Source organism: Schistocerca serialis, chromosome 2 (genome assembly GCF_023864345.2).
Source record: "Schistocerca serialis cubense isolate TAMUIC-IGC-003099 chromosome 2, iqSchSeri2.2, whole genome shotgun sequence".
Lineage (NCBI taxonomy): Eukaryota > Metazoa > Arthropoda > Insecta > Orthoptera > Acrididae > Schistocerca > Schistocerca serialis.
The window spans coordinates 1,101,924,466-1,101,996,554 of NC_064639.1; the positions used below are offsets into that span (position 1 = coordinate 1,101,924,466).

Here is a 72,089-nt window from a genome sequence, read left to right on the forward strand (position 1 = left end):
TAAGGCGTTTGTATCAATAGATAGTTCCAGCAGGACAACTGTGTAGTTATAAAACTCATTAAAGTATATTGCCGTGAACATTAATTTGATATGAACAGAATCTGATAACAATAACCTTGGAGAATTTGCCCCAGAGACCAGAAATTTTACGCGTTGAGTGTTTTGTCCACCCAATCAGAGCTTATCGCTTATCGTGTAGCTTGTTATCATCGGCCATATATTTTGCCGACATGACAATACGACAGCCTTCAGCGCTCCGAGTATTAACGAAATCAGGTAAGCTCTATGGCAGCTGTAATCCGGTTTCTAATTCATCCTTTTATTATTAGCGCTTAACGCCCACCGTCAGTAATTGTTGATGGAAAATAACAAACAAGCAAAGTTTCTTTGTTTCTCACTATTTTTAATGAGCCTGTTTTAAAGAATCAGTGAATGTCAATTGTCTCTAAGAAGCTGTCCCCTTTCGCAATCGACTTACCGGTGTCTGTCAGAGAGGTGGAAGCTTTACGAAATAGTGTAAGTAATGACGCCGGGATATATCTAATTAAGAACCAGAGATGTGTACAGAAGTGACCAGTATTTTTACGCGAAAACACGAAAAGTGCAATACTTGGACTGCCTACTGCTCCGATAATTGTGGCCTTGTTTTAAATGCCAAACCAATACCTCCCGTATTGACCGTCTATAAGCCGTGTCCGCTCAGTGAGAGGACTAAAATCATGGACTTCCCCCTTTTTCCATTAACGAATGTAATTCTGTCTAGTGGCGTTTTCATTTGTTATGGGAAAGTGCACCTGTAAATTTAGAGATGCGCAATAAATCCACTGAGCTCCGAACACAGTTCACTGGTACAGGAAACGGTTGATCCTGAAGAAAATTACTCTCTTTACTTCAATACCGGTGGTGCAATTGCTTGACTGTCTTACATAACAGCATTTAACAAGAATAGACAAACCGATGAAACTACGTTACTGTTTCCTGGCGGATTGGCATAAATGGTTTTGAGCTTGTTCCCAATTCTACTATTATAAAGATGGAAACTAAGTGTTACCCCAAGAAGCACCAGTCAGATATTTATCAAATTTGTGCTAAATAAATGTCGTGTGACTAGGACCTCCCGCCGGGTAGACCGTTCGCCGGGTGCAAGTCTTTCGATTTGACGCCACTTCCGCGACTCGCGCGTCGATGGGGATGAAATTATGATGATTAGGACAACAAAACATCCGGTCCCTGAGCAGAGAATAATCTCCGACCCAGCAAGGACTCGAATCCGTGACCTTAGGATTGACATTCTGTCGTGCTGACCACTCAGCTACCGGGGGCGGACGCTTTGTGCTCATGTTCATTACATAACGTTTATTAAATGATTAAACTTTAATTTCAGTCATAACTGATGTCTGTCCATATCTCAATGGCGTGTGTGACCTCTACGAGAGCGAATACACTCTTGTATTAGTTATGGAATGGGAACAAACGCCCGCCGAAAGTCAGCATCATGAATTTCTTGCCATGGCTGAAGAACGTGTCGTGTCATTTCAGAAAGACTACGGGGTGAAGGCTGATGTGTAAGAGTATGTCTCCCCAGTGTATTCCTGACATCCTATATGGGTGAGCAATCAAGAGACTGGGAGACCAGTCAAGACCCCGTAAATTCCTTAAAGCGATAGTGGTGTGAACTTTGATGTGGTTTCTACAACTACATCTACACCCCAAAAGTCGCCTTACGATGTATAGCCGAGAGTACTTCTGATACCACTGACTGATACCCTCCTTCACTGTTCCTTGCGGGAATGGAGCGTGCGTAGAATGATCGTATTAGCTCTGATTTCTCAGATATTTTCGTTGTAGTCGTTTCGCTAAGTACAAACACCTCCCTTCCTGGGTCGAGCATTGAAGTTTGTTCAGGACGTCCATGCGCCGACTAAGCGATTCCGTGACGAAATGAACCCCTTTCGTTGGCTTTCGTCTATCTCTTCTATTAACCAAACCTGTCAAGAGTCCCAGTGCCCTGAACAATACTCAGCAATCGGTCGAAAAAGTATTTTGGAAGACATTTATTTAACTTTCTTCCAAAGAATTCCAGCGTGGCATCTGATTATCCTACGGTTTGTGCTATGTGATCATCCAAATTTAGGTGGCTCCAGATGGGTACAGTTTCCAATGATTTGTCGCCAGTAGTGTACAATAGTGTATTATCTTTGTTACCCTGGTCATGGAAGGATTGAGCATTCATCCTCCTCTCAACAGTTACCAAAGCAATCCTGTTATCGTATCCAATAAATGTCCACTCCTCGATTCTGAGAGCTGCAGAAGTATATGTAATTGAGAATCGTTGCTTCCCGTAACCTTTGACCCGCTGGAGAAGTACTAGGAGATAATAATTGAACTGATGGTGTCGCGAGTGCTTCAGTGTGGGCTGTATACATACCAGTACACTGAAAAATCGTAGCTACCTTCATTAATCAGTGCGCTTGTAGAGTATGCTAAAAAAATAAAAGCTGTTTGTTAGTATTCATTAGTTTATGGTCACAAGTTACAATACGTGTTCAGTATGGTCTCCTGACAGCAACATACTGCATCTGTAACACAACATGATCGACAGTTGCTCGCTGCGCATCCGATGTAATTAGAGCGATGTCCTATGTTATCCTTCAGAGCAGGAGGAGACTGGATACACCCTGATAGACACGATCTCTCAGATATCCCCACAACCAGAAGTCACGTGCACATAGGTAGGGGGATCTCAGAGACCACACATCTTGAACCTGTATAGAGATGGTGTCGTTACCGAAAGTTTCTCGAAGAAAATCTGTCACCTGGCAAGAGACATGTGCTGTCGCCCCGTCTTATATGAAAGTTGTGATGTGGACACAAATGCGTTCTCTCACAGCTAGAATCATGTGTTCCAAAGGAGTCCTTACAACGTGCTGATGTCATTGAACACGTAACGTGCCTGTAAGGTGCCATCTCTTCGAAGAAAAACGAACCGAGAATGAAGGAGCTTCACTCGCAGTCGCATAAGCTGAGTGCAATGGATGCTCCTGTACAACACTTGGCCGAGAGCTCCATATGCGACAGTTCTGTGCAGCATTCACTGCACCGTGCAGAGTAAAATGTTTCTCACCATTAAAGAATATTCCCCAGCCACATGCCAACAATTTCTATGCGTGTCAAAAAGCGAAGGGCAAATTCAAGGATTCACATCCTATCTGGGTGCTGTATTTGACCAGTATTCTGGATCTTTTAGGGATATCAGTGTAAAATGCACCGAAAATCTTTGTAACTATTGACCAGGGGAGAGAAAAACCGTGTGACACAGCTCGAGCACTGTCTGTAGAATTTGTCTGATGTCTTCACCGTCGGCTATAGCTACAGCAACTCCATCAACAAACACTATGGGAATGGGCCGCCTACCTCTCCCTATTGCACCGCCTAACTCACTTGTTTCTTTAAATTTCTTGATCGTACTCTTTAGCCCCTTCATTCACATAGGGCCTCTTTGCAGTTGTGGCTGCTGGCGATATTTCAAGAATAGAGCGCTGTTACTGCTGCCGTCCTGACAAGACAACTCGACGAGCAGTGTACGGTCTTTCTTCTCAATACGTATTGAGTTTGGAACGGAAACCTCTATCCTTCTGAACCCCTTGCGCCAACAGTCGCTTCACAGAAGAAATCAACTGGTATTGCCAAGCGACAAACAACATAGTGACGTCAAAATTGGAAACATATTTCATTGTGACCGGTTACAGCGTCATATTTTCGCCTGGGGGCAAAAAGTGGAAAACTTTTTTTTGCCTACTCTGCGAGTTCATCATTTAATGAACATACCTATAACGTTTCAGCGTCCGAAAATGTAAACTACCCGCGCTGCAGCACTCAAAACACCGTCAATTTAATTATAGCCCCCCCAGTATGTGTCACTCAGAATTGTTGCTTCTTGTGATCTTTCACCATTTCATCTACAGACAGGTTGGGATCGATTTGACTACAATAAACAGAAGTGAGACTCGTCTCTAGATGCAACAGAATGTCACTCTATATCCCCAGTGACTCTACTCCATTCACTTCTCTGTTGTCTATTTTGTCTATGACATGGGTTCAGCGTTAAACAATCGATGGCAAGTCGAGTAATCTGTTCTTGACAGTTCGTGGTGACACTCTGCCTGTAGCCTCTGCCCGGATTTCAACTGTTTCCATTCGTCGGAGCCAGTCCAACGTCCCTAAAATTTTCGCGGTGTAATCTTTTCTTTTGGAAGATCCCATGCCTACTCGTCATGTCACACACTTTAACTGAGTCCATCTCACTACCACTCTATTTGCAGTTACTGCAGGCTGTCGGTTGATGCTCCCATGTTACCCGTGATAACAATTCGACCTTACTCAAAATCCGAGAGCTAAGCTGGACTTGCGAAGACCACTGACCATGCTGTGTTGTGATCTACACCTGAGGCGTCCCAGTAACGTTAGACACACCCAACTTCCATTACGTACTGACTCCATTTTCCATATGTAGAACTGCTGTTTTCTGTACTCAAAATCAGCTCGTACAACTATGAGATTTTAACCAAACAAGGCCGCAGGCAATGGAATACTGGAGTATGAGTTGGTATGTGCAATCGAGGTGTTCATAGTGTAGCATTTCCCATTTTCAGACCGTGTAGTATGCTGTATACCAGTGACTTTGTTGTGACTTAGCAAGACAGCCAAGTCACAACGAGAGGAAGCCGAAATGCACGCGTTTAATTACACGCTGACTGGCGTGAGGTCTGGAACAGGACAATACCTTGAGAATTGCAAATAAAGTACGTAGTTGATACAATACTTAACTTTAATCCACAATTGTAGAACATCGCTCTTGATATTACATGCTTCACATAATAAATATCAATTGAATACGGCGCCTTGCTAGGTCGTAGCAATTGTAGCTGAAGGCTATGCTAACTATCGTCTCGGCAAATGAGAGCGTATTTGTCAGTGAACCTTTCCTTGCAAAGTCGACTGTACAACTGGGGCGAGTGCTGGTACGTCTCTCTAGACCTGCCGTGTGGTGGCGCTCGGTCTGCGATCACTGACAGTGGCGACACGCGGGTCCGACGAATACTAATGGACCGCGGCCGATTTAAAGGCTACCACCTAGCAAGTGTGGTGTCTGGCGGTAACACCACAGACTTTCTGTTAAATTAAATTTCATGAAGAATGGCAACATTGTTACCGGACAACCACACTTATAAATCATTTTTTGTACATTTATACCTGCACGCCACAAATCACCGAACGAGTGTGGCTGATGGTAAGTAATGCTTTTTATCCTTTCTTATTAGACTAGCCGCGGGATTAGGACAGTCGGTGCCCACCTGGAAGGGCCCAAACTTTTCTAATTTTTCTAATTAAATGTTGGTCATTTGGTGTACTAGGAAGCAGAGTGCGTCTCACTCGATTTGGGATGTGAATTCTCAGACTTTTGCAACCAGCACTTCCCGCGATGCACAACGTTTTTCTTGTAGGGTCTCCCAGTCATGCTAACGATAGAAATCTTTGGCTAGTAGTGCACCTCTTCTTTGAATCTTTTTCTAAATCTTTTGTTAATCCACACTATTAAGAGTCCGAAGCGGACGAACAGACACTGTACCTGTCGTGGATGAAAAGCGTTCGAAGAGGTACAAAGGGGAGCACACATCCCCAACGCGACAATACCTTACCGTCTGCTTTAATGGAATCGTGCAGGCAAGAACCTCGTGTGGATCACCGACGAAGTCTTACCCTCCGTCGGCGTCTGCAAACATATACAGTTCGTCATCATGCCTGGCGATCTTACCTCCATGCTCCGAGCACTCAGCAGCGGTGTTTCTCTGATCTGGACCAGGCTGACGGTGACTTCCACACACACCACTGCGTGGAAGTCTCTGTGGATTCTATGACTGATCACCGTTTAATGTTGTCCAGCACTGAATCTGCAAGCAATTTGCTGCGCTGCGGTCCGTCTAACCACTATTACAATCCGGGATATCTGGACAGTTCCCAGCGACCCGGGCCATGAATATGCTGTTACCCATGGCCGTCGACACTGTTGTCGTCGGATTTCCTAGCATTGAGATACTCACAGAGCACATCTGGCACGTTTGTACGTGTATAGACCAGCGCCTACCAAACATCAGAGATGGCAGAACCCATGCTTCAGGCAAACACAATTTGTTTCAAATTAATAGTCCGATATGGATCAAACTATCACTGATGGACAGTACAACTATTTAAGACTTTGCAGTCACCTCACAAGCACGAGAATCACATTATGTACAACTACAGGAGCGTAATATTTCTGTACACTATTTTATGTATTTAGTGCATCATCTGACACTAATGAGAGCTCTGCTAGTCCGTATACATTATTTACCTAATTGACGGAATTGCCTACAAAATGCCATTCGAGGCGGAGGCGCCAGAATAACAGGAGGCAGGGAGTAGAGAAGCACTAACAGGAGGATGGGACAGTCAAGAGACCTCAGCTGGATTAGTCACTGGATGATGTCAAGGAAGTAATAAATATACCAGCGACATTTCAACACTTCTAAAGCAGCCCATGTCGACTATCGGCTGACGTGATCTTGAAGGTAAAACACTAACTACTAACGATAACCAATCCAACACCAGGGAGACCTTACCTACTGATGGAGAGGGACCATCGTTCACTGAAGAAGATGTTTGTAAAAAAATGCTTGAAATCAGCGGAAGAAATCACTCGTGAGTTACAAACTACAAAGTGCTTCCAGAAGACCTGCTACCACAATAATGGTGGCGTGGGAGTTAGACAGAGTGGGGTACAGTGATCGAGCAGCTCTTCACAGGCCACACATTTCTGTAGTGAACGCTAAGGTACGCTTGAGGTGGTGTGTAGAGCGACGCTAGTGGACAGTTAATAACTAGAAACATGTTCCCTTATCGCGCTTAGTGACTGGAAACATGTTCCCTTACCGCGCTTACGAAAACTGTAAACGTAGGAGGACATTAACACGTTTCGTGGCATTGTATACTGCGTACAGTAGAGAAACGATTCATAGGCGATGACTGTGTGTAACACGATGACAGTGCACGCCATCGTAAAGCAGTGTCTGTCAGGCAGTGGTCTGTGGACAAAAGCATTCGAGAAACGAACCGACCTGCCAAGAGTCACAACTTGAACCTAACGGAACATCTTTATTATGGGTCATAACGTCGAATTCGCTCCAGATTTCAGCGACCAACATCACATCCTTCTCTAGTTTCGACTCTTGATGAAGAATGGGCTGACATTCCCCTACACACCCTCAGATACCCCTTTAAAATGTCTCTCCCCTCCCCACCCCATCACCGTCAGTGTTCAAGTTGTCATAAAGGCGAATGAGGCAGACACCTCATATTAACTTCCTGTAATAAGTGTTCAGATAATTTTGATCAGATAGTGAGCACTTCGAAAGCAGGAGTATCATATCAGTACTAAATTTAAAGACTGAAATAAAAGACTGGCCATTTTATCGAGAACAGTACAGTTTATTAACATTGTAGATGAGTTGTGACGCGTAATAGTTCATCCTCAATAAAATTTCGGCTGCAGTAACTAGATCGGTGTCCATGTGAACATCTTAATTATGTCGTTACGACTTGACACACTAAAATTACGTGCGATCATGGTAGGGCAATGGACTCGCATTCGGTAAGCCGGCGGTCCACACCGCCGTCCATCCGTCCAGAGCTAGGTACCCGATGGTCTCCCTGGACCGCGTAACGCAAATGTCTGGGCGGTTCTTTTGGAAAGGGCACGGCCGATTCCCTTTTCCATCCTTCGCCAGTTCTAGTTTGTGCGCCGACTCTAATCTCGTCGTGAGTTGGTCGATAAACCTCAACATCAATTGTTTTCATCCAAACATTACGACGCACAGCATCAGTCTAGACTATCTAACACTTCAGTTGAAATAGTTCAGGACCCAGGAAAAGATTTTAATCATTTTATCCAAGCATACAAGGGAGAACCGATATAGGTACTCAAGGTACCCTCCGCCACACACCGTCAGGTGGCTTGCGGAGTATGGATGTAGATGTAGATGTAGAAATGAGGTAGTCTAAGAAAATAATCGTATTTGCACACAGTATTTTATGCTGCAAGAGGTGCGTTCTCAAAATTACGGAAAATTTATGGTTTCGCTTGTTTATTAGTCGGATTCGCGTGATTTAGCTCATTGTTGTGTTGCTAAATTTATCTGAAAATTAACTTTACAGTGTTAGCCATATCTGATATTTAGTCTGCCGTCTGCTGTCAAAATGGATACTAGTGTTTCTGTAGCATCGGCGATTGTTTATTTTGTGCATAAGTAGGTCAGTGAATTTGCATTATTTTTTTCTGTCAGAACGGAATAACGTGAAACAGGGTTTTACAAATGTTAAATACAGATTTTGTTGAATGTGTAGTGAATAAAATAAGGGCTTACAAGTGGCATAAGCGCTACTGAAACGGCCGTTGAAACGTTGAAGATGACGAGACCCTGGGCGCACCAGTACACGCCCAACCGATGAAACAGTGGAAAAAGTGAAAAAATTCTTTGGATGTTGTGAATGTGAAACTGTGACGACAAAATTTATCATACATTGTTGATTTTAGAAGAAAGGAATCGCTACAAAAAGTCAGTAACGCAGTACTGAGATGCATTATAAGAGGTTTACGAAACAGGAGTTTTCATGGAAACGAAGCCTTAATCGTCACAGTGAAAGCATTTTGGGTAGTAAAGAGCGCAGAAAGCTCCACCGATGCAGTGAAATGTGGAGGTTATACTGTGTGTTTTCTTTGATTTTAAAGGTGAAGTGCACCTTGAGCTCGTGCAGTGAGATCCAATGACTAATGAGCTTTCCTTACAAGTTTAGCGTAGTTTTCGTGAGGCAGTCCGCCAAAAGCGTCGTGATTTTTGGCCAACAATTTAAGGCTTATAAAGCACGGTAATGCACTTGCCCATAATACTCTAATGGTGCCCTAGATTTCATCTTCGCCAGAGATGACCCCCAAGCGACTTTATCTCTGTTCCCAAAATTAAAGGTCGTCGTCTTACAAGCATACAAGAGACAGAAAATGAATGGACGAGAGAGCTGAAAATTACCACAGTGATCGATTCCCTGAAGTGTTTCGTTTATTGGAAAATTCGCTGACTTAATTTTATATTATGAATAAATAAAATTCTTTCCAAATAACAAATATTCGGGTTATTTTATGAACACACTTCATATCATGCGCCAACACCTGACCAACAGAGCCGCGCGGGATCAGTCGAGCGGTCCAAGGCGCTGCAGTCATGGACTGTGCGCCTTGTCCCGGCGGAGGTTCGAGTCCTCCCTCGGGCATGGGCGTGTGTGTTTGTCCTTAGGATAATTTAGGTTAAGTAGGGTGTAGGCTCAGGGACTGATGACCTTAGCAGTTAAGTCCCATGAGATTTCACAATCATTTGAACATTTTTGAAATGACCAACAGAATAACACAGCTACGATTCCTTGCTGCTGACTCAACTTTTTATTTCTTTCAATATCTTCTGCTGCTTTTTACAAACATTGCTGCTACCAATATTTCTTCATTCACCGTGTTCTTCGTTGTCTGCAGCGGCGCCAAGATGTGGAAGCTGTCGTTCGTGATGTTGCTGCTGGCGGTTGCGGCCGCCCAGGCCGGCCACATAGACGAAGACAGGCTGAGCAAAGTGAAGGCCGCTGTCAGCAAGCTGCGTGCCACGAGGAGCAGCGGCCATCACACAGGTACCCGCTCACAAACTGCACTAACATGTTTTGGCTCATCTCAAACGCACGTTATGGTATGTTAGTAGGTTTGATCCACTCGTAAAGAAATGGTGCTGGAAAGAACTTTTTTTCTGTTGGGGGGGGGGGGGGGGGCGGTGGGAGGGTGGTCATCAGTCTTCTGACTGGTTTGAGGCGGACCGCCAAGAATACCTCTCTTGTGCCAACCTCTTCATCTCAGAGTAGCACCTGCCACCTACGTCCTCAATTATTTGCTGTATGTATTCCAATCTCTGTCTTCCTCTACAGATTTTGCCCTCTACAGCTCCCTCCAGTACCGTGGAACTCGTTCCCCGATGCCTTAAGGGTGGTAGGACGTCAAACGGGCCGACTTGGAGCAGGAGAGGCATCACAGGACATTTTAATTTCCAGTGTCTATACTTTTACAAATAAATTCATAAAACTTTGTCATCATCACCACGAAGGATTCAGGATTCACAACCATTGCAGTGAAAGTTCGAAAACATAACAAAATAACTTTTTTACGTGTGAAATTTCATCATTTTTTTTCACTTACTAATGGCTGCATTTGTTGCTATGGGTACACTTTTCTTCATAAGTTAGAGAGATTCTTCCATGAATTTTGCACAGCGTACATACAGGTGTATGAAACTCTAGAATTTATTTAATTTATGAAAAAGCGAATGATCTGTTGTATTTTAAACTTGATGTTTAGGACAAACACAAATTTTGTAGTTAATTACCTCAATTTTTAACACAGTTTTTAATAGATTTGGAATATTCTAGAGTTTAAGTATGGTTTGTATGCTATGCAAAATTCATCGAGCCAACTCTCTTGCTTATGAAGAAAAGTGTACCTATAGCAACAAATGCTGCCGTTAGTAAGTGAAAAAAATGAGGAAATTTCACATGTAAAAAAATTACTTCGTTATGTTTTCGAACTTCCACTGCAATGAGCGTGAATTCTGAATCCTTCCTGGTCATGCTGACAAAGTTTTATGAATTTATTTGTAAAAGTATAGACAGTGGAAATTAAAACGTCCTGTGGTACCTCTCCTGCTCCAAACGGCCCGTTTGACGTCCTAACCCCCTTAACAGATGTCCTAACATTCTGTCCCTTCTCCTTGTCAGTGTTTTCCATACATTCCTTTCCTCTCCGATTCTGCGCTGAACCTCCTCATTCCATCCGTTATCAATCCACTTAATTTTAAACATTCGCCTGTAGCACTACATATCAAATGCTTCGATACTCTTGTGTTCCGGTTTTCCCACAGTCCGTGTTTCACTACCACACAATGCTGTGCTCCAGACGTACAATCTAAGAAATTTCTTCCTCAAATTAAGAACTACTAGTAGAATTCCCTTGACCAGAAATGCCCTTTTTGCCAGGTTAGCCTGCTTTTGATGTTCTCCTTGCTTCGTCCGTCATTGGTTATTTAGCTGCCTAGATAGCGGAATTCCTTAACTTCATATACTTCGTGACCATCAACCCTGATGTTAAGTTCCTCGCTGTTCTCATTTCTGCTACTTCTTATTACTTCAGTGTTTCTTCGACTTACTCTCAGACCATATCGTGTACTCATTTGATTCATTCCATTCAGATATCATGTAATTCTCCTTCACTTTCACGCAGGACAGCAATATCATCAGCGAATAGTATCATTGATATCCTTTCACTTTGAATTTTCATTTCAGTCCTGAAGCTTTATTGTACTTCCATAATTGCTTCTACGATGTACAGATTGGACAATAGTGGGGAAAGACTACATGCCTGTCTTACACACATTTTAATCCGAGCGCTTCGTTCTTGATCGTCCATCCTTATTATTCCCCCTTCGCTCTTGTACATATTGTATATTACCCGTTTGTCCCTATAGCTTACCCCTATTTTTCTCATAATTTCGAACATCTTGCACCATTTTACATTCTCGAACGCTTTTTCCAGGTCGAGAAATCCTATGAACGTGTCTTAATTTTTCTTTAGTCTTTCTTCCATTATCAACCGCAACGCCAGAATTGCCTCTCTGCTGCCTTTACCTTTTCTAAAACCAAACTGATCGTCATCTAGCACTTCCTCAATTTCCTTTTCCAGTCTTCTGTACATCATTACGGTCAGCAACTTGGTTGCATGAGCTGTTAAGCTGATTGTGCGATATTTCTCGCTCTTTTCAACTCTTTCAGTCTTCGGAATTGTGTGGATGATGTTTTTCCGAGTCAGGTGGTATATAGCCAGACGCATACATTCTAAACACCAACTTAAATACACGTTCCGTTGCCATTTCTCCCAATGATTTTAGAAGTTGTAATGGCATGTTATCTATCCCTTCTGCCTCATTAGATCTTAAGTCCTCCAAAGCTCTCTTAAATTCTGATTCTAATACTGGATCCCGTATCTCTTCCAAATCGAATCCTGTTGTTCTATCACATACGACAAATCTTCACCCTCTTAGAGGACTTCAATGTACTCTTTCCGTCTATCCCCTCTCTCCTCTACATTTAACAGTGGAATTTCCTTTGCACTCTTAATGTTACCACCCCTGCTTTTTGTGTCACCGAAGACTGTTTTGACTTTCCGGTATGCTGAGTCAGTCCTTCCGACATTCATTTCTTTTTCGAATTCTAACTGGAATCTCGTGTCAACGGGTCTTTTCCAAGTATATCTCCTCCTCTTGTGATTCTTGAACACAATATTCGCTATTACTAGCTGAAAAATATTACAGAACTCAATTAGTCTTTCTCATCTCTCATTTCTTGTCCCAAACCCGTACTCTCCTGTACCTTTCCTTCTATTCTTTCTCCTACAACTGCATACCAGTGTCCCATGACTATTAGATTTTCATCTCCCTTTATGTACTGTATTATCCTTTCAATATTCTCATATACTTTGCCTATCTGTTCGTCTTCATCTTGCGGTGCCGGAATGCATACCTCGACTATCGTTGTCCGTATTGGTTTGCTGTCGATTCTGAAAAGAAAAACTGTATCATGAACTTTTCACTCTAAAACACTCTCTGCCCTACCTTCGTATTCATAATGAATCCTACACTGTTACACCATTTTCTGCTCGTGTTGATATTAGCCTACACTCATCTGACCAGAAATCAATTTCTTCTTTCCATTTAACTTCACTGACCCATGCCATATCTAGATAGAGCCGTTGCATTTCGCTTTTCAGATTTTCTAGCTTCCCTGTCACATTCGAGCTTCTGACATTCTATGCCCCGACTCGTAGAACGTTGTCCTTTCGTTGATAATTCAATTTTTTTCTCGTGGTCACCTCCCTCTTGGCAGTCCCCTTCCGGAGATCCGAAAGGGAGACTTTTTCGGAATCTTTAGCCAACGGAGATGTCATCATGACACTTTTTCAATTATAGGCCACCTGTATCTTTAATGTAGTGATTTCCATTGCCTTCTGCATCTTCATGCCGTTGATCATTGCTGATTCTTCCGCGTTTAGGGACAGTTTCCCAACCCAAGGTCAACAGAGTCCCCTGAACTTCTGTCTCCTCCTCCGCCCTCCTTGACAAGACCGTTGATAGAACGAGGGTCACTTCTTATGCCGGAAGTCTTCGGCCACCAAATGCTGATTATTAATCAGAATTATTAACCAAGACGCTACCTCTAGACCACGGTAGTGAACACTAGCGAATATTCGGTGCATACTCGTTTCTTGTGTCCGCTTCTATTAGCTCCGGTGTAAACCAAGCTGAACACTTTGGTTTGCACGTCCATGTTAAGAAGTGTTGAGAAAAGTACTAAGTAGTACTAACTTCGATGCTAGTAATGAACTTGTATTATTTCTAACTACACTCCTGGAAATTGAAATAAGAACACCGTGAATTCATTGCCCCAGGAAGGGGAAACTTTATTGCCACATTCCTGGGGTCAGATACATCACATGATCACGCTGACAGAACCACAGGCACATAGACACAGGCAACAGAGCTTGCACAATGTCGGCACTAGTACAGTGTATATCCACCTTAAGCAGCAATGCAGGCTGCTATTCTCCCATGGAGACGATCGTAGAGATGCTGGATGTAGTCCTGTGGAACGGCTTGCCATGCCATTTCCACCTGGCGCCTCAGTTGGACCAGCGTTCGTGCTGGACGTGCAGACCGCGTGAGACGACGCTTCATCCAGTCCCAAACATGCTCAATGGGGGACAGATCCGGAGATCTTGCTGGCCAGGGTAGTTGACTTACACCTTCTAGAGCACGTTGGGTGGCACGGGATACATGCGGACGTGCATTGTCCTGTTGGAACAGCAAGTTCCCTTGCCGGTCTAGGAATGGTAGAACGATGGGTTCGATGACGGTTTGGATGTACCGTGCACTATTCAGTGTCCCCTCGACGATCACCAGTGGTGTACGGCCAGTGTAGGAGATCGCTCCCCACACCATGATGCCGGGTGTTGGCCCTGTGTGCCTCGGTCGTATGCAGTCCTGATTGTGGCGCTCACCTGCACGGCGCCAAACACGCATACGACCATCATTGGCACCAAGGCAGAAGCGACTCTCATCGCTGAAGACGACACGTCTCCATTCGTCCCTCCATTCACGCCTGTCGCGACACCACTGGAGGCGGGCTGCACAATGTTGGGGCGTGAGCGGAAGACGGCCTAACGGTGTGCGGGACCGTAGCCCAGCTTCATGGAGACGGTTGCGAATGGTCCTCGCCGATACCCCAGGAGCAACAGTGTCCCTAATTTGCTGGGAAGTGGCGGTGCGGTCCCCTACGGCACTGCGTAGGATCCTACGGTCTTGGCGTGCATCCGTGCGTCGCTGCGGTCCGGTCCCAGGTCGACGGGCACGTGCACCTTCCGCCGACCACTGGCGACAACATCGATGTACTGTGGAGACCTCACGCCCCACGTGTTGAGCAATTCGGCGGTACGTCCACCCGGCCTCCCGCATGCCCACTATACGCTCTCGCTCAAAGTCCGTCAACTGCACATACGGTTCACGTCCACGCTGTCGCGGCATGCTACCAGTGTTAAAGACTGCGATGGAGCTCCGTATGCCACGGCAAACTGGCTGACACTGACGGCGGCGGTGCACAAATGCTGCGCAGCTAGCGCCATTCGACGGCCAACACCGCGGTTCCTGGTGTGTCCGCTGTGCCGTGCGTGTGATCATTGCTTGTACAGCCCTCTCGCAGTGTCCGGAGCAAGTATGGTGGGTCTGACACACCGGTGTCAATGTGTTCTTTTTTCCATTCCCAGGAGTGTATGTTTTAACACCATGTCGAGAGTTTAGAATTAATTCTGAACAGCTGTCGATAATAGATGCGGGTAAATGCACAACGCTAATCCTTTGGTCAGGCAGTGAGTTTTGTGTGGTGAATGAGTATAAATTTGTGCATATATTGAAAGCAACCGAAGTTCAGATATCTTTATTATGAAACGGAAACTATGAGATGTATAAGTCAGCTTACTTTTGGCTTCAGTTTTGTCAGTTTTCCGCTTTACATGAATGCTTCAAACGCCGATAGCCTATGGGCTGCGTGGTTGAATTGAGATTTGCATTGTCTTAGTACTTCCAGAATATGCAAATAGCCAAAACTTGTAATAATAAACATTTTCTCGTGTTCCATTTCGTTGGACTGATAGTAAACTCAGTGTCTAAGTTTCAGGTCTCAAGTTTCATTTCAAATTATTTGAAATACATACATCTACGAAGTGAAAATGTGGTACTGATTCACAACAGACTCGCCTTCTCGATTCTTGTTTTTGCGTCTTGACGCTGCACTGTATTATGTATATATTTATCTTCTTTGTAACATTGCCTGCTATATAGGAAAATATCAGTGATGAAATATCTGATTTTCATCTGTGTGGAAGCTTTATCTCGAACCTTTCAGTACATTTTCTATTCGTCATCTTCAGAAACAGTGACGGGGATCCGTGGAATCTGAAGCCGAGTAGCAGCGTTGTCCTAAAGCGACGTTTCAACCAGCTTTACAGTCATCATCCTCAAAAGAGTGTAGAATGTGATATCTCCGTTTCACAGGAAAGCGATATTTCTTTTAAAGATGAGTACGAAACTCGTTGAAACGTTGCTTCATTGCAATACTGCCACTCACGTGCTAACCCGAGAAAAGTTCACTTGCGAAATTCGCCAATAAGTCCTGTATATACATAATTTTGATACCATCAGTCACACATTTCACCTACCACTGTTCGGCTGGATTATTGTCAAGTTCAAATACGTTCATGTCGCTTAAGTGTGCACCATATACCTCACATTATCAGACTATGAGAGATAAGTCTAATTTATTGAGAAGAAATTGAGAAAACATTTTTGATTTCCTTGGAAACCAGTGGAGTAACAGGCTTCCGTTTCAGGTATTGTGCGCCGCGACGCGGAACTGACCCCCATGGCCTACGAAGAGCAGATCGAGGCATTCCTGGAGCAGCTGAAGCAGATGATGCGGGAACCCATGGCACTCCTTGGTAACAGAACACTGGACCCGCTGGAGGTTGCTGGGCCCATCAACATCAACATCGATAACGACATGATCGCGTACGTTCGTAATGAAACTGCTACCTACAAGTTACGAAATATGTAGCTCTACAGACAACTTGAAATGACGTATACATAGATAGTACCGTTGTGATTTGACAGCAGGCGTGTGAGGATACATACTGCATTTTCATGAAGGTTCATTTGTTGAGTTGGGTTGTTTGGAGGAGAAGACCAGACAGTGAGGTTATCGGTCTCATTGGATTAGGGAAGGATGAGGAAGGAAGTCGGCCGTGGCCTTTCAAAGGAACCAACCCGGTATTTACCTGGAGCGATTTAGGGAAATCACGGAAAACCTAAATCAGGATGGCCGGAAGTGGGATTGAACCGTCGTCCTCCCGTACGGGAGTCCAGTGTGCTAACCACTGCGCCACCTCGCTCGGTCAAGGTTCATTTGTATTCTCATCGGTGGTACATAGTCTATTGTGGACCGACTGTATTTAAACTTTGAGCAAGTCTAAAGCCCAGTTCCTTCTGGCAATTCTGTTGTTCTTAAGCCTTGTACCTGAAAAGTGAATTAACAGCATAACTTAATAACTGTTCAATTAATCAATCGGCTCACTGGACCTGTTAGTAGTAACCTTACCCAAATGGCTTCAGTCTTAACAGTATTCTGATCTTGCAGAACTTTATACAGTAGAGTAATAGACGATATCTGTGATCAGAATCTACAAACTAGGGCTACAATGAGATAGAACGTCACGACATACACTACAGCTATCTGAAAATAAGTAAAACACTGAAATATATGAAGGAAATTCATTAGTAAAATCTTGAAACGAGACTGTACTACTCCTCTACATAAACAAATTCTTCCGTAAGACGTTATCATATCTTTTAACGAACTGACAAATTCCTTCTACACAGTATTTTCCGCTTGACTTTTGGAACACAACGACCAGAGGTCTAGCTGATAATTCATGATATCGTGCAAAACACTCCGAGAAATCTGCGGAAAATTTCCCGACAGTTTAGATATCGAGTATATCAGTTTTCACGGTTATTTTTTCATCACTTTTCTGTACTACTTGGTTGTAACAGATAACCACACCTGCATCAACATGGACATTTATCTTTCCTCTCTTCGAAGTGCAACACCTCAGTTCATGTTATTTGGTCTTAAAATTTGTACCGCTTAATGGACTGAACATTTGGCTGGATTTTTCAATGTGCCCTTTTCGCTGTCGTAGCTCTAAGCACACAGACCTACAGCTTGAGTCAATGCAGCGGCTTCTCGTCTCATGCCACTACTTCCCATGCTACATAAAAATGAACGTTGTTTTCTACTTAGAACTCGTACGTCTATACGTCGTATAAGAGGTTCTTGTTTATTTCCTTACTCAAAGACAAATTATTTTCATAGCTGAAATATTAAATTGCAGCGATGCTATAGAGCTTGACTCAGTTGACACTAGTCTAAACCTTGTAAACAGTTTTCATCACGTTAACTGTCTTGGTGTAAGAGAAGAAGTGGCGGCCTGTGACCCCTAGTCTCTGAAAAAATCTTAGCATTTGTGCTGATATGTCTTGGACTGAGGGCATGTAACACTTAAAAGTTGTTTCTCCGTCGGATTATACATTAATATCATCAGCCCTTTTCCTGTTGTCGTGAGTGAAAAGCGCTGTGTGACAGCGCTCTTTCTTTTCTTACCCCTTCCTTTTATTTCAGTCTTCATTAATACTCAAATATGCCATTAATTTGCAAGACACTCATTACATTTATCCCCACGATACAACCAAACATCTCTACCACCACGATTCAGAGGAAGACAACAACAAATCATGTGGAATTACACCACACGAGGTATAAGTATGGCCGGACGCTGTGGCCGAGTGGTTCTAGGAGCTTCAGTCTGGAACCGCGCTGCTGCTACGGTCGCAGGTTCGAATCCTGCCTCGGGCATGGATGTGTGTGATGTTCTTAAGTTAGTTAGGTTTAAGTAGTTCTAAGTATAGGGGACTGATGACCTCAGGTGTTAAGTCCCATAGTGCATAGAGCCATATGAGTCAATAAATTAGTCGCAAACTGGGGTCTCTGTCCAGAGCCGCGTGTTGTACGAACCTGAAATTTATTTTCCTTTTCAAAATATTCCCCTTGCAATCTTAAACTCTTATCTCACCGCTCGACAACGCGTTAAAAACCTGCACCATAGACTGCTTGTGGCAGCGTTCGCATCTAACGAGTGACCTCTGGCATACATCAAGAGTATTTGGTTCCTTACCTTGTTGCAGTCCACAAGAGCGATGTATCCTGCGGGTAGCGAGATACCCCTAGACGCGGAAACAATGTGCCATAGCTGGATAAGGTTCAAATGGTTCAAATGGCTCTGAGCACTATGGGACTTAACATCTATGGTCAATAGTCCCCTAGAACTTAGAACTGCTTAAACCTAACTAACCTAAGGACATCACACAACACCCAGTCATCATGAGGCAGAGAAAATCCCTGACCCCGCCGGGAATCGAACCCGGGAACCCGGGCGCGGGAAGCGAGAACGCTACCGCACGACCACGAGCTGCGGACGCTGGATAAGGGCAGCACGATAGTGTTTGGTGACTTTTTTTCGTCATTTGCTGAATTTCTGTATGCAATTGAACACAGATTTCGATCAAATACAGTTCTAACCATATGCGGGACAAATTTTGCTATGGACGTTCTAACAATACCACCACTTGCAAAGTAGGATAGAAATCAGATTAATAATGTTGCTCACGCAGCATATGTTCGCTTTATCGGGCAACAACAAAGTTATTGACTGTGGATGGTATCGTCAGACTGGAAATAATGAGGTCACTGTAAAAAAGTCATTAATTTGGCACTTATCTTGAATGGATTCCCACGTAGATTTCGTCGAAATCGTTATGCCTCATCTTGTTGATTCGGGGTGATTCCACTTTGACTGCTAGAAGGTCCAGATCCGTATTTTAGCAATATTTGAAGACCCAACAAGTGCGTTTTTCAGGAAATTCTTAATGACCAAACAATCCCAGATCAGAACAATGGTATGGTAGAAGTAATTTTGACTTGGAGCTGACGATCCACATTTTTATTAAACTTCATGTACATTCACATATACTTTTTCTTAATTGTCACATCATCAAGAAAACAGTTCTGTATCAATCTTCATATATTTAATTTCCATTTTAACCAAACACAAGACTTGACTGTTCTTTTACTAAGCGAAATAACAACCTCTGCCAAAGTGAAACAAAGACCGCTCTGTGCGCATTCGCGCCTAAGCGGTTACAATTAAGACAAGGATTATGACAGTCTCACAGAAATGAATACACACAAGAACCATATCACTGTAATATATCGATACATCGGAGTACCTATACATTAATAAAACCAAATGTGAATATTGTCACGAAAATATGTCTGTTACTTCGCAGAAAAGTAGTACGATATTACTGGCATCGAGAACTGGGGTTGGAGTGCCGTAATAGTCACGTAAATAGAGAACCATTACAACGTTCTCCATGGACAGTCAGTCCCTCGGCTGACTAACGTAGTGTTGTTCTAGTCAGGTTGTTGTTGTTGTTGTGGTCTTCAGTCCTGAGACTGGTTTGATGCAGCTCTCCATGCTACTCTATCCTGTGCAAGCTTCTTCATCTCCCAGTATCTACTGCAACCTACATCCTTCTGAATCTGCTTGGTGTATTCATCTCTTTGTCTCCCTTTACGATTTCTACCCTCTACGCTGCCCTCCAATACTATATTGGTGATCCCTTGATGCCTTAGAACATGTCCTACCAACCGATCCCTTCTTCTAGTCATGTTGTGCCACAAACGTCTCTTCTCCCCAATCCTATTCAACACCTCCTCATTAGTTATGTGATCTACCCATCTGATCATCAGCATTCTTCTGTAGCACCACATTTCGAAAGCTTCTATTCTTTTCTTGTCTAAACTATCTATCGTCCATGTTTCACTTCCATACATGGCTACACTCCATACAAATACTTTCAGAAACGACTTCCTGACACTTAAATCTATACTTGATGTTAACAAATTTCTCTTCTTCAGAAACGCTTTCCTTCCCATTGCCAGTCTACATTTTATATCCTCTCTACTTCGACCATGGTCAGTTATTTTGCTCCCCAAATAGCAGAACTCCTTTACTACTTTAAGTGTCTCATTTCCTAATCTAATTCCCTCAGCATCACCCGACTTATTTCGACTACATTCCATTAGTCGAATTAAGTCGGTTGATACTGAGGGAATTAGTCTAGTCAGGTACACATTCACAACACACCTGTCATCTTGGTTTGACCGCAAATCATGAACTGTGTATAGGCTACCTTTCACGTGACACATGCCACTACCTTCTAGATATGTATAATTGCCAAATTCAAAACGATGTATGGTATTCTGGCGTTTGCGATTTATTTATTGACTAACTCTCGTAAAAACTTGCGTGACTCTTATTTTCCAATAGCTTGTATAGTAAACGGAACAACGTTCCATCGCAAGCATAACTACATTAATCTTAAGAGAATCGCACTAGGCCCCGACCCTCTTTAATGACGTCATGACCTCTTTTTGTGCAGGCTGGCTGGTAACGTCTCCAACATCAGAGTGGACAAACTGTCCACCTTCGAAACTATCAGCGGCTCGTTCAGCATCGTCGGCTTCAAGCTGTCCGTCGTAGTCCACTTCGAGGAGATCTTCGCGTCCGGCGAGTACAACCTGGACGGTGCCTTACTGTCCGGTCTGCTGCTCGTCTACGGACAGGGACCCTTCACGTGAGTCGTACAGTCCCTCAGTCTGTAACACGGGCAGCTGGGCGCTCCTATTACCCCTCTACCTGTACCCGGAATTACAAGGTTTGTCCAGAAAGTAAGTCCCAATTGTGCTGTTTAAGACTTCCACGACGCAGTAAATACTTCATCGCTTAAGGGGCGTCTCGTCGGAAAATGTTGTGAAACCTGCACAGTATTTCGACGAGACAGCTGCTCGTCATCTTCAGGTGCTTATTGAGGTGTTGCAATGGCTCGCCAATATACAGGGTGGTTCACTGATCCAGACCGGGCCAAATATCTCACGAAATAACCGCCAAACGAAAAAACTACAAAGAACGAAACTTGTCTAGCTTGAAGGGGGAAACCAGATGGTGCTATGGATGGCCCGCTGGATGGTGCTGCCATAGGTCAAAGAGATATCAACTGCATTTATTTAAATAGAAACCCCCATTTTTATTACATGTTCGTGTAGTACGTAAAGAAATAAGAATGTTTTAGTTGGAACACTTATTTCACTTTGTGATAGATAGCGCTGTAGTAGTCACAAACAAATGGCTCACAATTTTTGACGAACAGTTGGTAACAGGTAGGTTTTTAAAATTAAAATACAGAACGTAGATACGATGGAACATTTTATTTCGGTTGTTCCAATGTGATACATGTACCTTCGTAAACTTATCATTTGTGAGAACGCATGCTGTTACAGCGTGATTACCTGTAAATACCACGTTAATGCAGTAAATGCTCAAAAAATTGTCCGTCAGCCTCAGTGCATTTGGCAATACGTGTAACGACATTCCTCTCAACAGCGAGTAGTTCGCCTTCCGTAATGTTTGCACATGCATTGACAGTGCGCTGACGCATGTTGTCAGGGGTTGTCGGTGGATCACGATAGCAAATATCCTTCGAATTCCCCCAGAGAAAGAAATCCGGTTACGTCAGATCCGGTGAACGTGCGGGCCATGGTATGGTGCTTCGACGACCAATCCACCTGTCATGAAATACGCTATTCAAAACCGCTTCAACCGCACGCGAGCTATGTGCCGGACATCCATCATGTTGAAAGTACATCGCCATTCTGTCATGCAGTGAAACATCTTGTAGTAACATCGGTAGAACATTACGTCGGAAATCAGCGTACATTGCACCATTTAGATTGCCAAGGATAAAATGGGGGCCAATTATCCTTCGTTCCATAATGCCGCACCATACATTCACCCGCCAAGGTCGCTGATGTTCCACTTATCGCAGCCATCGTGGATTTTCGCTTGCCCAATAGTGCATATTATGCCGGTTTACGTTACCGCTGTTGGTGAATGACCCTTCGTCGCTAAATAGAACGCGTGCAAAAAATCTGGCATCGTCCCGTAATTTCCCTTGTGCCCAGTGGCAGGACTGTACACGACGTTCAAAGTCGCCGCCATGCAATTCCTGGTGCATAGAAATACGGTACGGGTGCAATCGATGTTGATGTAGCATTCTCAACAACGACGTTTTTGAAATTCCCGATTCTCGCGCAGTTTATCTGCTACTGATGTGAGGATTAGCCGCGACAGCAGCTAAAACACCTACTTGGGCATCATCATTTGTTGCAGTTCGTGATTGACGTTTCACATGTAGCTGAACACTTCCTGTTTTATTAAATAACGTAGCTATCCGGCGAACGGTCCAGACACTTGGATGATGTCGTCCAGGATGCCGAGCAGCATAATAGCACACGCCCGTTGTGCATTTTGATCATGATAGCCATACACCAACACGATATCGACCTTTTCCGCAATTGGTAAACGGTCCATTTTAACACGGGTAATGTATCACGAAGCAAATACCGTCCGCTCTGGCGGAATGTTACGTGATACCACGTACTTAAACGTTTGTGACTATTACAGTGCCATCTATCACAAAGCGAAAAGAGTGGTCCAACTAAAACATTCATCTTTCTTTACGTACTACACGAATATGTAATAAAAAATGGGGGTTCCTATTTTTAAAAACGGAGTTGATATCCGTTTCACCTACTGGTAGCGCCATCTAGCGGGCCAGCCATAGCGCCATCTGGTTTCCCCCTTCAAGCTAGTCGAGTTTCCTTCGTTGTAGTTTTTTCCGTTTGATGCTTATTTCGTGAGATATTTGGCCCGGTCACTATCAATGGACCACCTTGCCCTATACGCTGACTTGCTAGAGAAACTTCCGAGTGAGACTGCTGAAGGCGAGAGGCTTGCGTGGCCATAACTATGACGCCTGTACCGAAGCAGAACATCAACACTGAAGAAAAGAAAGGTCTCCGTTCCTTAAGAGGACACACAGAAATAGTCACTTCACCTGCTGACAAGGGAAACGCTACTGTTCTTTTGCCTGCAACATCTTATGTCGGCAAGATGACGCACTGCAGGACTCAGCTTATCGCCGTCTCCAGAACGACCCAATTGACGCTTCTCAAATCCAGCCAGTTTCCTGAATATTTTGAAAAGAGCTTAAGAGTACAAGCGCCAGTTCCACCACGTCTTCATGGGCTGCCTAAGATTCATAAGGAAGGGATTCCTCTTCGTCCCATCGTGAGCAATACTGGAACCCCAACTTATCTCCTGCTAAACATCTGGCTTCTCTTCTCAGCCCACTGTTAAGAAAATGTGAACATCGCGTTCGAAACTAAGAAGATTTTATACAACGACTGAAGACTTTGCGTCTGGAACCAGCTGACGTATTAGTGAGTTTCATTGTGGTCTCTTTGTTCACACGAGTACCTTTGGTTGATTCATTACAACTTGCAGGAGCTAAGTTGGAAGAGGACATCTTACATCTGTTCAAACATATGCCTAACTCGACTTACTTTTTATTTGAAGAACAGTATTTTGAGCAGACTGACGGTGTTGCTATCGGTAGCCCTTTGAATCCCACAGTAGCTAACCTTTTTATGGAAGACTTCGAGGAAAAAGCGCTTCAGCCAGCGGTGTTGGAACCTAAATGTTTCTGGAGATATGTGGACGACACTTACATAGTTTGGCCACGCGAAGCACCAATGCTGGCTGCATTTCTGGAATTTCTTAGCTCACTCCATCCCAGCATTTGCTACACTATGGAAGTGAAGAAAAATGGAGACTTCCCGTTTCTTGATGTCTTGGTCCGCAGATAAGAAGATGGTTCCTTGGATCACAGTGTGTTTCGCAAACTGACTCGCACTGACCTATATCTACGAGCTTCCATCACGCATTTCAACGCAGTCGCGTGTTGCGGACTCTCTCTCATATGGCTAGAATTATCTCAGATGCAGGGAGCTTATCAGCAGAGCTTAGCCATGTTCTCTCTGTTTTTGTATTAAACGGGTACTCTGATAAACAGATACGTAATGTATTTAAACCTGCACGCACTGAAGCTCGAGAATAGCCAGAAGAAACAGAGATCTCCCCGAGGATGGTTTTTCTACCGGATGTTGGTGTCGTGTCGTTTAAGATTGGAGGGCTGTTCAGAAAACATCAAATAAAATGTGTCTTCCGCCCTCCAGCGCGAGTGCAAACTATGCTGGCTTCTGTTAATGACAACCTAGGTCTAAGAAGACCAGGGGGATATAAAATGCCGTGCCAGTGTGTGAAATCATACATTGGCCTGACGTGTCGCACTGTTGAGGATAGATGTGCTGAACATAGACGTCACACCAGACTGGGTCAGCCAGAAAAGTCTGCTTTGGCCGAACACTGTATTGACACGGGACACAGCATGAACTACGGAGAGCCAAAGATCCTTTCATCCGCTTCCAAGGACTCGGACTCCATCATTAAAGAAGCAGTCGAAACTCGCACAAGTAACGACCTGACCAATGCATACACTGGATTTCAACTCAATAAGGCATGGGATTCAGCAGTGGCGGTACTAAGGCATCGTCGGCCGCAAACGAACAAATACGAGTCAACACAGACGGCGTATCAATGTCCACACACTTAAACTGGGTGCCAATACTCTGCCCACGGACGCGCTGGGACGCTATTTGCTGCCGCGCTTATCCCGCGTCGCGAATGAAAAGCCCGCTGCCCGTTCGCCGGGCAGGGGGCACTGGATGTCGTCGTGCTCTATGATTGTCTACGATGACATTACAGCGTCAACCCTTGGCGCCTGCGCTTTTCTAGCAAGTCAGCGTGTGTATTGGCGAGCCATTGCAGCAACACATCACCTCTTTTCCCAACGTAGCTTCCAACGTCCACCCCTCCCGGATGATGAGTTTCGCTCTGACGTCTACTCTTCCTACCAACTCTAACCCTACTAACCCTACCGTCCCCTGCCTACTCTTCAGGGCTCCTTCACCTCCTCCTCCCTACTCCTGAGTGGCTTTCCCGCTCCTATGCCCCCTCTCTTCCCTGTTCTCCCTTCAGTGTCTCTGCACTCCCTCCTGCCTTGTCTTCCCTCTGCATCCCCCACCCTGCCCGTCTCCTGCCTCTTGGTGCGCCCCCTGCTCCCCTCTTTTCCTCTTCCTCCCTCCCCCCCATCCCCCTCCCCCCTTGTTTCCTCCTCTTGGACCTACAGTCCTTCAACAGGTCCCTACCAGCGGTTTTTATTCTTTGTGAGTGTTCCGTCGTTTCCAGTAGATTAGATTAGATTAGATTAGATTAGATTAGTTTTTCGTTCCATAGATTCGTGCTGAGGAGATCCTCGTGGATGTGGAACATCTCAGTTTTATTTTATTTTATTTTTTTTAAGCTGAAATAACAATACTAATAGTATGAATATATACAATACATCATTTGTTTCTATTAAAAAATTCGCCAGTGGAGTAGAAGGAGCTGGCCACTAGTAAGTCTTTCAGGCTCCTTTTAAACTGATCTTTATTTGTAACAAAATTTTTTATGTTTGCTGGCAAATTATTGAAGATGAATGTTTCTGAGTAGTGGAACCCTTTTTGAACTAAAGTAAGTGCTTCTAAGTCCTTGTGCAGATCTGAGCTGTTTGTTGGAAAAAGAGATATATTATTTAGGACAAATTTCATTAAGGAGTAAATATACTGAGAGGCAGTAGTCAGTATACCCAGTTCTTTGAAGAGGTTTCTACAGGACGTCCGTGAATTTACCCCATAAATAATACATATTACACGCTTTTGGACTCTGAAAACTTTTGTTTGACTTGAAGAGTTACCCCAAAATATTATACCATACGACATTATGGAATGAAAGTAGGCAAAGTATGCAAGCTTTTTCATTTTTATGTCGCCTATGTCTGCTAACACTCGAATTGCAAGTACAGATTTCTTAAGGCGTTTCTGCAGTTCTCTGGTTAGCTCCTCCCAACTGAATTTATTATCAAGTTGTAATCCCAGGAATTTAAGACTGTCAACCTCTTCTATCTGCTCTTCTTCATACTTTATGCATATGCTGGGTGGAAACCTCTTACAGGCTCTGAATTGCATATAGTGCGTCTTTTCGAAGTTTAATGTCCGTGAGTTGGCTTTAAACCATGTGTTAATATCCATGAAAATATCATTAGCAGATCTTTCTAGAACTACACTTGACATGCTATTTATTGCAATACTTGTGTCGTCTGCAAACAAAACGAACTCTGCTTCTGGCAGTGTAACTGATTAGAGATCATTAATGTACACAAGAAAAAGCAATGGCCCTAAGATGCATCCTCGTGGGACACCATATGTAATTTCTTCCCATTCTGATGGTTTTGTTTTTTAAGTGTCTCGCTCTGTGTGACTTTTATACTGTGGTCAGCTTTTAACTTGTTTGACTCCAGTGGTTTTAAGTACGCAACGAATTGCCAGCTGTGTTCTTTTAACTTTGTGTCGACTTTTTAATTGTCCCCCAATGTCCCCGTATTAGTGTATATTTTAACTCCCATCATCTCCATTTACTGTATTTTTATGTCCCCCTCTTTATCCCCATTTTTTTATGCGAGAGCTCCCCTTGTATTTTTGTTAAAGCCTTTTGGCTGAAGAGCAGCAGATTGTGCCGCTGCCAGTCCTCCCCTGCCCATATGGGGCAGGGGAATGAAATTACAATAAAGGAAAAAAAACAGCAACATATCAGTAAGCACCTGAAGATGATGAGCAGCTGTCTCGTCGAAATACTGTGCAGCTTCCACAACATTATCCTACGCGACGCCCGTGAACCGATGAAGCAAGTTCCAATTGGTCCCGAAACGGTAAACACTGTGAAAAACAGAAAGGTTTTGTTTGCAAAGTTAGCTACACCTTGCAGGTAATTCTCTAAACACTCGAAGCTCCGACTTAGACATCTGTCGTAGCGTCATAACAACTTTCCCATACCCTTCTCGTAGAAGGCAGCTGCATGTCCTGTCCACCAATTCTCTACACTGGTCTGCAGCTTGTTATCTATGCCAAAAAGTTGTCTTTATAGCCAGCGGTTCATACGACCAGATATGAAAATCAGAGGTAGACACGTCCGGTTTGTTTGGTAGGCAATCACATACTTCCCATCCAAAATGCTGCGACGTCTTCATTGCCCCTGCAGTGTGCAAACGAGCATTGTCATGAAGAAGGAATTACATGACAGTTACTGTTATGAATGTCGTCGTCAGTTGTTATGATGACACGTGGCCAATGGTAAACAGAAACATATATTGGAGGTCTGGCAGTGAAGTCGGTAAGGAGCTGCCTGCATAGTCTTTATCTGCAACGACTGAAATAATTAGTAGTCGTCGGTAAAAAATAGTATATATTGTATTTAACTTGTGTTACAGGCTTGTTTATATGCTGCATACATATAATTACAAACATATCTAGAGACGCATTACTTATGCCATACTTGACTAAGCGCCTTGTTAGAGGTTGCCTCCTATCAGCTGAAGGCTATGCTACATTCCTAGTTGACGTCCCGAGCAAGAGTGGACGAGAGCTCGCTAGACACTTGTCATAAGCGCTAGTCGCCACTTGTGGGTCCAGTGATATCTATAACGGACCGCGGTCGATATGTGCCACCCGTAACAAGTGTAGTATCGAGCGTTGATACCACAGTTACGATATGTGGGGTTTCATGAAATCGGGCGAAATCTGTGTGCAGGCACCCATCCTTGGCGATAAATACTGTCTTCTAGGCATCTTCACGTGCTCACTGCGCGCTCAGAACTTCAAAGTGCAACGTGATGCGATCGACGGGCCTACTAAAGACACTGCCGAACATGTCTGTGCAAAGCTTCTTCAGATTCTCATTGAGGTTTCCATTTCACGGCCGATCGGAACTTACTTTCTGGAAACCTCTCGTACATATCACTGCACTGGGAGTAAACACGAAGCGAAACACTTCTAGGGATGCGACGTCGAAAAATAGAAACTGCTCAAAAAAAATTGCACCAACACCATTGGTCACGGAGTTCATGCGTTCGGTTGCGTTAACTGATGAATATCTTTTTCAGTTCAGTTTTGTGGACAGCATATCGTTATGTACAGCCATCTGCGTAATGGAGACAATTGAAGACTGCATTCTCTTAGCGCTTAGATATCGCTGCTAAACGTGACAATGTAGCTTGTGCGGACCACATTTCACCGTTCGCCTCTAGCCAGCTGTTTAACAGAAATATAACATATTTCCTGATTCCTTTTTGAAATGATAGCACTCAGTTTATGTGTGCTGTTATATTTTACTGAAATTACAAAATTCACTCCGGAAAAATAAGGTTTTTACAAATGTTAAATCAGGTTCTAAGCTACAATGTATGCCCAGAAATTCTTTTCAAATTTAAAAGTGTTGCAGTCCATAAATTCTCGTTACTGTCGTGTGTAACAGTCTATGATTACAAGGTTACACTGCTATACTCCATAATCAGTAAGTGAAATCAAAGTAAGGGGAAGTATTGTCAGAAAACAGTTACAAGTTTAAAAAATCTTAAAATAGAAGCTGTTACCAGCTAGCACAAATTTCCATTTTAAAGACAAGAGAGATTATTTAGATATCAAAGAAACTCAGTTCATCTACAAATATCACGTGGTCCATGGTGGAAGACCTTCTATTTCGAGGTACAAGATGAAGCACGGCTTAACCGTCCACAGGTTATGTAACTGGTTTTAAAAATATACTGAGTTTTACTCACCGTAAAACTCTGTTACTGAAGAAACAATAACACCCTCCAAATAGCCAATATATATCGTATACCACTTAAGTATGTAAAACTCCTGATACTTACAAACGCTGCAGAAAACATATCATGTCTCATAACAAAATAAACTGTAGAAAATTCTAGGTGTCCCTTGTCCGTCTCCGGCCTGCAACACATTGCCGCCGGTCTTTCCCTACTGTTCGTATATGACAGTACCTACACACCACGGCTCATAGGTACTCAGAGCAGAATGCGACGAAAAAGAACGCTGCCCTTTTTGGGGCAACTCGGAGGACTGTGTCCATCCAGAAATTACGGAACCACACGATATACTTCCCTTTAAAATGTGTTCACATCCTTCTGCCGTACAGCACGATAAGAGGATTACACACTAGCCAAGAACACAAACATCTACTGCAACACCACTGCACTATTGCCACAAGACATGATGGCAGGTAGTGTTCTCCAGACACATGAGACTGGCCCAAAACATGACTGATCCACTTCCTTCACTGAATCCGTGAGACAGCACGCCTGAGACGTATATGTCTAGCTGTCTGTCTCAACATGTTTTCCCGAAACACATCAGGCCTCAGACGAATGGTGCAGTTCTCGATGAACAGGACCCCACAATGTTGATGGCTTTGGCAAATTCGTTCTTGGTCTTCCATTCATGTTCCTCTCTGTTGGTTCTTGTACATATTGCAGCCGCCCGTTGTGGCCGAGCGGTTCTAGCCGCTTCAGTCCTGAACCGCGCTGCTGCTACGGTCGCAGGTTCGAATCCTGCCTCGGGCATGGCTGTGTGTGACCTCCTTAGGTTAGTTCGGTTTCAGTAGTTCTACGTCTAGGGGACTGATGACCTCAGATGTAAAGTCCCATAGCGCTTAGAGCCATTTGAACATACTGCATGTTACTCGTCATCTCCTAAACCTTACATCAGTTTCGCTGACAATTACGAACGTCCTGCATCATTTTAAATTGTCAAACGCTTTTTCTGTGTCGAGAAATGATATAAAACTGTCATGACATTTCGTAATTCTTGCCTGCATTGTTAAGGGCAACGAAGGAACTGCCTTTCTGATGTCCTTATTTTTTCTAAAGTCGAACTGACTGATGCCTAATTTTCCTTCACGTTCTCTGTGTGTTATTCGTCTCAGGAAACTGTTTACATGAGCTACTATGCTGACTGTCTTCAAGATTCTGTGAAAGATGTTTTCAGAAAGTCCGACGATATGAGTCCAACCTCAAAGATTCTACACACTTACTTGAATAATGGTTTTGTTGGCTCTTTGCATCAACAATTTTAGAAATTCTCAAGGGCTTCAACTTCACGTGCTGATTTGTTTCTTCGCAAATGTTCCAAAGCTCTGTCAAACTATAACTGTAATAATGTATTCTTGTTCTCTTGTATCAGCAGACTCCTCGTAGAGTCCAGTAAATGCACTTTTCCCATCTGTCCGCTCTGTCTTGTGCGGTTAACAATGTAACTCTCTTTTTAATACTAATGCTGAGGTCTTTGATTTTACTTTTACTGTTCTTGGTCGTCCACTCTTATTATTCCCTCTTGGCTCTTGTACATTTGTGTATTACCCATCTCCCGTATAACTAACCCCTATTTTTCTCAGAATTTTGAACGTCTTGCACCACTTTAAACTGTCAAACCATTTTTCTAGGTCGACAAATCCTATCAACATGTATTTATTTTTCTTTAGTCTTGCTTCCATTATCAACCGTAAAGTCAGAATTGCCTCTCTGGTGCCTTTACTTTTCCTAGAGCCGAACTGATCGTCATCTAACATATCCTCAATTTTCTTTGCCATTCTTCTTATATTATTCTTTTCACCACCTTGGATGCATTAGCTGTTAAGCTGATTGTGAAATAATTCTCGCACTTTTCAACTCTTGCAATCTTGGAAATGATTTGGATGGTATTTTTAAAAATTCAGACGGTATGTGGCCAAACTCATACGTTCCACCAACCAACGTGAATAGTTATTTTGTTGCCACTTCCCCTATTTTAGCAATTATGATGGAATGTTATCGATCCCCTCTGCCTTATTTGATCTTATGTCCTCAAAAGCTCTCTTAAATTCTGAGTCCCCTATCTCTTCTAAATCGACTCCTATTTCTTCTTCTAGCACATCAGGTCTTTCCCCGCATAGAAGCCATCAATATACTGTTTCCACCTATCCGCTCTCCCCTCTACATTTAACAATGCAATTTCGATTGCATTCTTATAATGTTACCACCCTCGCTTGTAATTTCCCGAACGTTGTTTCTACCACACTGAGTCAGTCCTTCCGACAAACAATTCGTTTTCGTGTTCTTCACATTTAGTCCTAGATTCTCTGCACTTCCCACTTGTTGCATTCCTCAGAGACTTCTATTTCCCTGAACATTTTTGTACTTCCTTATTTCATCAATCAGCTGAAGTATTTCTTCTGTTACCCACGGTTTCTTTACACTTACTTTCTTTGTTCCTATGTTTTTCTTTCCTGCTTCTGTGATCGCCCGTTTTATAGATGTCCATTCCTCTTGAACTGTACTGCTTACGGGACTATTCTTCATTATCTACAGCCTTAGAAAACCCCAAGCACATATCGTCATTCCATAGTACTTCTCTATCCCACATCTTTGCGTATTCATTCTTCCATACTAATCTCATCACTACTACTTTGTGATCTGAGGCTACATCTGCTCCTGGGTGCGCCTTACAATCTAGTATCTGTTTTCGGAATTTCTGTCCGACCATGATGTAATGTGATATCTTCTCGTATAGTCCGACCTTTTCCAAGTATACCTTTTGTGATTCTTGAACATAATATTCGCTATTACTAGCTGAAATTTATTACAGAGCTCAATAAGTCTTTCTCCTCTCTCCTTCCTTGCTCCAAGCCCATATTCTCCAGCAACCTTTTCTTCCACTCCTTCGCCCACAACTGCATTCCAGTCCTCCATGACTATTAGATTTTCATCTCCCTTTGCGTATTGTATTACCCTCTCAATATCCTCATATACTTTCTCTATCTCTTCATCTTACAGCTTGCGATGTCGGCATGTATACCTGAACTATCGGTGTCGGTTTGCTGACGATTCTGATAAGAATAACCCTATCACTGAACTGTTCACTGTAACACACTCCTTATTAAAACGATTCCTACTCCCTTTCTACCATTTTTCGCTGCTGTTGGTTTTACCTATCCTTATCTGATCAGACATCCTTGTCTTCTTTCCATTTAACTTCAATGGCCCCCAATATATATAGATTTACCCCTTGCATTTCCCATTTCCCTTCTCATATTTTCAAGCTTCCCTAACACATACAAGCTTTTGACATTCTAGACCCCGATCCATAGAACGTTGTCCTTTCGTTGGTTATTCAATCTTTTTCTCATGGTCACCTTCCACTTCGCAGTCCCCTCTCAGAGATCCGAATGGGGGACTATTCTGGAATCATTTGCCAATGGAGAGATCACCATGACACTTCTTCAATTACAGGCCACATGTCCTGCGGATACATGTTATGTGCCTTTACTGTAGTGGTTTCCATTGCCTTCTGCATCCTCATGCCGTTGATAATTGCTGATTCTTCCGCCTTTTAGGGCGGTTTCCCGCCCCATTGACAGGACAGTGCCCTGAACCTCTGTCTGCTCCTCCACTCTCTTTGACAAGGCATGACTTCTTATGCTGGAAGTGTTTGGCGACCATGCTGCTTACTAATCAAAATCCAAGGGGCGGCGGGTTTCGAACTCGGGACTGAGGACGTTTTTATTATGAATCAAAGTCGCTACCCCTACACCACGGGTGTCTAGCGGTGTCATGGGATAGGCATTTAATATTACGGGGAGCCTCCCCTAGCCCTGCGGACTGCAGTGAGACGCCGTGGAAATGAGTCTACAAACAGCTGGTACTTCTCTGGAAGCAGCTGACACCAAATTGTTTGCAGAGTGGCAGCCAATTATGGTCTGTTAGCGGTTGCAGAATCCATTGCACTGAGCCTGCGTCCCGTGACATTCCAGATACGCTCAGGGGGGTTCAAATCTAAGCTCCAGAGAGGCCATCTCAGTCTTTGGGCTTCCTCCGTATATTCCTGGAACCATCCCCAGGCGACGTGGGAGGAAGTGGCGGCACGTTATCATTTTGTAACACTGCACTACGGACAGGGTTTTGGAAGGCCAAGAATGGGTGGAGATGGTACCTGAGCAGCTCAACATACCGCGGGCCATTCAAAGTTTCTTCAAGAACAACTAGGGAACCCATTCCATACCAGGAAAATGGACCCAGACCATAATACAGACACCACCGCCTTGAACACCACCTTCTTGGCAGATGGGATCTATCGATTCTTGTGGTCCGCGCCACATATTGTGCCTCCCATTGGTATGATACAGTTTAATTAGTCCGATCATACCACATTACGCCATTTTCCCAGTGTCCATTCCTGTGATTGGCGACAAAATGCAAGCCGTTGTTCCTCATAAGGTTGAAACCCATGCTCCTGCGAATTGTCCATTGGGAGACGTGTCTAGCACGTCCTGTGTTGAAATGGACCGTGATTTGTTGATTTGTTGCACTGTTCTTCTTCTACCACTGTTGACAATCCGTCTTAAATGTCACCGGTCACGAAGTTGGCTGGACGGCCAGTAGTAAGTCTGTTGTGGACTGTGACACTTTCAGTCAACCATTCACGATAAATCCTTGACACGGTTGAACGTGTGAAGCCGAATTCCTGCACCCCTACCGAAACTGAACTTCCCAGCCGTCGGTCACCGACCAGCACACCCCATTCGAACGGCGTTAGCTCACGATGACGTGGCATTTTACTCATATCACTTGCACAACCACTTCTGAGAACGCTTTCTATGAAACTGCAATTGGCACAGAAGAGCAGGGTAAATGTAGTGCGCATATAACACACCTGTAGTACCACCTGTGCCCCACTATCCCGTGAGATTTGAAAAGTCAGTGTTTAACAGCCAATATTCCTTATTAATTGCGATTACAGGAGAAGGTTGCACCGAGAAATGTCTCCCACAGTGATGGTGCCAAAACAAACAACTTTTTCTGCCGAAGTGATGAAACGGCCTATCACTTGACTAAATATAGTCTTAGTGCTACCTTGGTTGTCTCGTTATTAAGGGACACTATGAACGTTCTGACACTACAGCTCCGACATTTCTCGTAACCGACCAACAGGAGATACACACGCCCGAGTTGAACACAAGATTTTCTACCTACGGGATTCGTCGTGTTTTAACCTAAAGTTCATGCGGCAAGTCAACTGGGTTTCAATAGCGTCTCTTAAACACTTACGAAAAATGTTGGAGGCGTTCAATTTGAAAAAAAAAATTAGATTTTCGTATTCTATGGTAATATATGAGAGCGAAGTACATCCAGAATTATAAAATTTGGGCACAAACGCGTAGAGCACGTGCGTGCAGTTAGAATGACACTGGGAAACAGGAGTCGCATGCGAAATGTAGAAATCATAAGTAAGAGCGCTCTGAGAGTTTATCCAGTATCTCACGATTCATGAATCAAGTCTTCGGCTAATTAACGTTGCACCAGAGGAACGTATTCCATTCTAATCCCGTTGTCGAGTTCGATCATTCTTATGAAAGATTTTTATGCATCCTCTTCTACTATTAATGGACAATTTTTCTACCTTTCTCTAAAGCAACCCTATAAATATAAGCAAATGTATGGTATGTCATTTATTTTTTGCAGCATATCTGTGCAGAATTCTACGTTCAGCATCGACATTGCTCTGAAGTCAACTTCAGAGAACGTTCCATACATCGACCAGCTCATCATCGACTACGACATTCCCATTGTTCAGGTAAGCTGACATGCAGTGAATTGCATCACTGTTAAATCTACTTGTTTTTCTTATTAGTTTCTAGGTGTTGTCTGCACCTCCACATTTCCAGTTTCATTTCGTTAATGACGGTGTAGCCTTACATGGGAATTGTAATAACCACCTTAAATCAGAAATACTTGTACTTTATTATACTAAAAAATACATTTCTGTCCCTGTAGACCATTCACAGACAATCTTTTGTGAAGCGCGAAGACAAGTAAAACAATTCCCTCTAACACTACAAGAGGGGGGTTCCGTTGATTTTAATCCTTTGGAAGTAACTTAAAATGTGTGCTAATGGTTAAGGCATCGGACACAGTTTCATTACCCGAACGATTACTTTTGATAGAGATCAGTAGCTGAGCTAGTGGGACTCAAGAAAAGGTTACGATAGTTATAATGTAAATTGTAGTTAGAGGAAAGAAATACGGTGGCCATTCTAATTACACAAGATGGTACCAAGAGATTATACGGTCCATTAAGAAAATTAACTACTCTGTATGACTTTACTAGGAACTAAAATCTATTTTTGCAGATAGGACACGAAACAGTAACACAGTCTAGCAAGTCTAGGTAAATTAGCTAATAACATGAAATACAAATGAAAGCTCAGATTGTTCTGGCAACAAACTGCCTCTCACTAACATACACCGTCTGTATTCAAAGCAAAAAAACTTACGTTCATTACACGAAATCAGCTAATAAGGGGGAAGCACAACTAATTTGAACATGAGGAGATTTTACCACTTCGCTATTGAAAAACTTTGACATATAAATGATCTTTAAATTGTTGTATTGACTGGTACGATTACTACAGGGCTATTACAAATGATTGAAGCGATTTCATAAATTCACTGTAGCTCCATTCATTGACATATGGTCACGACACACCACAGATACGTAGAAGAACTCATAAAGTTTCGTTCGGCTGAAGCCGCACTTCAGGTTGCTGCCGCCAGAGCGCTCGAGAGCGCAGTGAGACAAAATGCCGACAGGAGCCGAGAAAGCGTATGTCGTGCTTGAAATGCACTCACATCAGTCAGTCATAACAGTGCAACGACACTTCAGGACGAAGTTCAACAAAGATCCACCAACTGCTAACTCCATTCGGCGATGGTATGCGCAGTTTAAAGCTTCTGGATGCCTCTGTAAGGGGAAATCAACGGGTCGGCCTGCAGTGAGCGAAGAAGCGGTTGAACGCGTGCGGGCAAGTTTCACGCGTAGCCCGCGGAAGTCGACGAATAAAGCAAGCAGGGAGCTAAACGTACCACAGCCGACGGTTTGGAAAATCTTATGGAAAAGGCTAAAGCAGAAGCCTTACCGTTTACAATTGCTACAAGCCCTGACACCCGATGACAAAGTCAAACGCTTTGAATTTTCGGTGCGGTTGCAACAGCTCATGGAAGAGGATGCGTTCAGTGCGAAACTTGTTTTCAGTGATGAAGCAACATTTTTTCTTAATGGTGAAGTGAACAGACACAATGTGCGAATCTGGGCAGTAGAGAATCCTCACGCATTCGTACAGCAAATTCGCAATTCACCAAAAGTTAACGTGTTTTGTGCAATCTCACGGTTTAAAGTTTATGGCCCCTTTTTCTTCTGCGAAAAAAACGTTACAGGACACGTGTATCTGGACATGCTGGAAAATTGGCTCATGCGACAACTGGAGACCGACAGCGCCGACTTCATCTTTCAACAGGATGGTGCTCCACCGCACTTCCACCACGATGTTCGGCATTTCTTAAACAGGAGATTGGAAAACCGATGGATCGGTCGTGGTGGAGATCATGATCAGCAGTTCATGTCATGGCCTCCACGCTCTCCCGACTTAACCCCATGCGATTTCTTTCTGTGGGGTTATGTGAAAGATTCAGTGTTTAAACCTCCTCTACCAAGAAACGTGCCAGAACTGCGAGCTCGCATCAACGATGCTTTCGAACTCATTGATGGGGACATGCTGCGCCGAGTGTGGGAGGAACTTGATTATCGGCTTGATGTCTGCCGAATCACTAAAGGGGCACATATCGAACATTTGTGAATGCCTAAAAAAACTTTTGGAGTTTTTGTATGTGTGTGCAAAGCATTGTGAAAATATCTAAAATAATAAAGTTATTGTAGAGCTGTGAAATCGCTTCAATCATTTGTAATAACCCTGTATATGTATTCAAAGGGAGCCTATATTTCTTTGCATGAAGCAGAGCATAAGTGAAACAAGGGAGTCTTCAATCTATTAGGGTCAGAGCAAGTTGCAGCCAGTTAATCTTTCAACAACACAAAATCTTTTAAAATGATTACTGCACTTCATAAACACTTTCGGTGTAGTAATGCTTGTGGTACTGGCTGAACATTTAAAATGGGGGACACAGAAACTTTTGTCTGGGGTGAGAACAAGTGCTTCTGGCAAATCGTAATAAGGACACATATATAAACATAAATATACAAATAAAACGACATTTTTATAAGCCTTTGAAGCAGGTGTAAAACTGTATTGGCCAGTAATCACTTTTAATGATCACTGTTTTATTCAGTTACTTTTAACATTGAACTAAGATTTTAGCAAGAATGAAGCTTAAGCAAAGTAATTAGTCATTTTCTTTGCATTCACAGCCGGCCGGAGTGGCCGAGCGGTTCTAGGCGCTACAGTCTGGAACCGCGGGACCGCTACGGTCGCAGGTTCGAATCCTGCCTCGGGCATGGATGTGTGTTATGTCCTTAGGTTAGTTAGGTTTAAGTAGTTCTAATTTCTAGCGGGCTGATGACCTCAGAAGTTAAGTCCCATAGTGCTCAGAGCAATTTCAATCTTTTTTTTTTTTTTTTCCACTTAAGCAACTCAAGCTGTGTATTTCAGAGACAAAACTAACTGAATACTTAGGAAATATACTACTTCACCAAAGTTAATGGTGCACTGCAGTTCAATAAAATACGACACTCGGCTGTATTACGTCACTAGGAAAAGGATCCTGTCTGTGTGAAATGACTCAGGAGTGATTCAAGGTTCTCGAGACAAAATTGAAAGTAAGGTGCTAATTATTTGCATCTGAAGCAAATTACTGGTCCTTGCAAACAAACACAGTACTAAACTTTTACTTGAACTAAAGGTGATTGTTGTGGCGATCTTCCGTGGCTGAAACAAAGGTGGCCAACGTAATCACGGCTCTTACAACGTAATTGCTCCGAAAGTTATTTTCTTCGCACCGGATTATTATGATTCAGAGGCAACAAATAAATATCATGAACTACTACCTAGTAAATTTCCACATCTGAGGCATTATTATTTAATCTTTCTACTTTCCTTGCCTCCTTCAGCATACAAGATACGAACAGTCTCAATGCTACCGATTTTTTTGTGCTACAAAGATTCCTTACCATTCTACCGCCAGTCACCACTTCTACACTTTCTTCCGTGTTTCGTAGTGCATACTTCCCTCCAGGTTTTACGTAAGTACAGGCCGACGTACGTTATGCGCGAACCAACGAATAAATGAACAAATACTATTTTAAGACAGTAGAATTTTAACAAAACATGGTTTTTAAAGTTACATGCTTATATTAATTCTTGTGACATAAGTTTGCAGAAAATATGAACAAACATTTAAGTAGAGGTTGAACCAAAGAACATAATGATACAGATATCACACTAAGCATAAGAAGGCAAAGAAGGTAAATGACATAGTTATAGTCGATATCGACTATAAGTTTACACATGGATCTGATTCACATACTTACTTAACCTCACGGGCCGTCTTGTCGTGCGATGCGACAGCATTGCTCCTAGCGCATAAAGTCAAATCTATAGCGTCTGTGATGTTACTCTTTATGGAGTGAAGCACCGATGGGAATGACACCCCTCTCCCGATACACCACTCCAACAAATTATGCCTCAAAACGTGCATTCTCACCCCATCTTCAGAAGTTTCCGGTTATTTACGCGTCGTGAACATTGTTTCTATATTCACAACATTTTACAATATCAGTCTTAAAAATAATGTTCACGACACGAAAATGAATGTATACATCTGAAGATTAGATATCAGATATCTTAAAATTTTGATCACGGAATAAAAAGCGCCAGTAAAGGCAACTGGTTGCAGCTAATTCATTATAACTTACGTTCAATTTCAACAGTTTGTGTGTTATAATGCTTCCACAACGGACAACAATTATTTACTAATGTTATACGAGAAAGAAAACTGTTTGTTCAAATGTGTGTTAATTCCTAAGGGACCAAACTGCTGAGGTCATCGGTCCCTAGACTTACACACTACTTAAACTAACTTACAATAAGAACAACACACACACCCATGCCCGAGGGAGGATTCGAGCCTCCGGCGGGAGTGTCCGCGCAATCCGTGACATGGCGCCTCTGACCGCAAGGCCACTACGCGCGGCAAACTGTTTGAAATTTAGTGTATTAGTAACCACAAACACTATTAGCATGCGTATTTAAATATTTGTCCGAAAATACTTTTGTTGACGGACAGCGTAGGCATGGGTTGTTTCTGCATATAAATTAAGCCGTTATTTCTGTCTTCGTTTTAAAAAGTTTAAAACTCTAAAGCGCTCGAACGATAGCATATATCGGCTGGACGGTACAGAATCAAAACTGGAAAAATGCTAACAACCGACTGGACAATTGTCAAACTGATGATACACGCCTCTACTCACTCAGAATGTATTGGCCATGCTGATAATGTTTTCATAGGCACCAGTATTGTTCGTCAGTATTCCTTGTGTTGGCAGTACGACAATACTCGCCCTCAGGTGGTCATTATAGTGATGTAACAACAATAATACTGAACGGGCGAGAGTCCCTTATGTAAGACATTTCTACTATAGCGAGCCGAGCGGTGGCGGAAATTTCCCGAAATGGGTCCCGGGCGTAGTACAGTGCGAGTACCTTGCTCGCTCTTCCAGAAATTTCTTCCATGCGCCCGACCGAAATCAGTCACCAGTGGCTCACCCCTGCTGTAGACCCACAGTCACGTCCATTTTGATCCTTATATCATTTACCTTCCTCTTGCACACTACATGGACTGAAGTGCGTTGTGTGCAGTGGTAAAGAAAAAATACTCATTAATGCAGTTGTTTGGTTGTTATAGTTCACCTCTGGTGAATACTACAGTTCGTAACTGTGGGCTATGGATAACATTATTTCAATGGATAATTTTCATCTACCTGAGGGCACTTCTGCTACCACTACCATTTTGGTTCCTTTTCTGTTCCATTATCGAATGGAGCGTGGAATAACCCACCATATAAATTACGATTTCTCTGACTTTTCCGTTTTTATCAGTTCACAGGATTTAATTAAATAACGGAACGCCCCCTCCTGCGCCCCTCCCCCACCAGTTTTATCGGGCAATAACAATATTTACGTCAGAAAAACTAAAATAGCAGGACGAATTAAAGTATGGTATTTAGAATCCCCAGAAAAATGGTTTTATGGTTTGTAGAAAAGATCCACGTCACGTGTGGAAAACGCTGATTGAAACCATCGGAGAATGAAAATAAGAGACCGTTGGAATATTTACCGCCCATTGAGGCAATCTCCAGCAAGGTCAGTCTGGTTTCAAGCAAGTGTGGAGTTGAACTTGAAATTAGACCCAGCAGTCTGCAGCGTATGTGATTCAAATTATATGCTGCAAGTCACAAAAAGTATTAACTAGCGATCTAAGGACCACTCCTGGATCACAAAAGCACTGCTGTTTAAGAAGACGGCTCTTGCGTGACTCTGTCTACCGATAGACATAAAAGATCGTTTCATAGTTTGATGTTAGTCTCTTGGCACACGCCACACACTAATAGTAGTTTAAGCCTAAAATGATTCAGGTCGAGGCCTCGTTCCTGCCTCACTGTGACTACCCAGCCTGAGATGGGTGCAGTCGCGGCTTTTTTAGAGAACGTCTTCAGTCAGCCATAGCGAACATTGAGGTCTCTAGCAAATAACAACGGGGATACAGGAGCTGGACTGAAACTGGCAGTCGGAATTTTTTTGTACTAACGGTGATAAACCTTGGAAGCCTTAGTTCTGAAATATTTCATTCAGCTTACCGGCGGAGAATTTAATGTTTAATACAGGGTTATTACAAATGATTGAAGCGATTTCACAGCTCTACAATAACTTTATTATTTGAGATATTTTCACAATGCTTTGCACACACATACAAAAACTCAAAAAGTTTTTTTAGGCATTCACAAATGTTCGATATGTGCCCCTTTAGTGATTCGGCAGACATCAAGCCGATAATCAAGTTTCTCCCACACTCGGCGCAGCACGTCCCCATCAATGAGTTCGAAAGCATCGTTGATGCGAGCTCGCAGTTCTAGCACGTTTCTTGGTAGAGGAGGTTTAAACGCTGAATCTTTCACATAACCCCACAGAAAGAAATCGCATGGGGTTAAGTCGAGAGAGCGTGGAGGCCATGACATGAATTGCTGATCATGATCTCCACCACGACCGATCCATCGGTTTTCCAATCTCCTGTTTAAGAAATGCCGAACATCGTGATGGAAGTGCGGTGGAGCACCATCCTGTTGAAAGATGAAGTCGGCGCTGTCGGTTGGCATGAGCCAATTTTCCAGCATGTCCAGATACACGTGTCCTGTAACGTTTTTTTCGCAGAAGAAAAAGGGGCTGTAAACTTTAAACCGTCAGATTGTACAAAACACATTAACTTTTGGTGAATTGCGAATTTGCTGCACGAATGCGTGAGGATTCTCTACCACCCAGATTCGCACATTGTGTCTGTTCACTTCACCATTAAGAAAAAATGTTGCTTCATCACTGAAAACAAGTTTCGCACTGAACGCATCCTCTTCCATGAGCTGTTGCAATCGCGCCGAAAATTCAAAGCATTTGACTTTTTCATCGGGTGTCAGGGCTTGTAGCAATTGTAAACGGTAAGGCTTCTGCTTTAGCCTTTTCCGTAAGATTTTCCAAACCGTCGGCTGTGGTACGTTTAGCTCCCTGCTTGCTTTATTCGTCGACTTCCGCGGGCTACGTGTGAAACTTGCCCGCACGCGTTCAACCGTTTCTTCGCTCACTGCAGGCCGACCCGTTGATTTCCCCTTACAGAGGCATCCAGAAGCTTTAAACTGCGCATACCACCGCCGAATGGAGTTAGCAGTCAGTGGATCTTTGTTGAACTTCGTCCTGAAGTGTCGTTGCACTGTTATGACTGACTGATGTGAGTGCATTTCAAACGCGACATACGCTTTCTCGGCTCCTGTCGCCATTTTGTCTCACTGCGCTGTCGAGCGCTCTGGCGGCAGAAACCTGAAGTGCGGCTTCAGCCGAACAAAATATGAGTTTTTCTACGTATCTGTAGTGTGTCGTGACCATATGTCAATGAATGGAGGTACAGTGAATTTATGAAATCGCTTCAATCATTTGTAATAGCCCTGTATTATTATATCCTAACAGTGTTCATAGAAACTCTTCGATAAAAGGGAGAAGCGATCAGGTTCGTGTCTTGTTCCCAGCACTGGGATGCACGATACCACTTACAAGTCCCCAGTGAGCTGCAGAACATAACTGACGTGTCTAGGTGATAATTTTCAGATTCATGCGAGTTTAGATTATGGGAAAACATTGCTGCCATATCGAAGCTCTAATTTAGGTCGTATAAACATTACGTGTTTCAGGATGAGCTCTATCGAACTGTCACTGACTCGTCTGCAATCCGCACGAGCAAACGTGATCTACCATTCACCATTCTGTGCAAGTCTTCGTGCTTCAACATTGCGTTGGCGTTTTTATTGCCCCCTACGTTTTGCGCGAAGAGAATTAATTTTGCACGGGATGGTTCTAGAAGTTGTCCAGCAGAGTTATCACTATCTGTTGCATTGTCACTAGCTTGTCAGCTATTAAAACAACAGAAATGGCATGATCAGGGCTGAGGTGATATGGCTGTGATCAAATTCACTGAAACATCCAGGTGCTGAGCTAACCGTCAGTCGACCACTGCAATATCTAGCAAAACCATACGTACACCTCTTTTTTTGACAAAAGAAGTGTAGTAGTGCCATAACTATGTCTTCATTTGACAAAGGAAAATCTGAGCATAACTTCAGCACATAATTGTATAGATGTAAACTATGGTCGCTAAGAAAACCAGAAAAGAGTAGTAGAACTCGAACGTTTCATATGTGTTGTAGAAGGATGTTGAAAATTAGGTGTACTCATAAGCTTTGGAGTGAAGAGGCCCTTTATTACAGCACCGGCGAGGACAGGAATACCAAGAAAACACTTATTAGAAGAAGGAATAGGGTAATGGGCTCGGTAAAACAGGTAATATTATTAATAGTGTATTCCCCGTCGCTACGATGACCTCATATTGGTTACTATGTCCTGGACCATTATCGATTAATATCAACCCCACCCGAGAGTTTATTGTGTGTATTGGGCCATCATCATTATCTTCATCACATTTGGATTACTTTGTGATGGAGCATCGTGAAAAGTGAATACAATATTCTTTGTGGTGTTGGTGTGTCTCGGGTACCAAAGATCATTTAATCCATTAAAAATAAGCAGTATCTATGAGTGTTAGTTGTAAAGAACAAACTCTTAACTTACTCCATGAAACTTCCGGACCATTTCGTCAATAAGACAAATGACTATTACCGCCTGAAAAAAATTACTAAATGAATAATAGCCCCAGGTACACAAATCTGTTATGCCTGCTTATAATTGTGTCGCTCAGGAATATCCTGCAGTTGTATTTGTGCGAAAATTTGAAAGTGTTACTGTTAAGAGCGACTGTCATGAACTATATCCTTTCAATGCGAGAGCTGCACCACTCCCAAATTTTTCTACAGCAATGTGACGTTGGTATAAAACGGTAAGTAACATTTAGAAATTATGAAATTGTTTGACCATTCTATTGAGCACAAAACTCAGTTAATGACGCGGTGAGGAATTATAGAAGTAGTGAAGACAACACGAACATGAATCAAGCATTAAGAAATATAAACTCAGAAACATGCGATAAAGGGAGGATTTGACGTCGTATCTGCAAAACAGACTGGGAGTGTCCGATTCAATACGTCTTCGGTAGTTACAGTACAGTATTTTGTGCAAAATTGATGTGACCTGTCAAAAAAGAGCAACAGAGAATGCTAAAATAGTTTGACATACTTGGTTATTTTAAGACTTTTCGAGAATTCACATCACTTCTCTGCAAACACTGTACTCCGTGCCGGGCGGGATTAGCCGAGCGGTCTGAGGCGCTGCATCCTGGACTGTGCGGTTGGTCCCGGCGGAGGTTCGAATCCTCCCTCGGGCATGGGTGTGTGTGTTTGTCCTTAGGATAATTTAGATCAAGTAGTGTGTAAGCTTAGGGACTGATGACCTTTGCAGTTAAGTCCCATAAAATTTCACACACATTTGAACATTTTGAACTGTACTCCGTATTTGATAGTTACCAAGCGAAGTGGGGGTGAAATAGGCAAGAAGTTAATGAGAAACACTGTGCTAAACGAAGAGAGACGTGGGATTATTACTGCTAACAAACCTACTTATGTATAAAGCAGAAAGGAAGGAATCTGTGTGGAACACATATCTGAGTTAGCTAGACCTACAGACACGCGAACATGAGGATAAAGTAGATGCTGACGATAAACGTAAAGTTCACGTCAAGCGACGCGGATTAGGGTGTAAATTAGATTTTAAGGGACGCAAAATGTCCGACACAAATTTTGGAAGCAAGTGATGTACGTGTGTTAGTTTCTTGTGTCGACTAAGCCGGCCGATGTGGCCGAGAGGTTCTAGGCGCTTCAGTCTGGAACCGCGCGACCGCTACGGTCGCAGGTTCGAATCCTGCCGTGGGCATGGATGTGTGCGATGTCCTTAGATTAGTTAGGTTTAAGTAGTTCTAAGTTCTAGGGGACTGATGACCTCAGATGTTAAGTCCCATAGTGCTCAGTGCCATTTGAACCACTTTGTGACGACTAATAGTACGACTTTCCTTATACGCTTGTTCCAGACGAACTTCACGGGTCTGCTAGGTGGAGGAGACCTGAGCGACGTGACGAATGAGATCATCAGCGACCTGGTGCCGCAGATCCTCGACAACCAGAAGGACAATCTCCTGGGTGCCATCGTGCCCGTCATTGTTGACGCAGCTAATGAGGCAATTTCCGCCTATACCTTGAACGACATCATCTGCATAGTGGTGGGAGTCTTCTGCTAAAGACTCATCTCCAGACCACTCCAAAAGCATTGTTATAAATAAAATAATTACTTTTTATTACAATAGTGTCAAACTTATTTCTCGACAAACCTTAAAACTTTATCGTCATCCGTGCTCATAAGACATGATGGCCTGGGGCGACTTACCGTGCATCGTTTGATTTATGAGTTCTCCTTCTGGTGCAGCTAACCAGTGAAGGTGATCATCTTAATCACTGCTCTGCTCGTAACTTCGGGAATAACCAGACGGTGTTCAAATAACGTTATATAATTTAGTCAACAAAGGGAGTATCCAGTGGCACAGCAGGTCATTATGAGCGCGCTCACATGCGCGCGTGCGTGCTTGTGTGTGTGTGTGCGCGCGCGCGTGCGCGCGCGCGCGCGCGCGTGTGTGTGTGTGTGTGTGTGTGTGTGTGTGCAGTTAGGGCTCTCGAAAGCTGTGTTATTAGCGCTCTTGCTAAAACTTCGAGAGGAATGAGGCGGAAGAAGCTATAACTAAAAGTGTACAAAATAAACTTTCACTTAAAATCACATTCTCTACCATTTTCGCTTTCACCTATTCAGGTCCACCCACCCACAAAGCCTGCAGTATGTAAACGCGGAATTAAAATTATAACTCAGAAATAGAATAAAGGCTAGAAAACATCGCAGGAAAGTAAGGCTGGCTGATCAGTTACAGCAAAATAAGTTGAGCCAGACACTCTGGCAAAACATTAAAACGTTCTCCCTTATAGTTAAGGGTCCAAGTGAGAAATCTCAGAAAAGCAGGCCCCTCCAACTGTTATTAAGTCGTAGTGCGTATTTTTTCAGATATGTAGATGATACTTTTGTTATTTGGCCCCATTACAGTGAGAATTTGAGCGACTTTTTAGAATACCTGAATTCAATTCATCGAAACATTTGTTTCACGATGGGGATGGAAAAGGATTGCTGCCTTCCCTTTCTTGATGCGTTGGTCAGGAGGAAGGTTGGTGGTACATTGGAACCTGCCGTTAATAGGGAGCCTACTCACACTGACGTATACCTGATAGTTGTCACAATCCGGCTCTACGTGTCATCTCGGACCCTAAGTGTTTTCCAGGTGGGTTACCCCGTCTCAGATTCACCTGTCGTCAGAATGGTTATAGTGAAAGAAGATCAGACGTACATCGCACTGTCGACCAGATGTACACAGGTGGGTGATGATAATGCGTGTTTCGGTTTATAAGAACAATCTTAAAATCTTTTTTTTAAAAAAATGTCCTAATATACTGGAGCCATAGTGACATCTACATCTACATCTACATCTATACTCCGCGAGCCACCTTACGGTGTGTGGCGGAGGGTACTTATTGTACCACTATCTGATCCCCCCTTCCCTGTTCCATTCACGAATTGTGCGTGGGAAGAACGACTGCTTGTAAGTCTCCGTATTTGCTCTAATTTCTCGGATCTTTTCGTTGTGATCATTACGCGAGATATATGTGGGCGGTAGTAATATGTTGCCCATCTCTTCCCGGAATGTGCTCTCTCGTAATTTCGTAAATAAACCTCTCCGTATTGCGTAACGCCTTTCTTGAAGTGTCCGCCACTGGAGCTTGTTCAGCATCTCCGTAACGCTCTCGCGCTGACTAAATGTCCCCATGACGAATCGCGCTGCTTTTCGCTGGATCATGTCTATCTCTTCTATTAATCCAACCTGGTAAGGGTCCCATACTGATGAGCAATACTCAAGAATCGGACGAACAAGCGTTTTGTAAGCTACTTCTTTCGTCGATGAGTCACATTTTCTTAGAATTCTTCCTATGAATCTCAACCTGGCGCCTGCTTTTCCCACTATTTGTTTTATGTGATCCTTCCACTTCAGATCGCTCCGGATAGTAACTCCTAAGTATTTTACGGTCGTTACCGCTTCCAATGATTTACCACCTATAGCATAATCGTACTGGAATGGATTTCTGCCCCTATGTATGCGCATTATATTACATTTATCTACGTTTAGGGAAAGCTGCCAGCTGTCGCACCATGCATTAATCCTCTGCAGGTCCTCCTGGAGTACGTACGAGTCTTCTGATTTTGCTACTTTCTTGTAGACAACCGTGTCATCTGCAAATAGCCTCACGGAGCTACCGGTGTTGTCAACTAAGTCATTTATGTATATTGTAAACAATAAAGGTCCTATCACGCTTCCCTGCGGTACTCCCGAAATTACCTCTACATCTGCAGATTTTGAACCGTTAAGAATGACATGTTGTGTTCTTTCTTCTAGGAAATCCTGAATCCAATCACAAACCTGGTCCGATATTCCGTAAGCTCGTATTTTTTTCACTAAACGTAAGTGCGGAACCGTATCAAATGCCTTCCTGAAGTCCAGGAATACGGCATCAATCTGCTCGCCAGTGTCTACGGCACTGTGAATTTCTTGGGCAAATAGGGCGAGCTGAGTTTCACATGATCTCTGTTTGCGGAATCCATGTTGGTTATGATGAAGCAGATTTGTATTATCTAAGAACGTCATAATACGAGAACACAAAACATGTTCCATTATTCTACAACAGATTGACGTAAGCGAAATAGGCCTATAATTATTCGCATCTGATTTATGACCCTTCTTGAAAATGGGAACGACCTGCGCTTTTTTCCAGTCGCTAGGTACTTTACGTTCTTCCAGCGATCTACGATAAATTGCTGATAGAAAGGGGGCAAGTTCTTTAGCATAATCACTGTAGAATCTTAAGGGTATCTCGTCTGGTCCGGATGCTTTTCCGCTACTAAGTGATAGCAGTTGTTTTTCAATTCCGATATCGTTTATTTCAATATTTTCCATTTTGGCGTCCGTGCGACGGCTGAAGTCAGGGACCGTGTTACGATTTTCCGCAGTGAAACAGTTTCGGAACACTGAATTCAGTATTTCTGCCTTTCTTCGGTCGTCCTCTGTTTCGGTGCCATCGTGGTCAACGAGTGACTGAATAGGGGATTTAGATCCGCTTACCGATTTTACATATGACCAAAACTTTTTAGGGTTCTTGTTTAGATTGTTTGCCAATGTTTTATGTTCGAATTCGTTGAATGCTTCTCTCATTGCTCTCTTTACGCTCTTTTTCGCTTCGTTCAGCTTTTCCTTATCAGCTATTATTCGACTACTCTTAAACCTATGATGAAGCTTTCTTTGTTTCCGTAGTACCTTTCGTACATGATTGTTATACCACGGTGGATCTTTCCCCTCGCTTTGGACCTTAGTCGGTACGAACTTATCTAAGGCGTACTGGACGATGTTCCTGAATTTTTTCCATTTTTGTTCCACATCCTCTTCCTCAGAAATGAACGTTTGATGGTGGTCACTCAGATATTCTGCGATTTGTGCCCTATCACTCTTGTTAAGCAAATATATTTTCCTTCCTTTCTTGGCATTTCTTATTACACTTGTAGTCATTGATGCAACCACTGACTTATGATCACTGATACCCTCTTCTACATTCACGGAGTCGAAAAGTTCCGGTCTATTTGTTGCTATGAGGTCTAAAACGTTAGCTTCACGAGTTGGTTCTCTAACTATCTGCTCGAAGTAATGCTAAACACAAAATCAGCGCCAGCATCGTAAAATAAATATAAACAATAGTATACACAAGCAATCTTGTCGTAGGAACATCCGCAACTGAGCAATATAGCAGAGATTGAAAATACCGCTACAGTTGTAAGCTTCGTTTATTTAACACACGACCGGTTTCGGGCTCTTATCCGCTCATCTCCAGGTCTCGTGCTGAAAACAGCAAGAAACGGGAGATAAATCTTACACGCTGCACTACACATAAAAACAAAATGGTTCAAATGGCTCTGAGCACTATGGGACTTAACATCTTAGGTCATCAGTCCCCTAGAACTTAGAACTACTTAAACCTAACCAACCTAAGGACATCACACACATCCATACCCGAGGCAGGATTCGAACCTGCGACCGTAGCAGTCCCGCGGTCCCGGACTGCAGCGCCTAGAACCGCACGACCACCGCGGCCGGCTCATAAAAACAAAAATCCATAAAAAGTGTAAGTAGGCTGTTTAGGTTTTTATATTGGTGACGCCAAGTAGCGCTCTGTATGAAAATCACTGGCTGTGCTGTGTGCAGTCTGTGTCTGGTTTGCATTGTTGAAAAATTCTCTATTGTAGTGGGCAGTTAAATGTGAACAGCGCGTAGCGTTGCGCAGTTGGAGGTGAGCTGCCAGCAATGGTGGATATGGGGAGAGAAATGGCGGAGTTTTGAGAGTGGATGATCTGGACGTGTGTCCATCAGCGACAGTAAATTTGTAAGACTGTGTGTCATGAACTGATATATATATATATATATATAAAATGACTTTTGAACACTATTAAGGTAAATAAATTGTTTGTTCTTTATCAAAATCTTTCATTTGCTAACTATGCCTATCAGTAGTTAGTCCCTTCAGTAGTTTGAATCTTTTATTTAGCTGGCAGTAGTGGCGCTCGCTGTATTGCAGTAGTTCGAGTAACGAAGATTTTTGTGAGGTAAGTGATTTGTGAAAGGTATAGTTTAATGTTAGTCAGGGCCATTCTTTTGTAGAGATATTGAAAGTCGGATTGCGTTGTGCTAAAAATATTGTGTGTCAGTTTAGTGTTGATCAGAATAGGTAAAGAGCGAAATGTCTGAGTACGTTCAGTTCTGCTCAGCTGTGTGAAAATCAATTAATGTAAGAGGTTTATCAGCTCAGTCATTCATAAAGTTTTCTAAGGGGACGTTTCAAAAGATTTAGAAACGTTTAAAAACTGCCGGTAGGGCTAGGTGCTGTGAAACCTAAGTCACGGTCAAAGTGACACCAGACAGTACTAACGACGACTGCCGGGCAAAGAAATGTGCAAAGAGTACCAGGACACTTGCCACTTACGCTTGGTGCTGTGACCCTGAGCGCCGTGGTGGACAATTGGAAGACGCGGTGTGCTAGCAAGGAGCGCAGAGCGTGGAGTATCGGACGGGAAGGAGGAAGCAAGCTGGTAAACCACGGTCTCAAAGGTGCTGCCATCTGCTGACTGGAAGAAGAACGCAAGGCCACTAGTCCGGTCGTTCACAGTTTGAATTGGTGATTAGGTTTCACAACACCTAGACCGGCCGGCAGTTTTTCAATGTTTTTTTTTTTAATTTTTATAGGGGTTTTTCTTTTCTATGTGCATTACAGCATGTAAAAATCATCTCCCACTTCTTGCTATTTTCAGTACGACACCTGTAGTCGAGCGTTTAAGAGCCCGAAGCCTGTCGTGTGTTAAATAAAAGAACCTTACAACTACAGCGGAGTTTTCAATCTCTAGTATATACAAGGGTCATCTCGCAGCAGCACTTCTGTTCACTGTTGTTCTGAACAACAGAGCTGCTGAAAAGATGACTCTTATACGTACTTTTATTTATATATATTTTTTATTTTTTATTTGTTTATTTACGCGTCAAGTTCCGTACGACCAGATTGAGGACCAAATCTCCAAGGTCATGGAACGCGTCAGTACATGAACTTGTAACCCCCCCCCCCCCCCCCCGCCCTCACTTATCCACTTATCGACCTTAATGACTGTGAAAAATTAAACCGCGTGTACCTAATGGAAATTTGGGAAAAGCAATCGTCACCGAAGTTAATCAGTCGGTAAAGAGGGAGGAAAGGGTTACATCTAAATGAAAGGAAAAATGCAAATGAAACTGGTGGAAATTAATTTTGAAAAGAGGTAAAGTTAATAAATAAAGTAAATGTGCGGCCGTTACGTTAACAATTAACTAGCGGTAATTAGATATTTGAGATTTGGGGGAAATTACGGTCGCAAGTCCTATGGACAATTACTACAGTAACTGAAAAAGAAAGGTTATTACACATATAATTAGCACTAGAAGCGTGGCAACTGAAGGTTGACACGTGTAGTGTGAAAACTGAAAGTTTGTCAGAATTAATAAATTTCGCTACACTCTGACTTAATTTAGCAAAAGAATTAATAAAACCAGAAAATTGAAAGTTAAGTTGGTGACTGAAATTAATAGTGAGCTTTGTTTCTGAAGCACATCGAAATTCAGTAAAATACGGTTAGTCTTGGGCTACCTCAACAATCATTTCAAAAGCTACTAATTGTCACCTTCGTTGATTCCTCTTTGGCCAGACTGATCTCGTCTGCCAATCTACCTGAAGGAATGTGCCCAGTAGTATCTGAAATTACTTCCTTTGGATCTGCGCAACCCACACTGCTACCGTCTGACCGTATAACGTCAGCTCTAACCTCATACACGCTGTAACCTACGTGCTTTTCTACCAATCGTGTCCGGCTATCACTAAAATTTTCGCAATCCTTCTCCTTAACACTCTCGCAATGTTTAAACTGGAGGTCTGCGTCGAATGGGTCGGCTACTTCTACCACTATAACTTTCGGTAAGGGCTGCCGGTTAGCGCCAGAACTGCGGGACGAAACACGACGAATCTTGCTCGTGCTCCCCATTAACATCAACTATTTCTGGTAAAGTCTGTCGGTGAGGGCCAGAACTTTCTATCATTTCACAAACGCTATCTTCCTGCGGGACGAGACGCGGAAAATCCTGCACGCGCTCCCCATAAACACTTCTCCCATACAGGCCCCTATAATCTCTTAGTTCGTCGTATAAGCGACCGAACTGCCTTAACCAGACCTCATCCCTCTCTGCATCCCCTCGCTCGATGACGGACGTTTTATCCGACATCTGATCTTCTCTCAACACTTGCGAATCATTCTTAAACTCAATCTCCAGTTCCGCTGTGGATGTTACAGCTGCCACTTTATAATCGATTTCCGGAACACTGCTTAAATTGTTCTCACTGGCAGTGAATGTATTTTCTGCTGCCGTGTCTACAGCCGATGTACTACTCGTGGGCGCACTCCTTTCTCCTAACACTGGCACACTCTCCCGCCGTTGATTATTCCACACGGAATTTTCATAACGACGACACCTGGGTTTTCTACTGCTACTGGGCCGCCAAAATTTCTCCATGCCCGGTCGGCCCCTCACCGGCGCGGCTAATGGTTTCCCTGTCTCGTCCCAGCAGATACGCTCCCCGGATGCTGCTGAGGCGGCTGATCACACCCTCTGTCCGCCCCAGTAGCTGAGTGGTCAGCGTGACGGATTGCCGTCCTCTGGGCCCGGGTTCGATTCCCGGCTGGGTCGGAGATTTTCTCCGCTCAGGGACTGGGTGTTGTGTTGTGTTCATCATCATTTCATCCCCATCCGGCGTGCAGGTCGCCCAATGTGGCGCCGACTGTAATAAGACCTGCGATATGGCGGCCGGACCTGCCCCGCGAGGGGCCTCCCGGCCAATGACGCCAAACGCTCATTTCCATTTCCATTTCCATCACACCCTCTGGCGTTATTACTATTCTGCGAAGCCCTTATCACGCTGGTATGATACTGGTTTCCGTCATTCCTGTTATTATTTGCATTGTACCGATTGTCATTACGGCCCGAACCACTATTGTTATTGCTGCCAAGATTGCAGTATGCATTATTCCCAAAGCTATCATTGTTGTGGTTGCTGTGGTACCCGTTGTTGTTACCACAGGCTCTACCACTGTCGCGATTATTGCGCAAACCGTCCTCGTGTTCAACTCTTTCTAGGAAATCATTGATTGTCCTGTAATTGCTTCCTACGTAGCTTTTTGTATCATCTGGAAGCTTCTTGTAGAGTTCCCAGACTATTTCGAATTCCGTGCGGCGATCACGCAAATATTCCAACTTACGGATCCAGCCCTCACAAAACTTCCTCATCGAGCCGCGCGAATTCGCATCGAAAGGCCTCGATACGACAAATTCGCGCCAGACACTTTGTTGTTTTTGCTCTGACCAGTATTCAGCCAGAAACAAATTTTTAAACTCGTCAAAAGTCAGGTTCGTAATGTTGAGGTTTAGGCCCCAACGCTTGGCATGACCAGCCAACACATCAATAACCGCATTAATTTTTCTCTCATTAGTCCATGATCTGGGTAAAACTCTATCACAATTTTTAATGAAATCTGTCGCGTGTATACCGCCATTTTTCAAGGGGTCGAACCGCTCCTCTTTCGTCAACAATTCCGAACTGTGTGCACAGATTGGCACATAGCTCTGTTTTTCGTCAAGATTCTTTTCTAATTCCGACACTCTCGTAATTACTTGGCAAGTGGTTGTCGCAAGCGTTTCCACTTCCATCTTTTTCTCTTCGCAGGTATTAGCCTGCTTCCTCACTTTAATATCTACTTCGGGCACTAAAGCCTTTAAAGTTTCCACCTTCTGTTGATCCTCTTTTTTCACTAACTGAATTTGTTCCGTCACCTTATTCTCGATGATCGGAGCAACTGCTTCTCCTACACTTTTCTCGATTCTGCTAATTTCGGAATTAAAACGAGTATTTATGCTCGTAATTTCCGCCTGAACGCCTATCATTTCCTGTTTAAGATTACCGATTTCGGTATTAATTACAACAATATCTTCTTTGATTTTATCAACTTTTGTGTTAACAACTCCCACATTGTTGTTAACAACATTAATAGCTTTGTTCTGATTGTCTAGCTTCCGTTTAATTTTTTCAGACTGAGCTTCTTCCTTGGCAGACTGAGCTTCTTGCTTGGCAGCCTGAGCTTTAATTTCTGGCGATTGACTCTTGATTACGTTAATCAAAACATTCAATAAATCAGTTAAATTCCCGGAAACTACCGGGTTTACTTCCGTAGCGGCTTCCTCTGTAATTGTCCCCCCGTATTCGCCATCAAGGGGTTCAGATTTGATTTTCACTTCCGATTCCGAAACATTTTCTAAAGTTTGGAATTCCATTTCTGCTCTTCGTTGCGTTTCGGCGGTCGCGTCTTTCATGCTAGCCGCCTGCCCCTGAACAATGGGTACCGCGGTGCGCGTTTCCCACTGTTCGACCGATTGTTCCGTATCCAAGTCTACCAAATTTTGGTAATTGTTGCCTTCATTCATTTTAATAATTTTCAATATAAATGACAAATCTCAAATCTAATTAGGATTCCTCCCACTACTTAATCTCGCTGACGTAACGACCTGTTCGTAACCAATACTTTGTTACGAGATTTGCACCATACAAAATTCGTGCCCAGAACAACCTCAGATCTGAAGATTGTCCTGTCACCAGGTCGCCACGTGTAACCTCCCCCTCACTTATCGACCTTAATGACAGTGAAAAATTGAACGGCGTGTACCTAATGGAAATTTGGGAAAGCAATGGTCAATTACTATGGTAACTGAAAAAGAAAGGTTATTACACATATAATTAGCACTAGAAGTGTGGCAACTGAAGGTTGACACGTGTAGTGTGAAAACTGAAAGTTTGTCAGAATTAATAAATTTCGCTACACTCTGACTTAATTTAGCAAAAGAATTAATAAAACCGGAAAGTTGAAAGTTAAGTTAGTGACTGAAATTAATAGTGAGCTTTGTTTCTGAAGCACATCGAAATTCAGTAAAATACGGTTAGTCTTGGACTACCTCAACAATCATTTCAAAAGCTACTTGCATCTACGCAATTTAGAAATAAGAGATTTAACTTTGAACTTGAATTAAATGATTCTGAACAATTAACAATAGTAAAATTTAGTACGTACCAAGCTGAGCTGCAGTCGCAGGTAAGCTAAAATATGGTAACAAAACTCGCACTCATAATGTGTGCTTGTGTAATCTAAATACTGTAGCCAGCTATGAATACTTTAACTGAACTTTGAAATTAAAGCAGTGAAATGGAATAATATTACTTTAATGCTGGCGTTTGAATTTCAACGACACTCGGGTTCATTCCGGAAAAGGAAGGGACCTTGCTTGGCAATGCAATTGGGACAATGAGCAACAAATGTTCATGCTAAGTTGCTGTAATTTTAGTTATGAAAACGGAACAGTTTGAAAAGCTGAGGTCTGCCATACAGTTCTATAACTTTATGTGCTTCCAGTCTTCCTTGTTGGTTGAGTGAAGGTTTGAAGCAGTCGATCGAGGAGGTGGCAACAGCCACTCATTGTCGGCCGTCGCTGTTGCAGAAGCTGGATGTTGGCGCGCCTCCTTCTCGGCACGGTCACCAGGCGAAACGGGCTCTTGATGTGCGCCAGCTAATGCTTCCCGTCCGCGACACCGTGTCAGAAACTATCATAGCAAGTCGAGCGCAATTACATGCTGCCAAACCCCGAAAGTGCGGCAATTCGCGGAAGCGTCACACAACACACCTGCTCCACTGCACTACCCCAACCAGACTCTCCTCTGCCCGTGCTCCACGCGACAGAGTTAACACTACCAAAGATCCTAAACACTTTGGTTCTCCACACGACATATCGATGTATTCGTTCGATAGCATAGTTTTCCCTAGGCCAGACCCATCGTATAAATACAAATAATATTCACAAAACAAACCAATTATACATCGACATAAATGCATATATATACAAATAGCAAAACAATTACAGTATACAAAGACACAGAAATGTTATATCTTCAGGTAACAAAATAAGAAAAAATATTTGCAGTGCAATAGATGGAAATAGGAGGATATGCATTTCCGGCATTACAAAGTTACAACATAAAAGTAATGACAGATAAAAGTAAATGTTCATGAACCTGAAAAAAAAGTCAGTCCATCAGTTTAAATAAACGCTATCAGCAATACAATAAGAATCAGCTTAATTTTTCAAGGAACTCCTCAACAGAATAGAAGGAGTGACCAATGATTAAACTCATCAGTTTCGATTTGAAAGCGCGTGGATTACTGCTAAGGTTTTTGAATTCGAGTGGCAGCTTATTGGAAATGGATGCAGCAGTATACTGCACACCTTTTTGTACAAGAGTTAAGGAAGTCCGATCCAAATGGAGGTTTGATTTCTGCCGAGTATTAACCGAGTGAAAGCTGCTTATTCTTGGTAATAAACTAATATTGGTAACAAGAAACGACAATAAGGAATATACATATTGAGAGGCCAAAGTCAAAATACCCAGACTCGTGAACAGAGATCGACAAGAGGTTCGTGAACTCACACCACTCATTGCCCGAACCGCCTGTTTCTGAGCCAAAAATATCCTTCTGGAATGGAAAGAGTTACCCCAAAATATAATACCATACGACATAAGTGAATGAAAATAAGCAAAATAGACTAATTTACGTGTCGAAGTATCACTTACTTTTGATACTGTTCGAATAGTGAAAATGGCAGTATTAAGTCTTTCAACAAGATTCTGACCGTGGGCTTTCCACGACAGTTTAATATCTATCTGAGCACCTAGAAATTTGTACTGTTCCGTTTCACTAATCATATGCTCGTTCTGTGAGATTAATACGTCAGGTTTAGTTGAATTGTATATTAGAAACTGTAAAAACTGAGTCTTACTGTGATTTAACGTTAGTTAACTGCCATGAACTGCGGTCATGTACTGCACTACTTGAAACCGAGTCAATGTTGCACACAACATCCTTTACTACCAAGATAGTGTCATCAGCAAACTGAAATATTTTAGAGTTACCCATAATACTATAGAGCATATCATTTATATAAATAAGGAATAGGAGTGGCCCCATACTGATCCCTGGGGCACCCCCCACTTGGCAGTACCCCACTCAGATCCCACATCACAGCCGTTATCAACATTGTGAATAATGACGTTTTGCTGCCTGTTGCTAAAGTAAGAGGCGTACCAATTGTGAGCTACTCCCCTTATTCCGTAATGGTCCAACTTCTGGAGCAATATTGTGCGATCAACACAGTCAAATGTCTTAGTTAAATCAAAAAATACGCCAAGCGTTCGAAACTTTTTGTTTAGCCCATCCAGTACCTCACAGAGAAAAGAGGATATAGCATTTTCAATTGTCAAACGATTTCTAAAGCCGAACTGTACATTTGATAGCAAATCGTGTGATATAAAACGATCAATTAACCTTACATTCACAGCCTTTTCCATAACTTTTGCAACCACTGATGGGATAGAAATAGGTCTAAAATCATCTACATTATCCCTTTCTCCCTTTTTATACAGCGGCTTTTACTACTGAGTACTTTAATAGGTCAGGAAACTGACCATTCCTAAAGGAAAAAATTACAAATACGGCTAAATACAGGGCTAACATGTGCAGCACAGTACTTTAATATTCTGCTAGACACTCCATCATAACCATGAGAGTCCTTAGGCTTCAGTGATTTAATTATTGACTCAATCTCTCTCTTGTCTGTATCACAGAGGAGTATTTCAGAGGTCAATCTCGGAAAGGCATTTGCTAAGAAATTTATATATTTGACGATGCTGGCGCTGATTTCGTGTTAAGCATTTGATGATGCCACTACGGCTACAGTATATCAGGACACGTTTTCATGAAATAGATCTGACGATGGTCGTTATAGACCGAAACAGATAGCCTGATGACAAAAAATCTGTGTGACCTTAGACATGAACTAAAGGAAATTTATTCTATATTCAGGTCACTGTACAATTCGCGACCATGTCGCACCTTGTGACTGTCGTGGCATCAGAGTCTACGGCCTTTTTGGTTTACGTAGGGAACGTTATGAACAAGATATGTCGTATTTTGCGGAAATATGATGTGAAGTGGAATGAGGGTAAAGAATGAAAGAAGTAGAATTTTGCACAGAGCACATAATCGTAGCTAACACTTGGTTCAAGAATCATGAAAGACAGTTGTATACGTGGAAGAGGCCTGGAGACACTGGAAGGTTTCAGATAAAGACACAGATTTAGAAACCAGGTTTTAAATTATAAGACATTTCCAGGGGCAGATGTGGACTCTGACCACAAGCTATTGGTTATGAACTGTAGATTAAAACTGAAGAAACTGCAAAAACGCGGGAATTTGAGGTGATGGGACTTGGATAATCTGAAAGAACCAGAGCATTAGGGAAAGATTGACAAGAACTAGTTAGCAAAGGAAAGATTTTGATAGAGAACAAACAATGTATTTACCTTAACAATGTTCAAAAGTCATCATACATATCTATCAATTCATGACAACCATCTTGTGTTTCTGGCGGACACACTTCCAGATCGTCCGCTTATAGTAACCTCTCAAAACTCTGGCATCTCTCTTTCCACATCCACCACTGCTGGCGGCTCACCTCCAACTGCACAACGCTACGTGCTGTTCACATCCAGCTGCCCAACACTACAATAGCGAATATTCCAACAATGCCAACCAGCCACAGACTGCACACAGCACAGTCAGTGATTTTCATACAGAGTGCTACGTGGCGTTACCAACATAAAAACCTAAACAGCCTCCTTACATAGCCCCCACGCTCCCCACAAAAAATTTTACAAATTGTTTTGGGCAGTACCCAATACTGATTTGAAAAATTTTTTTGTAATTACAAAACAAAGATATCAAATGAACACACTTATTGATACACTGTTGGTCAAAAGCAAAAATTGTCCTCACAGTCCATAAAGACAGTCGTGATCATTCATCACAGTAGTATAAAGTCTTAGCAGTAAAAGAAAATGCACATGGAAGTAGTGGATTCCCATGCAGTCTTGAAGAAGTAGTGTTGTCCTTCCAACGGAAAGACAGTGCTGACTCTTGACATGCAGATAGATAATGGGCCACAACAGAGCAAACCCACAGCAGAGTCAGTCGAAGTTTCGAAGAATATTGGTAGGTAGGCCATCACAGAGCAGACCCACTGTAGTCCTGGTAGAGATTATGGTATTGGTGGGTCACCAAAGGTGCAGACCCATTGTAGTCCTTGTAGAGATAGTGGTATTGGTGGGCCATCAAATGTGCAGGCCCAAAGTAGTCCCTGTAGTAATGGCCAGTAGCCATCTGTTCCGACTGTGCAGCTGCACAATCACAATCTTATAGTCTTGCAGGTAATATGGCAATTCCATAAACCACCACTTGTGCAATAAAAAAATTTTTTTTTCAAATGTCCTTAAAAGCAGCAATGTTGTTGAACAGTCCCTTGCTGAATTATAAACACATGTGCGAGCACTAACAGTCCTTCTTTTTTAACTTCTCACATATTGTGCATATACTATGACCAAACAGAAACATGTGCAGTGAAATGTAACTTAATTTGAAGAACGGGTATCTATACAATTATAAATTTACAACATAAGAATACAATTACAAAGGTACAAAATATATCATTAAAGAGCATAATAATATAGATAACATTTGTAGTAATATGGGATTTAAAAAAGAATAGAAATAAACATATACATCAGTGCTACAGGAATTATAACATAAGTAAATAAATGAGAATATTCAAACATTAATTTGACATATGATCATTAAAGGAAAACATATCAGAGTAAATAATACCGAAACATTTTTCCAAAGTATATGAGGATAACAGTATTCCTCATTATAGTGAATGTAGCTTAGAATAACACAAAAGGAAAGGACAGGGTTTGTTTTCAGTATAACATTTGGTACTGCAGTCCAACCCAAAACTTCATTCCATAGATCTTTCCTCTTATTTCAACATTTATTCCTGCAATAAAAAATCCAATCGAAGCATGCTTTCTGTATTTATATGTTCACGTAATTCTTCCCTCATTATTTATTTTCCGTTTACTTACCTCACCATTTGTTTCCAAGAAAATCCTACCTAAATTGTTGTCCCTAAACCATACTTTTTTGTTCACATTCTCTTTCAAAATAATTATTCTTCATTGTACACTACTTCGTTGGCCAAACCTTTTTCTTATAGCTTGTAAATGGATTTCTTCAAATTCATCACAACTCATTCTCTTATATAGCTTACCCCCTCTTGAGCTAATATGAATCTGCTGAGCTCAGATGCATAAACTAAGGGACGAGGCAATACAGCAGCACAAAACAATTAACACAAACAGCAGTGACAAAAAAATCCAAATTGGCAAAGCAAACAGCAGTATATCTAAATTAGCAAAGCAAATGCAACATTACAACTAATATAAGGCAATGTCCAGCAATAAGAAAAATAAATCAGTAGTAAAACTGGCTTTAAAAAAGTAATGCAACGTGAAATTCAGTAGCACTATGTCTGGCAAGCAGCAGCAGCAAATACTATACTTATACATAAATATGACAAAGCTCAAGTAGAAAAAATATTACAGTAACAATACGAAATGTCTGATACCTATATCACATCATAACACTAGAGTGATGCATCATGATAACTTACTCTACAAAACAGTGATGCATCATGATAACTTACTCTACAAAACAAGTTACCAAACCGGTGAAAAAATTATGTATGGAATATGCAATTCCTGTGAAGGGAAATGTCTATTTGCGCTCCATTTTTTTTAAGAAAGTAGATCATAAAATTATTATTTACTGGATCTGTAGGTATAAAATAGTGATATTAGTACATCTATTAAATTTTATTTTAACCAGTGCTGCAGTGCAACTAGAAACTAGATATTAAACAAAATGAGCAAATATATACAAGGCAAAGAATACAGATTTCATTCGCTAGCCATATGGATTTCATTAGGCAGTAAAAAAGTCTCTCTACAAGAAAGACAGTAGTCATAGTCAGATTTGTAGACGTAAAATACTTCTCATGATTTCATAGGCATTTCAGTAAATATCAGAAATTACAAGCTCCAAAGTGTAATCATATGTTTTCATGTATGAGAGGCTCGTATTTGCGATGCTTTCTACAAAAAAATGTCAATATCTAGGTTAATGGCCTCTTTTTTTACATCTGTGCCTCTAAAAGGCCCACACTAATGGTTTTCTTCTAGGTGACTGTCACACAGCTGGGAACCCACGACACAGTACGTCAAGGTCATTTAGCTTCTTTACCTAAATATTTACGACAGCAGTTTCTGCTATAGTGACAGTCTCATATAAAAAATTTTACAGGTTGAAAATTTACGTTACATATGTGTAGAAATAAAATCCGATAAATATAACAGTGTCCAAAAATTTCTGCCGTCATTGTGCTACAATGTACACCCATGTACACACATTTCATAACTCTTAAAGTACAATTCTTGGTTTCCAGCATGCTTTTCACAAACCAGTGTCCCTAATCTCTTCTCATTATTCATATGCATATAAACACTTAATCACATTCCTCATATAGCATCATCTTATTGGTAATAAACATATCTCAACAGCATAATACACATCGTAGTCACAATATTAACATCATAATACCGCAGTCAAATCTCAAAAACGTTGTAGCTTTCTTTAATAATTTCAAAACCAAAAAAAAAAAAATTCTCTGCTCATTTCAATAGTGTCATCTACCTAAAACATACTTTAAAAATCATGATCCCATACCATATATATCATCCAAAGCTCTCATAGTATCACAATGGCACCAAAAAAATATGAAAAGTTCACAAAGTACAGACACAATACAATTTAGTAAGTGTGAATTCATTGATGTAGTAAAAAAAGTGTTTGTCTCTCTTAAATGATCCGGTAGCTGTGTAATTCTGTGTTAGAGAGATATGGTACCGATGTGTAAAGTTGTATAAGCAAATACCATATTAGCTAGGGCTTCTAGAGCTTGCCACACGCTTAGTACACAAAGTAGGCGTGTACCCCATAAGGTTAATGCAATTATACACTCAGATGTTACAGATTACAGCAATCGAATGAAATGTATCACCGAAAACCTTCTTCGTATCATTGTAATTAAAAAGCCTTTCCAAAAAAAAATGTTCCAAGTACAAAAATTAATCACTCAAATGCGTGTACTGTAGAGCTATACTGTGCATCTTGTTGTAAGATAATCTCTGTCATTACTTAATGGTAAAAATGTGTCAAGTGTCGTAATTGTCATCGTTCATAAGCAAAGTTCTACAGAAATCAATGTACGTACCTCATAATAAACAAAGTGAAATGCTATACGTATAGATATTGTAGTTATTACGTACATTACCTTGATCAAGAAAGTACTATACTGTAACGTATTGTTGTGCTACGGAAAAGGCTGCCTCATTGTAACTATACCAAAAAAGTTACTACTAAAACATGTTTTACTTTCCAGAATAATACAGAAAAACTGTACAGATATAAAACAGATACAGCCCAAAAGCAACAATGTAAATTGTATTACTCGTTAATAGTCGACTTGATATAATAATGTAGCTGTCAAACAAACCAAATACTAAGTCATCTGCAATCTCTCAGAAAATACTTTAAATCCAGAATGTATTTTCAAGTAAACCAATATGTTGCATTAAAATCTCATTAGCAGTATATGTTCTAAGTATATACGCCTTATAGTCGTTATGTAATCGTGCAACTAACAAGCAAGAACACTGTGTCGTCTGTTCACTATAACAGTGCATTCACAATTACTGTCTAAATAAGTTCCCTAGGTTCTTGACTGGATAGTTAACTTCAAAACATTGTTGCATGTTAACAGTTTCTAAGTGTGACAAAGCATACTAGTAACGTGAAGTAGAAATCTTATAGCAACGACTAATTCAGAAAGCAAATTATCTTTCAGTAAACGGTTTTACATGTGAAATGTGGTGTAAACCTTTACTCTTCCTAGTACGCAGAGTTTCAACTTCAACGCAATTATCACATGATATACGTCGGATTCCGAAGGTCCATTGTAAATCAGAAAGAATTTGTGACTCAAGTGTTTCTTCTTATGTGACAATGAATGAGCTTTAATGAGAACTTTCTGACCAATATATAGTTTCTTTGCATTTGCTTTACTATGTAGTTTTCTCCTTTGGTCTGCAGCAGAATTTATATTTTTAATAGCCAAATAAATTATGTCTTTGTGTCAAAGTTTACGTGTATTCGGAAAAGGTACAAGCTCTCTGATTCTGTTTGGTGGTTCTTCATTCTTCAGTACAAGAATAGGTGGTAAATCAGTGGAGTCATGAGGCATTTCATTCAGCATGTTTTGAAATAAGTGCAAAGTCTGTCCCAATACTGATGCTTTCTGTGACAATAAAGTCTACAAAGCTTATTGATTTCTTTCATAATCCGTTCAGACAGGTTACAATGTGATGAGCACAATGAAATAAAAATAGGTTTGATTTTATGATTCCGAAGCATGCGTGACCAAACAGCAGATCTGAATTGCGGTCCATTATCTGAAATGACTTTAGCAACGTGTCCAACTTCACGTAAGAAATTTTTAACAAAGGGGTTGGATACAGACCGTCCAGTGGCTTTAAGTAACGGAGTGAAAGAAACAAATTTTGAAGTTAGTTCAACAGCTACTAGAATGTACGAAAATCCATCGATGTTCTGACACAGGTCCACAAGAGATCAACAGCAGCAAATTCTTTTAATTTAGAAGGAATGATAGGAAACAACGGAGCACAATGTGAGATGGTAGATGGTTTAGCTTTTTGAGGAAGTTTACAAATAGACAAGACTCTCTGAATTCTCTTTTTCATATTGTTAAAGTAACAAGTCGTTCGAAGAATATGATAACATTTTCGTGGACCAAAATGTGCGTGTAGCTGAAATTAATTTACCAGATGAGCTTATTAACAAAGTTCCGATAGTCTGTCATCAACAGTGCAGCATTTGAAGTGTATGTTGTTTCTTACCAGATAATAATGCCGAATCTGTGTGTGTCTTTTTATGCCATTTGCTTTTGATGTCTTTCCAAATCGGATCTTTATCTTCTTCATGAGCAATGTCCTTTAAAGATGTGGTGATGAAGTTTTCAAAGGCGACTTCCTGAATGTAAAGAATACTGAAACTTTTTCAAAGGTTGCCTTCTGTGTTACTTTTCTCAAGCCCAGCCGGTGCGCGTGACAGTGCGTCCGCAACAATGTTCTCCTTGCCGGGAATGTAGACTACTGTGAAGTGGAATTCTTGCAGAAACAATGCCCAACGTTTTGACCTGTCATGATTTAATTTTGAAGACATAAGAAATTGTAATGCCCGATGATCACTGTATACTTTTACTTGTTTACCAGAAAGAAAGAAGCGGAATATGTTAAATGCCCAAACGATAGCTAAAACTTCTAATTCAGTAACGGAATAGATTTTTTCAGATTTTTTTAGCAAGCGGCTAGCAAAATCAATGTTTTCTGAACAGCAGTGTTATTTTCTATGACTTCTGGAGATAAATGGCACCAAGACCTACTTTAGAAGAATCCGTCCTAAGGCAGAACTCTTGTGACAGATGTGCTAGTATTGGCGCGTTAAGTAGCGCTTCTTTCAAAGAATTGAATTCCAACTGTGCCTGTTCGTCCCAGTTCCATACAGTATTTTTTCCAGTGAGAGAACAAAGTTTTAGTGTTACTAGAATTTGCATATTCAGAATACGACGGTAAACATTTACGAGACCTAGAAAACTGCGTTTTTTTTTTCTTTTTTTTTTTGTGGGTGGCACTGGAATGGCTCTGATTGCTTGTAACTTTTCAGTGTCCGGCTGAATGCCTTCAGAAGAAATAATGTGTCCCAAAACTTCACCTTTGACCTACCGAATTCAGACATTTCCAAGTTAACAGTAATTCCAGATCCTGCAAAAATACGTAACACACTGCTGAGTATGCGATTATGTTGCTCCCATGAGACTTCTGCTGCTAGAATATCGTCCACATATAAGGTAATATGACGTTTTAAGAACTCAGTTAATACAGAATTTACCCCGCTAGAGATGCTGCCGAAGAAATATTCGAACCAAAAGGAAGTTTCCGAAACTGATAACAAACGTCGAAACAAAGAAAAGCTGTGTATTTTCTACATTCTGGATGAAGTTCGATCTGATAAAAGCTGGATCTGAGATCAATAGAAGACAACACTTTTACACCATTAAAATTTTGAAGAAGTTTTTCCAACGTTTGCAGTCTGTCTGTTTCAGGAACGATGATAGTATTGATTTGTCTCGAATCTAAGACAAGCCTTATCGATCCATTTTTCTTCTCAACAACACGTAATGGATTGTTGTATGAGCTTACTGCAGGTTCAATAATGCCCTCGTCAAGCATGGATTGTATTTCTGTTCTATCACGGTCCCTATAATGTGCCGGAATTACGTATGGTCTAACACAAAATGTAGTATGTTCACGAACACGAAACTGGCAGTGAAATGCCTTGATTGTTCCTGTTTTGTGAGTAAAATCTGTGGAATGTGCTTGTAAAATGTCAAAAAGATCCTGCCTATCAGTGTCATTATGGTTCTCAGTTGTTTGAATTTTATTCTGAATTAAGTCATTAGCACCAAATACATCGTCGATATCATCCCCGTCAATACTTGCAAAGTGATTGTTAGTGTCAAGTTCCGTCGAAAATTCCGAACTGTTGTCTAACAAGAGGTAAAGCCGATTAATTTCCTCGTCATGGTTTGAGAGCCAATCCACAAATTTTAAAGCTATTGACTTACCTTCTTTCTTTGTAGTTATTTCAGGATCGTGAAAGTTTAAGATTGCTTCATATTCATTCAAAACGTCTACTCCCAATACAATTTCTGTCGACAATAATGCAGCGATAAGAAAGTTCATAGAGAAACTGTGGCTTTGACAAAAGAATTCTAAGTTGGTTTGTTGGCGTACATCTACACTTTGCACCTTGTAATTTAATCTTACGTAACGGTAGTGTGGGGCAGTTGTTCGTTTTGTTGCATTTGCTAAAGGCTGTTTCACTAATTACTGAAATGGGACTGCCAGAGTCAAGTACTGTAATAAATTTTACGTCATTTACTGTAATGTGAATTACAGGATATGCAATGCTGTTCTGTTTTACATCGTGTTCCTGGAGTAGGATTTCCCTAATGTCTTCCATTTTTACGTAATTATTAGCTACGGCAGCTGCGTCGTCAGCTTCATAAGTATGTTTTGTGGCTGCCAACGGTGTGAGTCATTGTCTACTGTCTCTTTGTTGTCACACATCGACGTGGGTGACTAGGTTGTAAGGAAGATACTTCTTGAAATGGAATTCGTTGTAGCTGTCGAAGTGAAGGTATTGCTGGTGGTTAGTAGGTTTGATATGGACGAAGGTACTGATGTAGCCATCTTTGAGATGGAGGTCAACATCTAGGAAGGTGGCTTTTTGGGTTCGGTAGGACCACGTGAAGCAATTGGGGGAGTAGTTGTTGATGTTCTAAAGTAATGTGGATAATAGGGTGTCCTCACCCTCGATCCTGATCACAAAGATGTCATTGATGAATCTCAACCAGGTGAAGGGTTTAGGTTTCTGAGTTTTTAGGAAGAATTCTTCTAGGTGGTCTAGGAGTAGATTGGCGTATGATGGTGTCATGTGGGTGCCCATAGCCGTACCCCAGATTTGTTTGTAGGTAATGCCTTCAAATGGGAAGTAATTGTGGCTGATGATGCATGCAAATTAACCTTACCTCTGCAGAAAGAACTGCAGTCCACCATCTAAAAACTGGTCCTGACCTTATAATCCTACCTGTAGACAAAGGCTCCACCACTGATGTCTGAACTGCAAGGATTACCTGGCAGCAGGACTCCATCAACTGTCAGATACTTCCACCTACAAACCTTGCCACAATGACCCAATTCAAGAATTACAGCACGATCTCCAGTCACTAGCCAAATCCTTAGGCCCCTCCTGGACCGCTACCTGGAGTCAATCTCTCTACTCACCCCTACCACCCCCCACACTGCTACTTTCTACATGCTTCCTAAAGTCGATAAACCTAACCATCCAGGATGCCTCATTGTGTTGGTTACTGTGCTCCCACTGAGAGAATCTCTGCTGTTGTAGAGCAGCACCTTCAACATATTATCTGGAACCGACCCTGCTATATAAAAGATTCGAACCATTTCCTCCACTGACTCTCCACAGTTCCTGTCCCTTTACCACACGATGCCCTTCTTCTCACTATTGATGCCACCTCCCTTTGCACTAACATTCCTAATGTCATGGCCTTACCACTATTGAACACTACCTTTCCTAACGCCTGACGGATTCCAAACCAACAACCTCCTTCCCTGTCGTCATGACTAGCTACATCCTCACCCACAATTGCTTTACCTTTGAAGGCTACAAACAAATCCAGGGTATGTCTATGGGCACCCACATGGCACCATCCTATGCCTACTTATTCTTGGGCAATCTAGAGGAAGCCTCCCTAAAAACGCAGAATCCTAAACCTCTCACCTGGTTAAGATTCAATGATGATATCTTTGTGATCTGGATCGAGGTTGAGAACACCCTATCCACATTCCTCCAGAACCTCAACAACTTCTCCCCCATTTGCTTCACATGGTCCCGCTCAACCCAACAAGCCACGTTCCTGGAAGTTGTCCTCCATCTCAAAGATGGCCACATCAGTACCTCCATCCATATCAGCGTTATTAAGCACCAGAAATACCTTCACTTTGACAGCTGCCACCCATTCCATACCAATAAGTCCCTTCCGTACAGTCCAGCCACCCATGGTCACCACATCTGCAGTATGAGTGGTCCCTCTCAAAATATACTGAAGCTCTCACTGAAGCCTTCACAGGCTGTAACTATCCTCCCAACGTTTCCAGTCTCTCACCACATCCCCAAGTCTCACTACTCAGTACCACCCAGGACTGGAGCAACCGAATAACATTCTCTGCCAGGGTTTAAACAACCTTTCATCATGTCCTGATATGAAAAATGCCCTGCCCACTATCCTTCCTACCCCACCCACAGTGGTATTCCATCGTTCACTGAACCTACACACATACCCTTCCTTCCTTACACAACCCCTGCTCCCAACGCCTTACCTCACGGCTCATACCCCTGTAATGGACCTACATGCAAGACCTGTCCCATACATCCTCCCACCACCAACTACTCTAGTCTGGTCACAAATGTTACCTATCCCAACAAAGGCAGGCCTACCTGTGAAACCAGTCGTCTGATCTACAAGCTAAGCTGAGAACACTGTGCTGCAATGTATGTGGGCATGACAACCAACAAGCTGTCTGTCCACAAGAATGGCCACTGACAAACAATGGCCAAGAAACAAGTGGACCACCCTGTTTCTGACCAGGCTGCCAAACACGATGTCCTTCATTTAATTTTCTACTTCACAGCCTGTGCCGTATTTATCCTTCCCACCAATACCAGCTTTTCTGAATTGCACAGGTGGGAAATTTCCCTGCAATACATCCTACACTCCCACAACCCTCCTAGCCTCAACCTTCGTTAGTCACTGTCCTCATCCATCCAGCCACTTCCGTGTTCCCATTCTTGCGCTACACAGCCATCATTCCACCACCACACTCGGTCTTTTTACTTCTCTCCATTTCCGTAACTTCCCCTCTCCCCATCTCTTCCCTGCCCTGCATCTAACATGCAGCACCTCACTGTCTGCCACTCCCACCATACTATCCCTCCCCCTCCCCACTCCAGCTTCCTCCTTACCCCTACCCAGTCGCCACTCCCATCATGCACTTGTGCTACTGCTTGCAGTATGGCTTCAGTTGCCTAAGACTGTAGTCGATAACACTGATGCAAAGCTACTGGCCGTGGCATTCAAAGCTAAGAAGCAAACTGTATTGGTTTTATGTAAAAGAATTTAACGTTTATTATGTAATGGACATTATTGTTACTTTATTTAGAACGTGAAAGTCGTCAAGCTTTGATTATTTAAATATGTTCAAATGTAAAATAATGTAGAATAAGCTGTAGCCAATCATATGGACGGCTTCAGAGAAGGGAACTGCGTTAGTTGGTTGAGCGAAAATGTTCGGCGCGCGGGAAACGCGGTCAGAGACGGGCAGAGGGTAGTTCTGGTGTAGACACCAAAGACTACAGTGCGGCTGGAGACACCAAAGTGTATAATTCGGATTGAGACGCGAAAGCGGACAGTCGGTCTTTACGCAGCTAGGAAGTGTAACGACTTAGAAAATTTCGCATTGTGTGGTATGGCGGGTCTTAGTCTCTGAGCAGTGAGCAGCTGCGCGTCTGGTGTGAACTCTAACTCTTCCCGTAGATAACTTGTATTTCGCTATGAGATTGCGAATGATCGAACTGTGTCAAATGGACATGCGCTCGAGTGTAACAGTAACTTTAAATACGACCACTTTCGCTATTAGTTTGCTTTCTGAATAAACATTATTCTAACCAAATCGCAACTGTGTAGTCTACATCATTTATGGGTCGTTAATTTAGTTCCCGACATTATTACTACTGTTATTATATGGTATATTGACTTTGTATTTCGCAAACTTGCCATCAGCCAGACAATTTAACTAAAGGGTCACAAGTGTCTAATTTAGGGCGTGTAATGCGACACCTGCGATTCAATCCCTAGACAAGTTTGAGCCAAGACATTTCGACGAAGGGGAACCGCATGTGAGACCGAACATCTATGGGATGTTAGCTTGCAACTTCAAGTAGCCTGAAATATCCTTTTTGGGTTTCTGCACGCCCCAGCGTTCTACGTTGATCTCCAGCTCCTATTTAAGACCGATACTGTCTTCTGCGCCCGTGTCAATTACACAAAGAAGCATTCTACTACGAAGCATGAAACACTGCGTTATAGAACAGTTACTGTCACAACATTATGTTACATCTAGATGACTTGCAACAGATTTGGAGTGGTTAACTGACGTGCGTTTTCCCACCGCCATCGATAACGGATGATCGATAACCTGATGAAAGCGATCTGATCTCAAGGGTACGATAACATCCAGCGATCCGCACGTATAGCAAATATAAGGCTTACAGATACACTGCGTGCAAGCCTCTTTGTATGACTACTACAGCGTACCTCCTTTCTGTATTCAAGTCTTGGCCAGCCCTTACAATTTCTACCCCTCCACGCTTCCTTCCATTTCGAAACTGTCAGTTCCTTGACGCCTCAGGATATGTCACTACAATCCATCCCTTCTTTTAGTCAAGTTGTGTCACAAATTTCTCTTTTCTCCATTTCTATTCAGCACCTCCTTATTTGTTATTCGATCCACCTATCTAATCTTCAGCATTCTTCTATACATAACATTTAAAAAAACTTCTCTTTTCTTCTTGTCTCAGTTGCGTTTCACTCTTACGTAAGGCTACACTCCAGACAAATATCTTCAGCGAAGACTTTCTAACACTAAATTTATATTAGATATTAATAAATCCCTCTTTTCCAGAAATGCTTTTCTTGCTATTGCCAGTCTGTATTTTATATATTCCTTACTTCGGCCATTATCAGTTATTTTTCTGCACAGAAGACAAAACTCATTTTCAGAATCGCTAATTTACTTGAACTACATTCCATTATCCTACGTTTATTTTTATTAATATTCATATTATAGTCTCTTTTGAAAATATTAGGTCTATCTCTCAACTTCTCTTCCCAGTTCTTAGAAGGGAATATTGGCATGTGTCAATAAACGATCTTGATTAAACTTGACAGGTGCGTACAGGCGACTAAATAATGCAATGTGTGTTTCATTTGTGCGTATCCAATTTAACTTTCAAGGAATAAAACCCAAAACGTAATATGGACCATTCAGGTTTGGAGGGAAATCTTCGAAATGATGGTACATAAAAAATGGTTCTAATATGAAAGTTGAAATGTAATTAACGGGGCCGGCCGCGGTGGCCGAGTGGCTCTAGGCGCTTCAGTTCGGAACCGCACTGCTGCTACGGTCGCAGGTTCGAATCCTGCCTCGGGCATGGATGTGTGTGATGTCTTTAGGTTAGTTAGGTTTAAGTAGTTCTAAGTTCTAGGGGACTGATGACCTCAGATGTTAAGTCCCATAGTGCTCAGAGCCATTTGAACCATTTTTTTTAATTAACGTCCGTGAAAACTGAATTATCGAATTTCGTAATAATTTGAAATTCTGCAAAATACCCTACCAGCATTAATTAATTTTGAAAATTGAAAACATTTATTACAACATATATTGGAGAAGCTTTCAAGCTACGTTCATTCACATGTAATAAAACTGGTTTCTGAAATACCATTTTGGGAAAATAAGCTGTATGCAGTGTGCTGGCAGAGTATTTTCAGCATACTCAACTAAAATATTTAAATATTCTTTATTGGTATTGCTATTTATTTCACTTATATTTATTTCGTTTTTACATTGTTATTTTACGTTTTACATTTATTTTTGTTTTTATTTTTTAGTTTACTGTTTCGCATACGTGTATTCTGTTAACTAAAAATGACAAGTAACTCATTATTATGACACAAAATTATTACAATAATGATAATGAGTACATAAATCCTTAAAACATGATCTTTTCTGAAATCATGCACATAAAGTGAACGAAATTGCTTCATATAATATACGTAACAGAGAACACAATATAAAACAACATTCAGTAGGATTTCAAATGAAATTTGAATGAATATTCAAAGGAAATTAGCAATTACTGTTCATTTGCACTACATAACACGTACTTATTTTTGACATGATTATTGTATTTTCCAAAACACCATTTTGACTGCTGTTACGATGATTTCAAAATGGGTTGTGGCCCGAAACTAGTCATCGAGCAAATAAAAAATTGAAATTAGCAACTTGGGTTGTTTTTTCGTTGTATTGTCCTATCATTGTCAACAATCACATTGCTGTTTCTCTGGCAGTCTCTTTCCACTCTGAAGTCGTGGTCAGATATTAGATAGTCACACATCTCCATTTCATTAAAACTTCCTGCGAAATCTTGTGCTATGCCCAAATCTAAAAGGTAATATACGTCCACACGAAGCTGGTGCTACATTCCAGGTAGCTCTTTCATCAAACTCTCAATGTAACGTCACGCAACTGCACATTATATGAAACAGCCAGAGTGTGTTTATATTTGAAGTTAAAATCTTCTGGGTTATTAGGTCACTTCATATTTCCTCAGAATGGTTTCCAGTGCTTTCTTAAGACTTTTTTCCAGTATTCCTCTTGTTGTCACACTGTTATTCCTGTGTAGGAGAAAATGTAGGTTTGCCTTGACACCATCTGTCACAGTGACGAACTTGGAGAATTTACTGTGTACATGATAGTTAAATGATCCACACATCCGCTTGCTAAACATTGCAGACTTCCCCTTCTGTAATTGCTCCTGACAGTCCATTAAGATAACAAATTTTAGCAACCATAATGTTATCGCGAAAACTGTTCTGTATTGGCCATAG

General features: G+C 42.1%; 1 protein-coding gene across 1 annotated transcript; it reads left to right on the top strand.

Moving 5' to 3' along the window:
• Positions 1–257: 257 nt before the first annotated feature.
• On the top strand, positions 258–45,125 carry LOC126456644 (uncharacterized). The gene is made up of 6 exons (XM_050092388.1): positions 258–276; positions 9,614–9,762; positions 16,109–16,286; positions 20,838–21,032; positions 34,800–34,911; positions 44,919–45,125. The coding sequence occupies exons 2-6, from the start codon at positions 9,624–9,626 to the stop codon at positions 45,123–45,125; spliced, it is 831 nt and encodes a 276-aa protein (XP_049948345.1). The 5' UTR covers positions 258–276; positions 9,614–9,623.
• The last annotated feature ends 26,964 nt before the right edge of the window (positions 45,126–72,089 follow it).

What these genes read in the sequence shown, in the direction of transcription:
- LOC126456644 (XM_050092388.1), top strand. Translation starts at nt 9,624, where the DNA reads ATGTGGAAGCTGTCGTTCGTGATGTTGCTGCTGGCGGTTGCGGCCGCC. An exon ending in TACGGACAGGGACCCTTCAC is followed by an intron (nt 21,033 to 34,799) that starts GTGAGTCGTACA and finishes TATTTTTTGCAG; the next exon opens with CATATCTGTGCAGAATTCTA. An exon ending in ACGACATTCCCATTGTTCAG is followed by an intron (nt 34,912 to 44,918) that starts GTAAGCTGACAT and finishes CGCTTGTTCCAG; the next exon opens with ACGAACTTCACGGGTCTGCT.